This window comes from Melopsittacus undulatus, chromosome 3 (assembly GCF_012275295.1).
Source record: "Melopsittacus undulatus isolate bMelUnd1 chromosome 3, bMelUnd1.mat.Z, whole genome shotgun sequence".
Taxonomy (NCBI): Eukaryota; Metazoa; Chordata; class Aves; order Psittaciformes; family Psittaculidae; genus Melopsittacus; species Melopsittacus undulatus.
In genome coordinates this window covers 106,762,833-106,834,921 of record NC_047529.1, presented here as the reverse complement: position 1 = coordinate 106,834,921, position 72,089 = coordinate 106,762,833, and the positions used below count along the sequence as shown (strand labels likewise).

Below are 72,089 nucleotides of genomic sequence, written 5' to 3'. Positions count from 1 at the left end.
TCCACCAACAATTGCAGGACTCCAGCTGGGTTTTAAGCAAAACTGTTTTTCTTTCAAATTCCCATATTTTAATAGTTACTCAGGAAAATTTCCTCCAGGAAAATGCTTCACAATAAATAGCAGCCTCTGAAGTTTTCTTTATGAGGTTCCTAGGAGGAAGACTTTCACTCCCATTACTACACAGGCACTAAATATGTAATTAACGTGTATTCATGTAATATTGTCCAAGACAGAAGACAGATTTTTAAAAGAAATTGTAAAAAAAAAAAAAATAAAAAATACTTTATGTAAAATACTTTAAATCTTGGATTACATTAACATCACTTCTTTGAATCTGATAAAACATTCCAATATCCCCAAAGCTACACTGGCAAACAGAATCAGCTGTGCAAAAATTATGCTGTTCCAAATGCCCAGAGAGTCTCTACAAGCTCCTGTGTTCAATTACAAGTCTGTTTAGATTTTGGGTTTGGACCACTCTGAAGACATCCCTAAGAGCTCAGCAACATGACACTTTCAACAGTCACAGAGTTCAGTCCAGAAGCTCAAATGCAGCAGTGCTGGCTTTAATTTATGAGTGCACAACCTAACCCTGACTGCAGGGTTAGCAGCAACTGACAAGAGCTTTTAAAGATCTTATTTTGGGCTGTTGGGCACCCATATTTAGAAAGGATTCAGGAACATACATGCTTTTGTATTTCACTGTAGCTTAAGACAATATATAATTGTAACAATAAACTCTGAGTCAGACTTCTAATATAACTATAGCTAGGAGGATATTAACTACAATTCAAAACATATATTCAAATACTAACACAGTCTAGTTTAAGATCATGTACATTCTCACCTGTTTACTGTTGTCTTTTTCACTGCCATCAGCTGGTTCACACACAACATCCCTGCTTTTTACCATAAGCAGTGCATCTGCCCTATCTGGTTCAAACCGGAGACGAGATACTAATTTTTCTTTCAGCATTTTGTTTCGCTCATCCATCTAGTGTAGGTGTTCTTCATCCTAAGAGTAAGAAAACAACTATTGAATTAAATCTGCAGAGATGATTGGTTCCCCACTATGCCTTCAGAGTGAACTCTGTACTTTAGAACAGCTGCATGCCTTACTAAGAATCAGGTGGTGTTTGGATATTTGCTTCTGCAGTGTTGGAACTTAAAGTTTACATGGTTGACAAATAAAAAACAGTTAACTGCACATTAAGTGGCAAATTAAACTATTTGCTTTTAAAAGGTGATTCTTCCCTTTTGCTTTGCTCTGGTGAGACCCCACCTGCAGCTCTGGAGTGCTCAGTGCAGGAAAGACATGGACCTATTGGAGAGGGTCCAGAGAAAGGTCACAAAAACAATCACAGAGGGGTATAACACCTCTCCTATGAAAAAAGGAAGAGAGCATTGGGGCTGCTCAGCCTGGAGAAGACTGGGAAAACGTTGTTGCAGCCTTTTAGTTCTTAAAAGGGGCCTATAACAAAGATGGGGAGAGACTTTTTAGCAGGGCCTGTTGCAATAGGACAAGGAGTAGTGGTTTTAAACTAAAAGAGGGAAGATTCAGGCTGGATGCGAGGCAGAAAATTTTTACAATGAGGGTGGTTGTCGTGGTTTAAACCAAGTCCCCCAACTCCCGGAGAGTTAGGAAGAAGAATCCAAAGAATGTAGCCCCCACGGATTGAGATAAGAACGGTTTAATAGCTAAGGCATAACACAAAACCCCTACTGCCATTTACTACTACAAATAATAATGATACAGCAAACAGCAAGTGAAAAGAATACAACACCCCACCAGCCACCGACCCATAACTCACTCCACCCTGCCCGGCCGAGCACCATGTGCTCCCTCCTCCATTTTTCTCCACAGCTCCCCCCCTCCAGCTTTCTCCTTCCCAGTATGCCTCCTGGGCATCACGTGCTATGGTATGGAATACCTCATTGACTAGCCTGAGTCAGGTGCCCTGTCTCTCCTTCCTCCCAGACTCCCCTCCTCCACCTGGCTGGAAAAAAAAACCTTGAACAAAAACACCCTCAAAACATGCTCAAACCATGACAGTGGTAAAACACTGGCACAGGTTGCCCAGAGCGGTGGTGGACGCACCATTGATGGAGACACTCAAGGCCAGGCTGGATGTGGTTCTGAGCAACTTAATCTAGTTGAAGATGTCCCTGCTCATTGTAGGGGGGTTGGACCAGATGACCTTTGAAGGCCCCTTCCAACCCAGACTATTCTGTGATTCTATATATATAATAATATATATATATAATATATAATAATAATACATAGGTAAAACATTTTTTGATACAGAAGCAGCTATACTAGCAATAGCCATGCAGAAGTAAATAGTACCTCTAACAGTAAAAGCTCTGGAAGTTAACATAAACTAAGCCACAGCTAAAGAGAACACTTACTTTTCCATTACAGGCAATAGCTTTAATACTTCTCCATTTAGGGACAGATCATGCAATCTTTCTTTTGGCATTAAAAAAACAGTGAGAGCCCCCTGGCTCTGGGGGCTCTGACTTGGCTGTTACCTCCAACTGAGAGCTGGTGGGTGGGACAGGGCAGGGCCCCCGGCTGCGAGCAGTGGCAGTTGGGGGCACTGTTGCAGGGCTCTCCCCAGCCAGGCTGTGTGCTGCCTAGCCTTTGTAGCGCCAGCCTTGGTGCACAATGTATCAACCTCTGAGCCAAGGGCAGTCATCACAGCAGTGAAACCCAGCAACTGAGAGGTGAAGCAAGCTTAATTTTTGGTGAAAGTGGTTCAGTTTTTGGTGAAAACTGCTACTTAGTAATGCTGAGTAAAGCCAAGTGTAACTTCTCTCAACAATTTCTGTACTATGGCTCTGCATCACAGAGAGATACTTCAAGCTGTGGGAATTTCAGAGACATTAATAAAGCAAACAGGTAAAATAATCAGATGTTACTAGCCCTTCAAAGTCATGATGCACTGAAGTGGACTTCTTAAAGACAAAACTACTTAGTACTTCAGTATCTTGAAAATGGTCTGTTTGTAAGTTTTCTTGAGTCCCCAGTGCATACAGTTTATATCCTTCCGCATGTTTCTCATTAATCATAACCTTATTTCATAATTAAAGGAACAAAGTGTACTTTAAGAAATGTATGGATATTTTATCTGAACTGCCTGACTGCCAGAAACCTGAAAAGGAAAACACTGTTCAGGGCTAACTCATCCGTGCTTGATTTGACCATGTGGCTTGCCCTGAAGATGTAAATGGTGACTAATCCTTTTATTTATCTGAAATGCTTATACTTAAAACATGATTTTTTTCAAACACATTAATATGAATAAGTCTGGCTTGGTGAATCAGTAATAAATGTCATACTAAGGAAATTGAATCTCAAGAGATATAATGAATAATTAAGTACTTGCAGGAAACTCATCTGTTTTTCCATTTATGCACAGGAGATTTACGTGCAAAGCTCCTACTGAAGCTACTTGTAAGTTAACATTGCCCAGCTATAAGAATACAGAAAACTAGAGTGCTGAAGAAAGTAGCATTTTCCAGCTGTTAAAATGTATGGCTTCATTTGTATCTGCAGATTTTCCTGTTTATAAATGCTTGGGGTTTATGAAACATTTAGAAAGGATGAGAACTGAGACTTTCAATATGCTCCTATTCATCTAGGACAGGTCCAGCTGAAAACTGTTCCCTTTTAATCCAAGAACAAAAAAATTATTTTTTAAGTTCTATTATGAATCTGGATGCAATTAATTTGAGAAGCAGTTCTGGTTATGTTTGCTGACTTAAATAACTGCATGAACCTGGTCAATACTTGTAATCAGAAATATTCTATGTGGCTGTCAAAGTCCAGTATTTTACTTTTTTTTTGTAACATATGACAGATTTATGTAGGGTCAGGTCTTTGCATGTGAGATAAATAACATTACTGCAAAAGTGATTGAAGGGTAACATGCTCCTAAGCAAATAAAGCAAACAAAATTAAAATGAACACATGCAGAAAAATGTACAACGTGCTAAAGCAAGTGCTGTATCTCATTAGGGGATATGAAGTAAGGTCTCTAAAGTAATTCTGACCCTAAAACATCACAAAACTAATCTAAGGGTATTCAGGAATGGTAGGGGAATCTTAGGAGGAACCACTTTTTTTCCTTATGATTCATAAGTATGAATCATAATGAAATATATTTAAATAAAAATCTTTAAATCTGTAAATAGTGCATTCAGTGTTCATAACCAAAAATAACCAGAACATGCTAAATCAGCGAAGCAGCTAGATCCACCTAAATCCTACAGCTTTTCACCAAATTCTTTATATTGTAGTCACGTGAAGGAATATTTGTAACACATGCTGTGCCAGGAATCCCAAGAATTACACAGATGAATACCAATGGACTCACAAGAAACCTATTTGTAGATATCAGCTAGCTAATACTGCATAATATTTAGGATAAGTTTACTCACTGGTATAATATGAAGAAGCCAGAATCAAATGTATTTCTGCAGCACAACCTGTACTCTCTCCAAAGAAAAGCAGCATCTCACCCTCTGGTAAAGTACCAAGGTACAACCCAAAATAGCAAATGCTATGACCAGCTTCTGAGGCCAAAGAATTCTGACACTCATGCAGGATCCAGTAGAGAAGAAATTTCTTGAAGTCTTCTTGAGTGGCTTTTGCAGAGGTATGGGCAATAAAACATGTACACTGGTGGAAGCCAGTGCTCCCCTGCAGCCTCTGAGGCTCACCTTTGCAAGCCAGCTCAAAAGCCCCTTGGATCTCTCTTTGCTGCAGGACTGCTCCGATTTAGCTTCAAAACATGCTGAATCTTCACATGCAAAACATAGTGCCAGTGGAGTGTCATGTTCTCTGGCTTTCGGTTTTATTTTTCAAGTAGTTCTTTTCCTATCACAGGTGCAGCCTGGTACAGCACATTGAATTGCTTTCACATTAACTACACTGGCACTGATCAGACTCTGTTGACTGCTCTGGATGTGACATAGATTGATCCCCAACAGATTCTGTTACACAGTAAAACCAAGTATTTTCACAGGAAAAAATTAAAGCATATAGGTCATAGTCTGTTTGGATCTGTCAAATTTGCAGGACAAGATACTCTGTAAATGAAACTATTTACAGAGCTCACTCAGAAAGAAAAAAAAACCACAACAAACAAGGGCTCAATCCGCTTTGCATTGGAATTCACTATTTAATTCATGAGCTTTCTACCTCACAAGTTCTCTGATTCAGAACTTGTAACTTGAAACACACACCTTCGAGCAAAACAGTTACCTACTGACAGAGCACTCACCTTTCCTCCTCCATCACAGTGCAGTCATCTCTTGTATCACACTGGGAGGCATGAAAGCCTCAGCAGTACAGCTCCTGTTGGATCCGCTTCCAAAACTTTCTGGACATGTATTTAGGCCTGCTGTTGAGAAAACACATCAGTTTCAAGAGAAGCACAAAGAGGGCAAGGAACAGAATTATATACTTCAACAATACAGTATAAAACAAAACTAACAACCTCTTGTAGAGATACAGAAACTTGCAAACAAACCCCTAAACATACTGCCTCAGAACTGACAAGACAGCAAATCAGATTGTTCCCTGATAAAAAGCCATTGCTGTCCTTACGAAACACTGATGGTACTCTTCTGCACTCTTTTTTTCATATGAACTAAATACTTTTATTATTGCTTTATGAATGTTTTTGCCAAATTTCATGATATCAGTATGAAATTCATGTATGGTTTCTTTCTTAGTTTGCAGGTACCAAAGGCAGAGAAAATGCCCTCAGAATTTGTCTTAATTATCAACTGTACAATCAGCTCAGCTGGCAGACTGTTTCCTGCTGGGAACTGGAAGGAGCCTAAGCATTATGGAGAGGTCAGAAACAAATACCTTTTAATATGGCAACTCTTATTAAAAAAAAAAAAAAAGAAATAAAAGGCATAAGGAAGAAAAATAAAAAAGCAATGAAGCCATGTAGGCTGGACCCCTACGATTTTCAAATAAACATAATTTACTTTTATATATTTAAACTTTCCACTTTATGAGAACTGAGCTGTTCATGACTTTGCCTTTTGCAGGATTGATTTTCACAGAATCACAGAACGGTTTGCGTTTGAAGAGACCTTAAAACTCATCCAGTTCCAAGGGACACCTTCCACTAGACCAGGTTGCTCCAAGCCCTGTCCATCCTGACAGGGATGGGGCAGCCACAGCTTCTCTGGGCAACCTGTATCAGTGCCTCATCAACCTAACAAGGAAGAATTTTGTCCTAATAACCAATCTAATTCTACCACCTTTCAGTCTTGCGAGTTATGAATTTTGTCATCAGTATTTCATTTCAGATGTAACAACAAATGTTCATCTGTGTCAGCTCTGCAGACTTAACAGATGCTGAATTTCCAGCAGGGCTAGTCTAGAACCTAGTAAGGGAAGTCAAAGACGATTGTTCAAACATTAATAAAGAAGAAAGATTAATTTTTATCTTTACAAGCATGGCTTTCACAGTAATGTGCTAGACAAGCTACTGATGGTCTCCACTAAAGTGTTTTATGTTCTAGTCTTCAAGAAAGCCAGAAGGGAGCAGCACATACTGGCAACAAATACTCAGTCAGGAACCTGGTCCAACTCTTGTTATTTATTTGTATTCATTTATTTTAAAAGAAAATTATTGAGTTCCATATAACACTCTGATATTCTTCACAGAAAAGTATTTTGCCAACATGCTAAAAAACTGCTGTTGGCCCACAGTTTACAATGGCTTCCATTATTCCCTATTATTGAAAAATGTTAAAAGCAGGAAATTCAACTAACTAGCCAGACAGTAGACAGCTTTCATGCCATACAATGCCAAGAGGTTCTGAAAGAACAAACCTAGGAAACATATGATTAGAAAAAAAAGTGTAGTAAGTTGTTAACCATGGATTTTATTTTGAGAAGTCAGTATTGCCATTCTCCCACAGACGGTTACGTAGCTATTTGCCTTTATGTCTCAGCAATGGCAGTAAGTCAGTAACTGTCAGGAGATGTCCTTTGCCATCTGTCATTACAGGTTATTCATAAACTTGATGGAATGCTGAGGAAGATTCTGGGCAATCAGATGATTAAATGCTTGGTACCTTATATAGAAATATTAAGGAATAATTAAAACTGTCAGCCATTAGTGCATAAATACAAACATGCACACAAGTTTTTCTCATTTCCATTACAAGATTGCTGGAAAAATATTGAGCTGACAAAGATACATACCCCTGATGGATTATTCATGCCCATCAATGTTTTCATTTCTCTGGGATGGAAGATTCAAGCTGAAACAGTATCATGAATAATTCTTATATTTGTAAACTACATATTTGCAACACAGTAAAACTGCTGCTCGTGTAGGTCATTCATAGACGAAGGGAAAGATCTAAGGGAACATGGAATTGTTTTATATTAATAATGCTAATGCAGGATCATAGTAACTGTAATAACTTGCTTATAGAAAGATCTTTTCTATTGTGCATATAGTAAAAATAAAACTGAAGAAGCTGCACACACAGTTCCAGTAAATTAACTCTTACCAAAAGAAACTTCAGAAACTTCCAGATTTCTCAGGAAATAGCACATTAGTTTCCACAAGCCAGACATCAACATTTGTGAAATGGGGCTCCTCACTGAATTTTCTATGAACCCACTTTGTAAGCATGTTTTTAAAAAAGGAAAGCAAATCCTAAGTACCATCTTGTATTTTCATTAACTGTAATCAATCAGGACATCACCTTATTCAGTCTGCAGAAGACCACCAGATCACATGTTCTTTTGAGTGCAACTGCAACTTTGTCTTGAAGGAAGAAAACAGATATATCGAGCACCAAGGTCTGCATTGCAGCAGCGTAGCCACGACGACTTGCATGTTTTGCCTACCTTTCTGCTGAAGCTGAAGAGCTGCATCCTTTGTGTACTCGAAACTGCATCTGAGCTCATGCTTGATAATGCCAAGTAAGAAACCTCTCTTGACACTACCCACTGTCCATCCTTAGACAGGATCACAACAAACAACAGAATGTTATTCAAATAACAGCTGAACATATATAACAATATTAACAGATAAACAGGATCAAAGATACAGAAAAAGTAACTTTTTTTAAAATATATTTTACAGAAGCCCTGAGATGGTCTAATTACAGCCCAGAAAAAACAAGATTATCTTGCTTTTAGTTATTCACACATTTGCCTCAGCACTGGTCCCTCTCACCCCTATACTCAACTGTATCACACAGACAGGAAAGCTCACCTTAGGGTAATCAGAGCATATCAGAAACTGCTCTTCTCTCTTGCTAGTAGATGATAAACACATACACATTACCCCAGACAGAAATGCTCATTCACACACAGACAGCACCAATGGCCACCTCCTGTTCCCCTCTCCGGCTGATCAGGATGAAAGTCCATTAGTGGAAAATACATACATACATGCACACCATGGCCCCAGCAGCTGGCCCTTAGATCCTCTCTGTTCCAGTTGCTTCATACAGTGACACAGACATGCAAGCTGGTCTTAGTCAGCCCCAGACCCCATGGTCTCACTAGTAACTGACTTGTACCTCCTGGTTCCTCCAGCAGCCACTCTGTGACAAGCGTACTGACCATCCCTGCTTACACATGGCTCTCCCCTTGTCCTTTTGTTTTCTCATACTGCTTCCTCCTCAAATTACCTCAATCTATCCCTTTCCCCATCTTTGGTTTCTCTTCTAAGCATCACACCTTAGATCTTTTACAATCCCTAAGTGTTCTTCCCCAACATCCCATAACATGTCCAACACCCCCAGGCAGTAAACCTCTGAGTTACTGGCATTTCCCCCATGTGCCATGGTGCTTCTATGCTTCTTTGAGCTGTGGAGAGGAGTCTTTAATCACATAACCTAACACAATCTGTTTAAAGTCCCAAAATTTGATTATGATTAACATATTGATCAAATTGTTATTAGATAATGATTTATAGGTGCTTCCTCTAGAAGACTCACTAAGTGTACACAGGGGTCACTGCCTGAGATGCACTTATTTCTCTGTAGAAATCTGACATTTGTTCTCACTAACGACTAATATTTGTTAAAGCAATTCACCATTTGAAATCATATTGAAGACAAGGAAAGGGGGATTTAACAGCAAGAAGTAATCCTTGAATTAGCATGCCAGACCAGTTTTGAATAAAGTCACATCGTGAGAGGGTGATCAGGGACTCACTTTGGTCATCTCACAGGAACACTGAGTGTTTATTTAATTTCTTTTGTTCACAATGCTTCAGTTAAATTATGTCTGGGTCATCTCTTTTCTAGTCTTGATAATTACTATGGACATTTCTGATACAAATTGCATCCTGCACTGATTTCATGCAATTTCAAGTTGCTATTCTAATTAAGGAGTCTCAGACTTACAATACTTTAATGGTGAAGTATCTAGGCAGCACATGTGTGTATGGTGCTCCAAAAAAGGCAGCTAGAATTTTTTACCTTGGTAATTAGTTGTGCTTCTTAGGCAATTCAGAATACTGAATACTAGTGCAAAAGCACCGAAGTCTTTGCTTTCTTGTTAAGTTTGCCCAGACAAAAAAATACATCCAAGTACTTGGGAGCATCATGTTCCCAATAGTCAGCAGGAGGGAAGCTTCATTAGGTGGAATTGCTTTGTTTCTCACCTACTGCCCATCTCCACTGCATGGTTTCTCACACACATGATGTCAAACACAGTGGGAAGTGCCCTTTATCTCTTAATACAGCTTGCTCTGATGTGCTGTAAGTTATTCTCACACTCTGGAAACCAGCCATGATGTACTGTGCTCTGTTTCTCAGGGTGCAGGGAAATTACTGCTGATGTGCAATATACAATTACCTGTTCCTGTGCACTGGTTGTTTGTCTGGAATTGATATGCCAGTGGTCTGGTTCCACACACTTTATTCAGACCCTATACCTGAAGAGTAAAAAGGAAATGCTCTGGTTAGCTTAGAGCTACTACAGGGCTAGCTTCAAGCAAAGTTAGCCCTCATTTTGCCTCACTAGTGAAATTCCTTCCCTTTTGATTTATTAAGAGTATCTGATTGGTGCAACGGCTATAGTTATTTTTCAGCTGTTGCTATCTTGAATTATTAACAACTGACAACTCAGCAGAATAATAACATTCATCTTCCTGCAATCATGTGAATACGTAAATCCTTTGCTCTGCCTACACTATATGTACCCTGCAATAAAAATTTCTCTAGTGGCTGAGGACTATTGCTTCAGTCTCCTGTAACATAAACCAGAAAGAGAAATAATCTACATGAAACACGATGAAGTATAATGCTGAAAAATTCTACTGGGTCTGACAAAAACATGTCTACACTAAGTCAAACAGAAAAGGATGAGTGTCTTACTGGCATTACATATAGAAGAGTAAGTTTTCTAGACTTGATCGGAAGAAACTTTAGTTAAGCCACAGTGTTAATTCAATAAAAATACAGAAGACTCGATCCAGTTGAAAGTGAAGTTAAATAGAGGTATAAGAGAAGTTGTGCCCAATTTTGTCATTTAGTGTTATTATTCACTGAAAGTGATAGGTCTCCCATCCAACTCCTGCCTTTTAAATTCAGTGTTTTAAGAAATATACTTAAATCCCTCTAATTTTCTTCACCTTTTCAAAGGAGCTTTTTGTTCATAGAAAGGACAATATATTACTAGAACTGTGCAACAAATCTTCAAAGAAGGTTAAAGGGGCACAATATCATACTTTTCTTTAAAACCAAATGCAAGATATAAAAAGAATTTGTTTTAGGAAGACTAGGCATGCAAATACCACATTAATTAAAATAATGCAGACTTTTGTACTAACATCTAATAAAATTTGGTTTTAGTCAACTAAAATTGGTACCTCATAAGAGAGCAGTAGCAGATGTGTGCAACGCTCTTCAGAGCCACTGCGTTGTGATGTATCAGTGAACGCTAAGACAAAGGTCATTTTGCTTAAAGAGCCCTCTGTAGTTGAGAACAGAATGTATTGCATAAAATATGCTAGAGCACTGTGAAAGCATTATATTTCTCACAGACCATCATAAATTCCTACCAGCTCTCTTCCTATTAAACTACTTTTGATAGCTAACAACATCAAATGCAGCATAAGGAATTGCAGACCTGGACTCAATACTAGGAAATATTTTTCACAACAGATAACCTATATGTGAAAGTAATTTTCAGTTAGTTCATGTCTCAGAATATATTTTTTCTGGCAAAAAAAGGTGAGTTTTATTAAGTCATACAAACTGAATAAATTGATCTTTTGCAATTTGGTTTAGCAATGAAGACAAAAACAACTAGAAGAAAGAAACAATCCCAAGTTCCTCTAGGGAAAGAAAAGATAACAGGCAAAAGTTATATGAATTCTTTCAAAGCAAAAATGTTGGCTCGACGCTACGACTAAGGACATAGCTTTTTAACAAAAGAGAAATTTGGGATGCTCAGGATTCTACTCAAGAAGCTAAGAAATGGTGGCATCAAATAACCACAGCTGCAGAGAAGCACAATACCCCCACAGAGGTGGTCACTTCCACTGCTCAGGCACTTCAATTCTCTAAGTAAAATGGATGTTAATGGCAAAAAAAGAAGGGGGGGGGGGATGTATAAAAAGCCTGCCCTAAAAAAGCCGTGTGCAGATTAGTGGCAGAGCAGAGCCTCATTCGGTTTTCTAGACTGTTCTTTTGCTCACAGCTTCCACCGAGCAGTGGAAGAACTTGTGAGATGCTTGTGCACGCACATTTTCTGTACAGCCTCTGAGCTGTTAAGGCTGAAATCAGAAATGCAGTCCCCCAAAGGCTGGAAATCCTGCGTGATAATTTTTACACTCCTGCAGGTATTCAAATGGAACAGCAGCTACATCATTACCTCCATAAATAGCTAATCAGATCAGTTATGCTTAGTAAAAACAAGTCAAAGTTTAAGTCACTGTGGAATATTCAGTCCTTTGCTTCAATGCATGAATGAGTTTGTTACCATAAAAATAACACATTTAACTACTAGCTGCTTTTCAGGGAAAAAAGCATGATGGATCAGTTTAGGTTTAGAAGCTTAGATTAAAAGGTGAAAAGAAACCAAATGAAGAACAATCTTTAAGGCCATGTAACATGGAATTTATAAGCAGATTTAATTAAACAACAGATGCAGAATGATCAGATTTCAGTTGTGACAGCACAAGCTCCCACAGTGCTTATAATTCTCACTTAACTCTGTGTCATGAGACAAGTCTGATTAGAAATGGAAATCAGCAAGCTGAAGTTCAGGATTGTACTCACCATGATTACTTCCCTCCTCTGCTCTAATTGTAAGCTTTCCAGTCTCCACTCATTGTTTTCTTGGAATTCAGATGACCAGGAAGAAACATATATAGAAAGACAGAACAAATGTATTCAGCATTTTAAATTCCCCTTCCTTTCCATCTGTTCTCCATTTTCCCACACTCTGTGTGGTTTGTGGGAGAAACCACAGATCCTCCAGAGGCTGTAAAACAAAGCAATTAACTTTACTGCAAACCTCCTTAAAACTGTGCCAGGAGGCACAAAAGTCTTGGCAAGCTCTTGGTCTTATAAATGACTGCAGGTAAAGCAAGAAAAGGAGAAAGAAAGAAGGAAAGAAAACAGAGAAGGCTGGCTGCCCTTTTATAGGGTCAGGTTCTCTTGGAATCCTCCCCTAGGTCAGACTCATTGCCAAGGGAGCCACAGAACTGATTCACGTTGTGTCTGTGCCGCAGTTTTAGGACATTTTGTTGGCCAGGCCAGTTGATCTCCATAGCCTCAAGTGGACAACGCAGGAAAACATCCCCCACCTTTGTGGATCAGGATCCCTTTTCTGCCCCCTGGCATTCACCCAAGGGACAACACGCTGCTCACTACCAACAGGCACTCAGCCTCTCTCAGTTCCTTGTAACTTTTCAGTTGTTTTGAAACACACACAAAGAGGATCTCTAGACCGTCACCATCCTCTGTGGACTTTTGCCTCCATCAATTACTTCAGCCTGATTTAGTCTGCTTCTCATGCCATCTTTATTCTTTCCTCCTGAGTGCAGAGCATTGACTCTGAATTTATACCTTTATCACCAGGTCCTTCTAGTTAGTAAGACAGTATGAAGACCTACCAAATATTTATGAGTTGTGTTCAGATACTGTGGCAATACACAAGTACAGCAGCAGCGTTTGGAACCAGTAACTGCTGACCCTTGCCAGGCAACTCCAAACACCACTTATGCAATTTAACAAGCCAAGAAATAAATCACAGTCTGTTGTACATGTTAGCTTGTGTATGGATTTTGCCAATCACACAAGTGTTCTATCCAGCCCCTTTTCATGCACTCTCTGTATGTATCACATTTACAGAAATTGTACAGTTGCATTTAGACATACAGTTAATAGAGACTATAAAATAAAAACCACAATTCCTATTCCTAATTAAATACAAAACCACCTAAAAACCTCTTTTGTTAAACAAGTTTCCTTTGATTTGACTTAAACTATAATAAAGCTGTCAGTGTTTGTGCAGCACTTAAAAGGTTTCCTGATCCTTCCTCCTCCTGGAAGCCTCGTCACTCAGTCTGGAATATGAAGCAGAGCTTCTGCATTAGTATTCACTGCGTGCATGGCAACGCTGACCTTGTGTCTCAAGTGGTTTTAATATTTTAGAGATATGAGGATTAAGCTCCATGGGAACACAGAATGTAATTGCAGCTGGGCAAGAAATGGTGAAATAAAAAAAGATGGAAAAAAAACACATCCTGTGTGATAGCACGTCTACATTAAAAAATAATTTTACTTTAAATCAAGCAGTTAACTATGCAATAAGTAATTAGGCAGAGTCATTAGTCTTTCAGAGAAGGTTTGCTATCAGTGGATAGCTGATAGTGATAGCAATAGCTTAGGGGATAGATAATGACTACTTAGTTCTCCATTACCTGCTGTGTAATCCACAGATTGTCAAATGCCATCACTTCATGGGATGAATGTCACAGATCACAGGTACCCACAGTCCTTGAGCAGACAGCAAATATCCAATCAATGAGATGGAATTTTTAGTTATAGAGACCTATTTTGAAGTTCAGACTGTTTGACCTTCATGTCTCTGTCTTTCTGCATGTCCAACTGTGAAATGGCGTAAGAGCTGATGTAACATATCTACTGGAGTAAACTACATGGATAGTGATTGCATTTGACTTGAGAATACAGTCACTTGCTTGGCCAGCTCACCCAGTGTGGCAGAGGCCAGCCCTATTCCCGAGTGTCACATCTTTATCATAACACTAATAGAAGTTGAAAGTCCCCTAGATCCTTAGAAGTATTGTATAATTATGAGCAGAATTATTTCATTTTTAGTTTAGCAATTTTGCAATTTTAACATTTTCTGTATTCCAGAGTACCTATTTATTTAAACTTTTTTCTTTTTTTTTTGTGTTTTTTGCCTTTTTCCCCATTTTTAGTGGTTTTAGCAGTAGAGCCTTTTTCCAAGCCACGAAGTACTTAGAAGCAATAGAAACAGCAGACAACAGCAGTCTGTCCCCTGGCTACATCAGCCTAATCATGTACTTACCCATTTCTGAAGATGAACCAGCAGATTTTCCCCAAGATCCTATCAAAGCCACAGAGAAAAGTAGATAAAAAACATTCTCAAGAACAGCATATTTTTAAAATTGATAAACAGAAAGTAACCTTTTTCTTTTCTTATTTCTCACCTCTTGTCTGTAGGAAGTATTTATGAACCTGCCCTCTTCAAATGGCTGGGAGGAATTCAGAAACCAGAAAGCTGAATTAGAGATTACGCAGAACAGTCACGAATTACAGATAACCCAGTGAGGAGTTTGGTCTAATGAAACCAAGACTGTTTTCTGAGAACATTAATATAAAATCAAATTGTTTGATACCTATCACAGCTTGGGCTCAGACAGTAAGTTTAATGTAGAAACTTAACAGAAATTCTACTCTTACTGCGGTGTCAGGGCACATCAAAAGTTGTATTAAAAGTCTAAAGCTGCTGTTTTTAATATGCTTTCTAGCATGAAAATAGGAAGAGACTTGTAATTCCTGTAATAAATGAAATACTTTTACAACAACCAAACCCAAACTAAGCCAACTCTAAAACAAGTATGTTCTTTACCCCAGGATTTTACAGTCCTAGGAATTCTGGGTTTTGCACATCACTGGTCTGAAGGACCTAGCCCTACCCTAGGCACCACAGTTAAGAACCTGGTGAACAGAACTACAACATCTCCTTGTGAACTTGCCAAGATTTCAGCCAAACTTTCTGATAGCATAAGTACCTAGCATGTTATGTTTTTTTGGCTTTTAATTGCCATTTTTTGAGCTGGAAGTGTAATGGAATTGGTATAACACTGTGCAACCCCAACTTGTCTAATAAATTAAATACTGCAATTAAAAATTAAATGCATTTTCATAGAATCATAGAACAGTTAGGGTTGGAAAGGATTTTAAGATCACCTAGTTCCAACCCCCTCCTATGGGCAGGGACACCTCACACTAAACCATGTCACCCAAGGCTTCATCCAACCTGGCCTTGAACACTGCCAGGGATGGAGCATTCACAGCTTCCCTGGGCAACCCATTCCAGTGCCTCACCACCCTTACAGTAAAGAATTTCTTCCTTATATCCAAACTTCCCCTGTGTAAGTTTCAACCCATTACCCCTTGTCCTGTCACTATAGTCCCTAACGAAAAGTCCATCCCAGCATACCTATAGGCCCCCTTCAGACACTGGAAGGCTGCTATGAGGTCTCCACGCAGCCTTCTCTTCTCCAGGCTGAACAGACCCAACTTTCTCAGCCTGTCTTCATACAGGAGGTGCTCCAGTCCCCTGATCATCCTCGTGGCCTCCTCTGGACTTGTTCCAACAGTTCCATGTCCTTTTTATGTTGAGGGCACCAGAACTGCACACAGTACTCCAAGTGAGGTCTCACGAGAGCAGAGCAGAGGGGCAGGATCACCTCCTTCAACCTGCTGGTCACACTCCTCTTGATGCAGCCCAGGATACGGTTGCTTTCTGGGCTGCAAGCACACACTGAAGCTGATTCATGCTCATTTTCTCATCGACCAACACCCCCAAGTCCTTCCCTGCAGGGCTGCTCTGAATCTCTCCTTTGCCCAACCTGCAGCTGTGCCTGGGATTGCTCCGACCCAGGTGTAGAACCTTGCACTTGTCATGGTTAAACTTCATGAGGTTGGCATCAGCCCACCTCATAAGCGTGTCAAGGTCCCTCTGAATGGCATTCCTTCCCTCCAGTGTATCAACTGAACCACACAGCTTGGTGTCGTTGGCAAACCTGCTGAGGGCGCATTCAATCCCATTGTTCATGTCCCTGACAAAGATGTTGAACAAGACCAGACCCAACACCAATCCCTGAGGGACACCACTCATTACTGATCTCCAGCTGGACATTGAGCCATTGATCCATTATTCTGATCCACAAATTGTTTCTATAACTGAGAACTCAACCTGCAAAGATTGTTCTCTGGTAACTGAAATGAGTCATTACTTGCAGGCATCAGCATCAGTTGTGAGTTTTAATTCCCAGATTCTCAAGTGAATTAATTTCACTGACCTGAACCAGATTATAGGAGCACCATTTTACAGACTTCTTTAACCACTGTCTCCTCCTTCTCTTGCTGAATGCAAATAAAACCAGGTAACTTTGATAACTGTCAGTCAACTAGTACATTCGTGAGAGCTATCATGCAGTCAGAGCTGAAAGACTCCTATGCCATGTGTTTCAACCCATGAGTCTATGAATTAATCACAGGGCTAAGAAAACGAATTGTATTTCTTACAAACAGGAGCTGAGCTGAAGAACTTTTTGGGCTATTATGCAAATAAGGACTTACTATTTCTTAAAAACAAAATCATTCAACAACAGCATTTTAAATGCTGATGCTGCCAAGGCAGCTTCCATAGCAGCACATGCAATTTGTTAACCATTCAAAATCCCCTGATTTCAAAGTACACAGTATTTGTGAGCAGTGACAAATAATGTTATTTCCTCTCTGATATTTTCCATCTGAAAATTTCCTTATTCATTACAAAGATGGATATTTCAACATTCACCCAACTTTAGAGAGAGGGGGAACTCAATGTTCTTGAAAATGAAGTGATACCTCATTGATAATAAGTCATTAGGATAATCAGAAATGAACTTAGTCTTGTGTCTGAACCCAGGACAGCTTCCTTGTCAAGCATTTAAATATTAAAATAGGCTGCCTCTCTTCATTAGAAAAGGATTTATTTTGTTAATGAAATGTGTCACACTCAATGTATTCAAATACCTTCACAAGCTATAGGTAAACCTTACAATGCAGTATCTTAATCTCCATTGTAAGGATGAAATAACAGAAGAGTAGAAATGTTAGGCCATTTGACCATGATCACATACTGAACATGTGTCAGAGAAAAATAAATAGTTCAGCTGCTCCTCAACTCTGCAGCAATGACACAGAAAATCTACCTCAAAAACGGCAGATTCTGGTGGGCCTGTTGAGATGACCTCCCACCTATACCACTGATCAGTAAAAAACCCAGATTTCTCAGGTTATAAGAGAATTAGCTATTTGAGAAGAACAGATTTTTTTGCCTTTTTTCCTGAGTTCTCTCTTCTAGTCCTAAAGATATGATCCAAATTTTCTAACTCTCCAAAAAGATTCAGTCCAGATTTCATGAGTAACACAGAGAATACAAAAATGTTTTTCAAATCACTCGATCTTAAAATATATGCAGTTATGGTATCACAAACAGGGAGAAAGGCTGAGATGGGGCATAGAAAAAAAAAGTGCAGAAACACTCAGCGTTGCAGTATTGATCACTAAAAAAAGAAGACAAAGTGGTTCATGATAGAACTTGATAAAGAATATTGTAAGGGTGTAAAGGTGATACATCAAGAACTTGCCTGTCTCATAGTCAAACGGAATAGGGATTTTCAATTAAACTAGGATTATATTCCAAAGCAGTAAAGAATTTTTTTTGCCCCCAAATAACATCTAATAAAATCCTAGAGCCCATGGCAATATAAACCCCAATATTCAATTGGGTTAGTGTTAGTCATAAGTAATGTTTCAGGCACACTCACTACAGGCTTCAGGAGCTTCTACCAATCTCCAGCTATAAAAGGTCAGGATGGGACTTAACATATAGACTGTCTCACATCTATTAATGTTAGATGTTCCTCTGAGATTCTGGCCACTATAGGAAATATGTTACTGAGCTAGACAGCTGGTATGGACAGTCAGGTACGAGCATCCACTGATATGATCATCCCAGGAAATTCACAGGGCTTACATTACCAAAGATCAGCATCTATTACAGGACATGGTCAGTCTACTTAACCTGCAGTGAAGACACAGGACAGCCACCTCATCCACACTTCAGTTTTCTGGAGTTCTGCTGTCTCAGCTATGCATGGACACCTAATGTAAATACACAAATTTCCCATTTTTGTGAAAAGTTGTAGCTCCAGCATCACCTGGCAGAAACTGAGAAGACAGACAATGAAGGAAGCTTTCCAAGTGGGAATAATGAGAGACAGCCAGAAGTTCAGCCACTGAACCATGAGCTGGATCTTCATGTGAAGAGGGGTCACTAGTCAGAATCAAATGAATTACACAAGTCAATACTATGAGATTTTTCAGAACATACAGAGAAACCGCAGACTCAACAGTGAGGCTCAAAAGAGAACACATCACTTGGTGACCTCTGTCACCTACTATTGATGAGGAAGCTTTCCTCATAAATTCACCTCTGCACATACAGCAAGCAGGTTAAATCGTCAGTGACTGAAACTGAAGTTTTCATAGCTGGGTAGAATTGATAAATACCCTGAAAGGATATATAGAGTCTGTACTCTATCAATTGGCAGATGGCCATTAAACAACTTGTATGTTTTTGCTCCACCTGTCCAGCATCACTACCTCACTTCAATTTACTGCTGAACAGAAACACTGGAGAAACAAAGCTAGAACTCACAGAGTAGTCCATCATTTAACATAATAAGAAAGCTGACCTCAGCATGGGCCAGCTAACAGCAGTTCCCAAACACCCATTCCAGCAGTCAGAATTAGCAAAGCAAGGTGGAGCCATACCAAGTGCCTATTGCTCCTGATAATTGGCAAGCAGATGGCAAAGCAGCTCAGCTCCATTTGGGGTTTGCAAGGTGTCAAAAACCTGCTGCAGATCAGTTGCTCTGTCTTTATGAAAGCCCTGAAACAAGGCAGCCATGCAGATATGCCTTAATCCAGGCAAGAAACTATGTGCAGTGACTGCAAAGGTTGTGTTGCGAGTGAACAAATTTCCAGGTCTTCGAGTTCTGCATGCAGTAGTTCAGATTAGCCCTAGCAGGGAGAGGCACAAAACCAAGATGACAAAACAAGAAATGACAAAAGTAATGTTCTTGTTTGAGAGCACACTATTTGTCTCTGATAAAACCTGTACCAAGGTCGGGGAGCAAGGTACCTGCTGGAGATGGAAATGTGTTTCATGAATGTTAAAACATGTTGCAGATTAAGAAAAGAGCCCTGTAACTACATGAAAAAAGCACCACCAAGTTATAATTACTCCCAGTGATCTCACATAGAGATGATCTTTAGATACTGTCAATTGATTGATTACACTTACAACAACATAAACAAAATAATCTTTGAAAGGATCCTTGTAGTCTGGCAGCTTTTATTAGGATTTCTCTGGAAAACATCCTTCTAATGTTTGCTACATAGCTTTTTGTTTACACTAGAAATACAGGGAGAAGACTTTCTAATCCAGTGATGTATCAGTGCTCAGCATTGTGCTGAGTGCTGGTGGAGGAAAAAAGTAGATACAGTCATAACAAATCGTTTCTGAACTTTTGAAGCCTTTAAAACTGCTATTACAATCTGAAGGAAGCTTGACAAGGTTCATCAAAGATTCATCACTTGTTGTTTCAGACTTCAAATGATGAATGAGGGAAGATGCATTAGAATTCTGCTGCTGCCACGACCACTTCAGGAAGCTTCTGGAAGATAAATACTGCTTCTACTTAAAGGCAACAGGTATTGAAAGAATGGTTTGCATTTTTCAAAACAATTTAACTATCTTATTTAATAATTAATTTAAAGGTACATTGCCTACTTGTGTAAGGCAAACAGAAAAATACACCAGATTCTTTCACTCAAAGCCAAAGCACTGGCTGCTGCTGGAAGAATGACAGTGCTCTGGATTACGAGCAGGACTGATCAGCTCTCATTTTTCTCCAGCAGACCTTGCTAACTGCTGTTAAGTTTTCAAGGCCAAAGAATCAAAGAATGAGCAAATTCAGGGCCTGTCTTCAGCACCCCTTGAAAAAAGGCTCTCAAGCAACCTGAGGTGGTGTGGCTCACAATGACAGCACAGCAGCTCTTCTGAACCCACCAGCAGCACTTGTCAGAAGTTAATTTTAAATTAATGTCTTAGAAAAGCCACTGCAGTCCAGAAATACAGCAGCTGCTTCTTGCTCAGTGTAATCCCGTAAGTAACATTACTGATTAGACCTGCTGTAAGTGGTAGATACACAGAGATAATAGAAGAGCACTTCCCTTATTCATTATGTTAACAGCCAAGAATTTATTTAGCTTCTAGATAGCATCAAGGAGCATGAAGTTAAATACCAAAGTATTTAAAGGCTTCTAAATGGACAATTAAAGGGATATAGAAAAACCTTACATTCCTTTATAGTTCATTTTACGTAATCTCTTACAAAAATGCATACATACATATAAAACCCCTAGTCTACTTCAGTGTTGAACTCAAGGATCTAGAACTGAAACATTAAGTGGCCAAAATTAAGGGTGGAACCATGGTGGAAGAAACAACAGAAGTTTGCAGAAGTTTGGCACTGCTTAATATTCTAACTTCCCACATGGTTTTACTTCCCATCCAATAATGAACACTGGTCCTACAGTGGTGTTAACCTGTGAACACTCCTCAGCCACTGCAATGTAAAATCCAGTGCATCAGCTCACAGGCCAGATGCCCACTAGTAGCCTGCATGACTCCACACTGCAGAAGATTAGGGAAGGCTTACACCAGTGCTTGCAAATGCAGGACATTCCTGCCTGTGAACACAGCTCTGCTGTTTTGCAGCTAGGTTATGTCTATAAAAATCTATCAACCTTTGCCAAATGGAGGCAACTTTACCTAACCTGATAACAAATTTGTGCTAATGCAGATTAATATGTTTAAATATCATATTCCTTATACATGTGGCTTGATTCATATTCCAGAATATAAAGGATTTCTACCAAAACAGCTGTTTTTCACTTCTACCTAGCTAAAACCAAAATAGGATAATATTGTTCCCAAATAAATGTCCACAAGCAGACAAATGACGGGGATTAGAACCAGTGGCACTGTTTTACTCAGAGCTTGCACTGGGTTTGCTTCCTATACAATTCTGAATGATGAGTAAAGCAGGACATCATTGTGTGATAAAGGAAAATGATAAAGGGGAGCAAAGAGGAATTAGAAGGGTGCAAAATCACAGAATCATAGAATAGTTAGAGTATACTGAAATGGGGAGCTGTTTGGATTTATTTTCACATTTCAGTACTTTTTGGCAGCATCAAATTACAGCATTACATGCATTCAGAGGCTAAAGGACACTTAGGTTTGTCAGCAGGCCCTAAGGCACAGCAACATATCAGGTCAGGTACCAATATTGGAAACAGTGGAACAAATACATTTTGGCTGATTACACTGAATTCAGTTGCTTGCTCCCATGAGAACAAGTATTAATTATTTATAATACCATCTAGACATGAAATTCCCAATTTCAGCTATGCACTGCCAGGCATTACTTTGAGAAAGAAATGGCTTCATGCATAAGACTTCATAATCTAAAATGACAAGACAAATAAAATGAGGGAGAAAGGAAGCACTATCACCTTAAGTTAGGAGATGGTGACCTGGGAAATAAAGTGTCTGCCCAAAGTGACAAAGGAAGGCTGTGCAACAGCCAACAACTGAACTCTCATTTTCTCAGTTCTGATAACCATGTGAACTTCATTTCTTAAGGAATTATTACCTGGCTTTGCCTTTTTATATCCTTTCTGGTTAGTTGATTAAAGGATGTTCCCTGCAGTTAACAGGACCGAGCAGACCCCACTCAAATAGCATTTTTAAGTGCTGTAAGTATTTAGGAGTTTAAGGGTTCACCTGTAGGGAAAACAAAACTAAAGAGCAACCAAGGCCTGAAGAATACATTGGTTACCCTGCATTAACTTCCTCTGTTGGCACTTCCAGTGCAAACTGCCTGTGAAACTGCAGACTTTGCTTTACAAATGCAAATTCAATGACCTGTTGAAGAATAGCTACCACATGGTAAATTCTTACTGTTTGCTCCTACACACTGAATTTTTGGTATGTGTGGACAAGTGTTTTATCTCACTTCTCAGAGATTCTTAGGATCCTTAGCTCAATTAAGTATATACTCAAATATTTGTGATAATTAGACTTACACTCTGAAGTCATCTAGGAGCTTCTGAATTTTTTATTCTCATTGTAGAGTTCTTAATTTGAAATGCAGTTTCTAATTCAGTAGATGTTCTGGATTTATGGTGATTTGGGAACAGAATCAAGAGTCCTTAAACAAACAAAGCAATGGTCCATCTGGTTTCAGCTGCTATTTCTGATTGCAGCTACCTCTAGACATTTCAGAACAAAGTGGAAAATCATAGAATAGTTTGTGTTGGAAAACGCTTTCTAATAGATAAGCTGATCATAAGGTTAAATCATGGGCTGAACTCAAACCACTGGCAGTTGGATGGCTCCTCAAAGCTGTGAGTTTCTAACTCTTCCATAGTTTCATTCTTTCAAATGTAACTATGGAAATGTTTGTTACCTATGTAAGGGTGCAAGTTCACATGGAACAATACTGAATATTTGGTGTCCTGATACTCGACTCTAGAATGGGGCATATATTTCTTATGTTTCACATCTGTGCCTCTCAATTTTTCTTACAGTGCTCCCATTGTTTTTGTTATAAGAAAGATAAGCTAGATAAGAGCCCTCCTCCACAAGTTACTTTATACAAGTTTATAATTCATTTATATACCTCCTTTATGGCTGGACGCCTACTCGGCACTGAAAGAGCAAGAATGTTGAAAATCAGACCTGAAAAGAAAAACACATTTCAAAGACATAGACTTAGTACACTCTGGTATGTAGAAAAAGGTGGGTGGGTGGGAGGACGGCTTCTAAAACCAACATAGGGATGCTGGTTTTTAGGCATAGGAAACAAATCTTCCTGACAATCAAAAAAACCCCATCCCAGAACAGTAAAAGCTGAAGCTCAACAACAGGCCAGTGAAAACTGCTCTTGCCTGGTGCTATTTTTCAACCCAGAGACCAGTTTGAGCTTGTAAAGGCAAGGTAGGTCAGCACTGCTGGCTGCAAATGCCTAAGAAGGGGTTTGCACTGTGATGTTCTTACCTTCTTAAAGGACAAGTGATTTGAAGTGACAAAGTGGATGTCATCTGCTATGTAGTAAATGTGGCTACATGATGAGACATCCCTGGGCAGCTGGGAAGACATAAGCAAGCTTGTATTTGCTCATATTCTTGCAGAACTATTGCTGTTGGCAGTCCAGAGACCCACAATAAATGACATAAAACCTAGAATTTACCCTTGAAAAACAAGGCACTCTACAAATTTGCTAAAGAATCTGTCATGTTTGCTATATTTCGTATTAGTGTTTCATCAGATGTTTTTTGTTCTTTTGTTGTGGGTTTTTTTTGTGTGTGTGTGTCGTTTCTTTTTTCTATAATACATTTAAACTTACTACATATTCACAGTCAGGTAAGGTCTAAAAATGTGTTAAGTATGTTTAAGAAGAAACATGGATTCTTATTCCAAAAGAAGCAAACGTATGTAATGCTAAAGCTACTAACATCATTACAATTTGCAACTCCAGTTAACTCTGAGCTGTCAGTAACTGTCAGAAGTAATTACTTGAAATGTTTAGGAGTAACTATAGTCAAACTTTGCATTGCTGTTAACTGCCACAGCCTGATTATCTTCTGTCTTGTAATTTATACTGCTTTTTACACCAAGCAAAAATACTGTATTACCAAAAATGCATTGCAGGAAAATCTGCTTTGCTTACACTATATATTACCTGTACTATTATTTGCTTGGCATACTCATTACAACCATGCACAGGTGAGAGCTATTCTGAAAGACTGGGTCACTGTTGTGTTACTCAAGACATCTCCATAAATCTTGGCACTGTTTGTAAGAGCTATACTTTCAGTCAGTGTTTCATGCTACTGATCAGAGGTTGAAACTCTGCTTAACAAGACTGTAACTGTCAGAACAGTGGGACAGTCAGATTTCTTTGCATCTTTTAGGAGACTGGTGATATCAAGGATACTCCACAGAGAAAAAATGATGCAACACCTATTCAAGCTGTGGATGAAAGAAGAGATTTTTGCTTTTTAACTTTTCATTTCCATAATGTATGACCTAAACATGGGGTCTCATTATCAGGAGGAAAAAAAAAATATATTAAAAATTGCTTTGCTAACCTCAGAGCTTTTTTGAAGAGTTTGACTACCCAGACTGTCAACTGGGCCATAGAAGTACACTTTTTTCTTACAGGAGAAGTTGGCCAGCAATTTAAAGGTAAGAAAATAACTACCTTTAATTGTGTAAAGCACTTAAAAATGTTTCTAGAACTGTGGTATATATATTAAACTTCAGTAGAATATTATCTGCAGCAAATAGCTTCATTCTTAGGTTGAGGTGCATCACTGAAATACATCATTAGTATTTTGTTACAGAATGTTCATAGGTTACCTGGGAGAAAAAAAGAAGGGAATATTGTATTTTAGAGCAGAATCTTCCTTCCTTTCCACCTACTACTGCATTACTGTGCGGAACAAAAATAAACCCTAATGTGTTGATGAGCAATGATCAAAAAACTCACCAGAGCAGGAATCTGGACTGAGATCACTGACACAAAGTTCGGTGCTGCATGGATGGCAGTCTAATATTTGTTGCTTCCCAAATATAAAGATCTTCCTTCAGCCTTTTGACTGCCTGTTTATTTGTAGAAACCTAAGCTTTATTTAACATCCAATGACATTTTTGGTTAATTAAACTTACTGGGTTTGGGATTTTTTCCTATTTTTAATTTCCATTGACCTCTTGGTAGAAATGACAATGCTAAGTGGGATCACATGAAATAAGATATAAAATTGCCAGAAATTTCCATGAAGCCAGATTTTTACCAAGTTAGTACAACTTTCTGTGACAGTCTGGCATGAGCATTGAAACGTTACAGTTATCCCTCCGAAATGCATTTTCCTCTTCTATTAACATAATTCAGCTAAATGGATGTGATATCAACATCTAAAGGATGGGATCACTACTGGCAAAACTCTAGGGATTTTCCAGTGTGAACCTATTCCCCATGTAGCTCTAGAGTAACAGACATTAAATGAAGACTATTGTAAACAATAGAAAATCACCAGTAAATTCATGGATTTTGAATCATGCCCTGTAAATAAAACAATAATTTTATGAAAACATCTGTGTGAAGACAGAATGAAGAAAGGAAAAGCCACAGATTGCTAACAGCCATATAAATGTATGAGGAATCATGACCCAAGCAGCAGTGCCAGCTCACAATACCCTCAGTGCAGTTTCTGTAAGGTGTAGGTTGAAGAACCTTTTCTTCCCCCTTCCATGGTTTAGTGCAAAACGAAGATTATGGCCCAAGGAAACAGATGGAAAAACATTTCTGACAGCTTAAGTGCAGCTAATTATTTGTAGGCGAAGCATTCTGCTATCAGCATTGATTTGCTGTATTTGAAACTGAAACAGTCATAGCAGCAACAATTTTATTCAGCATCACTGCATTACCTGACTATAAATAGGATGGGCAGAACCACAGAACAACACCTTGTTAATGGGGCTGCCTTTTCATCCCTTCCAGGAAGGGGCAGCTACAGCCCAGCACACTGTGTAGCTATGCTTTTGATAAGCACCTCAGTCAGGTCTCATTCTCTCACATTTTTTTATGTGTTTTTCTCTCCTACCCTTTTCCTTTAAGCAGATTCAACAGTTATAAAAGTAAATTAACTATATATTATATGTATGAAAAGATTTCACAAGTTAGGTATCAGCATTTCCACTTTACAGATGGTATAAAGGAGGAAAAACACATTTAAGCAAGTGCTCATTGCACACCTTCTTGAAGGAGCAAAGGGAGGTGACGTGTTTTCTTGTGTCTCTGTGGGATTTACTTCTATTATCAGAACATGTAAGAGAAGAAAACTGCTGCTCCTAGTATTGACATTCAGCCTTCCAGGAAAAGGGACAAGCAGAGAGTAGGCTTGGGGAGGAAATCCTCAGCCTCCACCAACTAAAAATGAGGAACTGGAGACAAAGTGATATAATAGATTTTTCTCCCTTAAAAGTGTGACATGAGGAAGAGATTACCTTGTAAACCAAAAATCTCAGCATTTTTAATATTTTTCATCAGCAGCTATGCAGTTCTTTACTTCCCTTGCTCTGGCCAAAGGACGCTTCGCTTCTGTTTAGCCAGACACATGGTCAGGGAATTCTGTATCCCTCATTCTTCCTTCCTCCATTTTTGCTTCTTCTCTTATAATACGGCTGGCATGCCTAACAGAAAATGACAAATCAGGTCTTGAGAACACCCACCACAACCGCTCAGAGAACCACACAGCCACAACACAGAATCCAGGATAAGTTTCTGGACTTCTTACAGCAATCATACACTTCCTGATATGTAACAAGAGAGCTATTTGACTTTAGAAATAAAAAAAATGGGTTGTTTTTTTTTCTTTTGTATCCTTTGACAAATCCAAGGAGACAATTCTGTCACTGTGTGAAAATTACTAATTTCAATGTCAGTATGAAGATGGAATTGAAGTCCACCTACCACTACAGCAGCATCACTGCATAATGGTTTTAACACTGGCCTGCCATGCAGCCAAGTGGCAGTGCTCTCTTGGGAGTAACCCAGCAAGACACTGCAGCCCACCTGGATAACAACACAGAGCAAGGAACGTGCCAAAAGCTGTATCTTACTCCGCTGTCTATGAGGTCCACAGCACTAGCAGCTCCTTGATACTGCCAGATACCTTAGAAGGTCTCATTAACTTGAGTTTTGGGTTGGAGGTACCTGTCGTTTTTACATTAAACTTCCTCCTTGGCCACTTTCTTAAATTAGTTTTTCTCAGGAGAAGCTTCACTAAATTCAATGAAGGAGAAAAGTATCCTCGCATTAAATAGTTTTTCCATTGAGTTTAAATTGAGTTTTTTCTGAAAGAGAAAAAGAAAATGCTATTGGGAACAGCAGGATTATTTTTTTTGAATTAGGATTACTGGCTGAAAGGTAAAACATAATCATACTTTCATCCAGTCAACCTCACAAAAAAAAGTCCAGGTCTCTTGATGAAACTGACCTTAAAATAGATAATCTGGAAATGTGAAACCTGAACTCATTTCTTTCTACCTCCAATACATCAAAAGATCATTCACCTGCTCAGAGCTCAGTGTTCTATGAGGTAACAAGATATCTATAAGTTATTCAGTGTGATTTGTTCTTCTGAATCTAGTTCCTATACTTCTGTAGAATGAGATGCTTTAGTTAGGATGAAAAGAAGGAATTCAGTTACAGTCATCAGCTTTTTACAGGTTGTGCATTCACTACACCATGGCAGCAGAGCTTTATCAGTTAGCTCTGTGATGACCCAGGGAAGTTTCTTAGCTCAAGCACATTCCATGTGAGTATATTTATATTGCTTGTGGGGTCAGTATCATTTCAAGAGCAGTTCAGCCACTTCCTTAGTGTGCAAAGTTTAGCCTAACGAACCATTAGAGCCCAAATTAGCTTCCCAAGCAACCTCATTTGACAGCCTTGTTGTATACTTCTAGAACTAGGAATGTTATGTTGTAAGAAGTTAAACTACACTGAATAAGACCTACTGGCTATGTCTGTACTTGTAAATTAAAGAATGTCAGCACCTGGGACAACCTGCTCATCTAAATATTGTTATAATGCCCCCTGGTATAATTTCTGTGCAGGACAGCTAGCACTCTTCCAAGCAATGCCCAGGCATGGTTTGGGAGTTGACACGTTCCAGGAGCAGTTTGCATGTACCAACTGTGCTTTGCAGGCTAACAGGATTTTATTTTGTTAACAGCCAGATCAAACCAGAAGGATTCCTGGCACTATACACATGCAGCAGCTACAGCTCAGTTTGCACCCTGCCAGACACGAGGTACTCCATCCAGCCATTGCTTCTGCATCATGCTCTGAAACAGGGTATGCCAGCACAGAGGCAGTGCTGACTGTGAGACTGCCATCTCTGTGCTGAAGTCCTGTGCCCAGACTAAAAAGTCCTCAGAGCTTGGTACATGAACAATCTATCGGCTCTCAATAGTCAGATCAAATTTGGCAGGGTCAACAATGTGCTAGTGCTACCAAGACCAGCTGAAACCAAGCTGGGGTACAGATGAGCTTCTCTATACTGTTCTCTACAGCATCTCTGGTAGCAACATACCTTATTAGCTCATTCACAATGCAAGATCCAAGTGGTCTCTGTGCATGCACTGGAGTTAAGTCTTGATCTTACAGGCTTGCCTACTACCAAGAGCACCAGTGGCTGTATTGAAATAAATTAGTGACTCTGAGAGACCCAGCCCTGGTCCATTAGGTTCAGCACTGAAGTATATTTAGCAGGAATTCTGGACACTTGATGCCTTTGACCTGTCAATCAAACAGATTTACCTAAAATATAAATAGGTTTTGAGTATTTCTGTAATGTGTATTTGTATATACATATATATATAAGGATATACTGCTCATATGACAATTACATGATAAAATTTTAAAACATTTAAATTATAAAAACCCTGAACATGTTTCAATATGAACCTCATACAAGACAAACATTTTGTATATTTGTTTCAGCTTAAACTTGACAGCAGAAATAAAGCTGAAAAACAGAATTACAGACCATAAGTAGCTGGTCCACTATTTTGTTATCCAGCATTTTGATGAACATAATACCTATGTTACAATCCTCCTTCATGTAGGCAGCTTTTACCTTTCTCTTGATTTTTTTTTCTCCAGTCAGAGGAACACTATTCTGGGTAGGTGTTTGGCATGATTAGGTGAAACCCAAAATACTTACACATTATCACTATGTTATTAGTGCATCACAAATCAAGTACAGGAACATACCAGATGTTCACCTGCAAGAGCAGAATATCATGAGAAAGCAGAACACTGCAACTGCAAATTCTTTTGTTATTGTTGCTATGGGTGGGAAAAACCCCCAACACTGAAGCTATTCCACATGATCTGACATCCCTGTTTGATTAGTGTCATGTGCACATCCCTGCAGACACAGTCACACATCTTATCTGCACTCAAGTCTGTGCTCATTTTCTCAATGTGCTGTACAGCTGTTCCTTCTGTGAAGGATGATCTTGCCCTCTGCTTCTTCAGTCCACAGCAGTCATTAAGAAAAAAAAAAATCTTTGTTCCCTGGAAGACAGTAGGAGCTATAGTTTATAATGAAGCCACTAAACCAAGCAGCATTATCCCTGGAGAGGTGAATAGCTGTATAACTTAGCCCACCTTGCTGCAGTTTTTGTTTTGCTTGTTTTGCAAGTCATTTACTGCAACACATTGAGAAACAGGAGATAAACACATTTAACTCAGCCATTCTCCCACAGTACTCTGCTTCTTCTTGCTGGGTCTTTCTTTCATATATTCTGTGTACTTCCTGGGTTCAATGTTTTCCTCTCTATGCTTTTTTTTTGTTTGTTTTGAATCATGCATCACTTGGTTCACTCATCCTTGCACCTCCAAGCCTTTGTTGTTCTCAGTCTTTAATGATGATCTTGTAGTTAAGAGCTCACCAAAGTGTAGATCATGCTGAAAATAAAAGAACACCACAATATGAAAGTATCCTTTTGAAGCATACAGAGCACTTTGATTTTTATCACCCTTTACTGTCTGTTTCTCAGGTCTGACTGTAATGGCCTGTGCTTTCCTTTGCATTCTATCTCTCTAAAGCATCTTAATTGTGGTGTATTCAAGACAGGTATCAAAAAGCACTCAAGAAATAACAAATTCATTATCGACATCCTACTGAACTACAAGCTGTGTTTGAGCTTATTAAAATGGAGTCTGATGTCTGAATTTGAACAGTGAAGAAACAAATCCATTTTACTTCACAACATTTGTTCTTTAAAACTTCAACCAGCAACCCTTGGCAGGGAAGGCAAGGTTTCCCACAAAACTGCATTATTTTGTTCCCTTTGGAAAAAACATCCATGCAGTAGAAGAAACATAAAATGCATACCCAGCTGGAGTGAATCCATATATATTAAATGCAACTCTGAAAAGCAAAAACACCACAATACACTGCCATGGCTCCATTTTACCGCAATTCTAATTCTGACAATACCCAGGAAAGCACAGCAAAATTGAATGTAATTAATACTATTTTATTTAGTACCAGGCAGTGGATTTTGGAGCACGGTCACATTTTAGAATTAAAGAAGCAACACTCAGAGGAAGCTGCACAACAGTAGAATCCCAGCAGAAATGCCAAACCACAATGCATAGTTGACTTTGCAGAGTCTTTTAGCCAACACAAAAATGTGGGGTTAAAATGGTTCTCTCTCCAGCCCAGCTGTGCCTTGCCTTCTTGCAAGCACTACCAACAGTTTGCCTAGCATAACTGCCATGCTTTTCACTCTTGGCCCTGTGAAGAGGACTAAGGTAAAGGTGCTCAGCCCAAACCCTCAAAGCTACTGGATGCTAAAGTCCTCCTCAGATTTTCATGCCCTATCCATCTTAATGTGAGTTAGGCACTTACTAGCTTCTGTGAGTCTGGGTCCTTCTGCTTTCTTTCTCTCATATATGCAGACAGGCACTTATACATGCACATGTGGACAGAAAACTTTGTTCTCAATAGTACTTAAAAGTAGTATGGAGAAACAAAAACCTGCAGCAATAACTTCTCAAGATATGGGGAAAACCAGAACAGATACTGGGCCAGTAATCAAAGGAGAAATAACATTTATCTTCTTCTGCTAGTGTACTAACTTGTCTTAGAGAGGGATTGCTGCATGTGAGACTGGCTTGAAGATGCAGTCTGTCCAAATGCATTATGGAAGAAGGAGCAGAACAAAGGCATCATAAAAACAACACCTCCATTTAACATTAACTTTTGTTTCAAATATTTCTATGGTGTAATTAGAGGGGAGGCTAAAAGCACAGGGATTCTGAAAAGGACTTACCTTACATATGAACCTCACATATTCTTGCACTGAGCATTTGTGACTGTGCACTAAGGACATCTGACAGCAGAAAGGGTCAGCGAGACAACACACAACTGGAGTGTGTATCTTCAAGAACGTACTTAGATGAGGGATTTGGACAAGATACACGCTTATCCTGTCATGAAAGGGAGCCTGCAGGAATGACTACAGTTATGGTGCACCCCACTTTCCTATGTATTAACCTATTATATTGGGCATCACTACACCAGCAGACTAGTATTTTTCTTACAATTCTCTTGAATCATAAGAACACTATCATTTTTCTTTGATTTAATGCCATTAACATAACATTTGTCATTTCACTCATCCTAAAAGGTTACACAGAGGAGCAAAAATTTTTCTCTTGGGTTGGCCCTGGGGCCTGGCTCAGCCCTTAGGTAAACACTTAGTATTCTGTACTGAGGTGTCAGCAGATATAAGCACATGTGTAAGTGGGCATGTGTCCCTGAATCCAGATCAGAAGTTTTATGAGACTAAGGAAACAGGCCAATTGGCTCCAGTCATTCCTAAACACAATTTCACATGTCAAATGAAAAGCAGCTACTATTTCCTTAGTGAAATGACCAGACTTACCAGTACAGATAGTAGAAGAAGGAAAGGAGATAGAAAGCTAGCTTACACCAGGCCTCTTTTTGACAGTAACTCAAGGTATCTGCATTCATGACTGCAGGTGGATCATATGCTAGCTCTGAACTATCTGCTGGGCAACGAAAATACCTGAAAGAGTAGAAGACATCTGAAATTACTACAGTATTCTGTATTAAATACGTGCAAATATACACCCTCCTTATCACCCTTCCAGATGACAATCATTTCCATGATACAGGAGGAATTTTCCTCTCTTCTTCAACCCTCTACCTCCAGATGTTGTTAAAATCAGGACATTAGTCTAAGCAGACCATTCTTACAGAACCAATTAATGAATTTGGACTTTCTATATTCTAGTAATTCTTTAGATTGAAACATGCCCCCTTCCTGTACAGTTATTTCTGGCTTACTCACTAATAACTTACATACTGTGAGTGATAATATGTGGCAGCTTGTGATCACAGCATTAAAAGCGGATTACTGGGCTTTAACTGCACCTATACAATTGATTTCAGACATGATGAAAGGTGGCAGCCTCAACCAACTGATAGGTAAACTCCTTCAAGTCTCAAAAAGAAACAAGTCAATATAGAGTAATGCAAGAGCTGGCTGACTAGTGTTTTCCACATGTAGAACTGCTTAAAAATTTATTATCCAAAGAATTTTCATTGGAAAATGTTTTTCTTCATAATAGAAAAGATTTCTAATTATTCTCAGCAATGACTGGATGTTTGAGAAAATCCTCACAGAAGAACATTTTTGGCAAAGGAGCTTTTTTTTCCCACTACTTTGCAGTAAAAAGCAGAAGTGAACCAAAAAAGAAGTCCTCAACAAAGTTAGTTAATTGCTTTAAGATCAGTATAAGTCAGATGTAATAGTTATTGCTACTGCTTTGAAATAGTAAATATTGAAGATTACTGGGTTTGCTTATAGATAAACACAGATAGAAAGATCTAAACCCCCCCCCCAAAAGTGACTAGCATCAAATTTTGAAAGTAAATGTTCTTATAACAACTTTTTCCTCCTCCCAATATTAATCACATCCACTTAAAATCTTTAGTAACATTGCAAATTCTTTTACAGAGACCAACAGTGGAACCTTGCTTTATGATCTTAACTGAGATGAAGATATTACATAGTATCTTCCCATGTGTTTTTTTTTTTCCAGAAGATTACACAATGAACCTAAACCCATCTGTGGTTAAGCCAGCAGAAATTCCAGAATACTTATGTATACAAATTATTATAGCAAAGGATATGGACAATCATGGAATAAAAAAGACAAGCAAAAGTTCCGTCCAAAGGTTGATACAATAGTTAGAATCTGATCATTCTCACCTTGAACGTAAAATACAATTTAATTAGTTTTTAAAAGGTTTCTAAACCAGTATTATTGTCACACTTTAGTTGTTAATCCTTAGTAAAATAGCACCATAAAACATGATTATTTTTATTGCACCTAAGCAATAGAGAGGAAAGTACTCCTCCTAGCTCCACTTAATTCAGCTTTCTGAGAACTGTACTGGCACTTTAACTTCTGAATAATACACTTTTTCATATGGCTTTGTGCTAAGATTTTGCAGAAAATAGTGTAAAAAAGCTACTGCTGTTTAGCTCCTGGTTGGGATAATGGTTTTGCCTTCTTTACAGAACTCTTCAAGCTACTTTGCAACTGGAGAGATATGCTTCAATATGTATCTTCGTAACACAAAGAGGACTTGACAGACAAAAGTAATCAGTGCTTCTACAAACACTGCAGAAATGAAAAACTAGTGAAGTCTCCAAACTGACAACCACAGAAACTGATATCTTTTGGTTATCTTCAGAGGCAACAGAAGGCAGATCCTCCACTAGAATGCAGACAAAGATGCAGCAGCAGCTGGACTGCCTGTCCAGAAAATATTAAAGCTGCTCAATAGCAGGTCTTACGTGATCAACTCTGAAAGCTCTTCAGTGAATACAAACAACATAGCAGAGATCCAGAGTGGAAACACTCCCCACTTTTTCATGTGGGCAGGGTGAAGACAACAGATCTTCAACTACTGCAATCCCTAGTGCAACAGCATGTAAGAGACTTCCCTTACAGAGCAGATACTCTTTACAGAAAGAAACAATTTTATACTGAAAAAAAAACAAAAGAAAGCATAAAGCTGCCAAAGAAGATGAGAAGCAAAATTCTGTCAATCTGCCAGTCTCTATTTCACAACTTCAATTGAAAGATTTCCTTGCTAGAGATGAATGAATAGATCCAAGATTTTTCAGATATGAACTGCCTTCTGTGTTCAGTACTTCAGAAGTAAATACTTCCTATCTGTGAAGCAACTTAGAGCCTCACCAAGTTCCAGTTTTAGATTCCAGCCTATTTAATTTCCAAGTTTCCATTCAGCTGTGGCGAGTGCATTCTGAGAAACTTTGCAATATTTACCTAAGTTAGAAACTAATGCTAAGTTAGAACATTTCAACTGCCCATAGGCAAAACCTTCTAGGTAAAAGATATCCAGCCATACTCCTATCACTGCTCGTCATACTTCATACAACCTGCATGTATGATGAGTTGGCAAATAAGGCTAACAAGAAGTCAGAATATAAAAGATGTGCTTACCTCCAGAAGTGATAAAAGAGCAAAGGAACATTTAACCCCAGTGTGAGCCACTCCTGAGCGCACAAAAACATTATGCAGAAAAGACTATGGATAGAGTACTCCGGCAACACCAGCTAAAAAGAAAGGAACAGAAATAAAAGCTGTTTGTTAGTAAAACACCTCTTTTAATCAATTAAGCAGTTTTCCAGAAAACAAACCGTCTCTGCAAGTCACCTGTCTGTCCCTAGACATGCCTCAATTGACAGACAGCTTTGCTATGAGCAATGAGTACAAGATGCAGTACCAGATTCTAAACATGGCTGTACTCCACAGGCTGCTACCACTTACAGAACCATTTGTGAGAATAAAACAATGTCTGTAAAAGACTTCTTAGAGAACAAAGTTTCATTACTGAAATATTCTGAAAGGAAATAATAAAGTTATTACTGAAGCTTCACTTTTACACTGGAGCAGCATCCTTAGAAAAATGAAAGGCTGTTTCTATCACTTTAATGTGTTATATGCACCCCAAAGAGATAAAATCCATTACCAAGTCAGCACTGCAAGCTATAACCCACTAAGACAGGAATCTCACTTCCTTAGTAAATCCATGGCTCCCCACACTACTTGTTTCAGACCCAGGATGATTCTTCCTATTAAAAGAGAAAGTGAGTAGGCAGTTGGCAGAAGCAAAATTTATGTGCTGTTGATTCAGAGTAGTTATTTCTAAAAGCATTTTGCCTTTTTTTCCCACTGCTTTCCTATTTCTTAGCTGGCTTTCTTCTCTTGTTTTATTCCAATGCCTTTTCTCAAAAACCTCTATTCCTTTTCTTCCAGCAGTACATATTTCTCAAAGCTGGACAATCTCATACACAGTTCATCTGCATCCCTTGCTGCACCTTGGAGCCACATCAACCAAAGTTAAATTACAGAAAGCATCTCAGTGGCTTCTCAGATGTGCATTCATTTTCATCTGGCAAGTAATTAATAGAGCCCTATTTTTTAAAACAATGTAAAACCTACTGTATGGCTACCCCTAATGTCTACCTACTCCCATACAGCTGTGTTGCAATGAGTTCCATCTTCTTGGTACTATGAGTCTTTCCACCTCACATGGAATGTATTTTTTCACTTTCATTTAACTTTACTACTCGAAGTATTTAACATATTTGGGTATCTCTATGTCTACACCTTCAACTTCTACATTCTCAAAAGCTTATCTTATGTGGATGACAAATCGTAATACAATTACGTAGTTCAGATTCCAGATGGTAGCTATTTATCACTGCTGGATTTTATTTCTTCTTTCATTTTTAGAATGTGATTTACAAGATTACTATAACCTTTCCCCAAAGAATGATTCATCTTCATCACAAATTGCAGACAAGAAAGATCTTCACAATGTACATCTACCCATTAAGCATCACAACACTTAAAAGCATGTTACATTAATTATCACATATTTGATTTCTGATTCCAACACAATCCACAAAGTTAGCAGGAACACAAGCCTGGTGCCTGGTCAGTGGGCTGGCTGGTAATAACAGGGAAGGAAACCCATGGTGAAAATTTATGCAGAGATTAAAAACCAAACCAAAAGATCTGCTGTGAAGCCAGAAAGGAAACAAAGAACAAAGGAAGCCATGGACTCTCAGAAACAGACTCACTTCCAAGTCACTTCCTGGTATAAATTAAGTCTCCATATGCTTTGACAGAACAATAAATGAGTCACTTATGTCTCTTCATCCTTTTCTTTGAGGGATATTTTCCTGTGGACATAAATTGCTGATCACAGTTTCTGAAGAGAATTTGTGCAAAGTTGCAAAGGAAGCCCAGCCTTCGAAGCCAATTACTGTTTATACTCAGGTGACTTACCTAAGAGACCAAACCTAAAAGAAGGATAGAGAATTTAAAATATGAAGTGTAGAACAGCACTAACAGCAAGGATTGTGAAGAAAATTAGACTGAGTAACTAAATAACTGAAAAATAATGCTGCCTCTGTTCTTGGCTGTAAGATTCATCTTGCAGTTTGACACAATGTACTTCCAACAATGGAAACTCTTGATCAACTTTAACACACAAAGGATTTGGCTCCTGGAGAGAAGGAAGCTGGCTCAGAAACAAGCAACAGTCAATCCTTGCTGTTCCCACTGAGGTAGTCAACAGCAACGCTGATTTCTGAGATACAGATAGCTCTGCAGTAGGAATTCAGCTGAAGTCTTCAGCGTGACCAGCAGGTTGAAGGATGTGATCCTGCCCCTTTACTCTGCTCTTGTGAGACCTCACTTGGAGTATTGTGTGCAGTTCTGGTGCCCTCAACATAAAAAGAATATGGAACTGCTGGAACAAGTCCAGAGGAGGCCACGAGGATGATCAGGGGACTGGAGCACCTCCTGTATGAAGACAGGCTGAGAAAGTTGGGGCTGTTCAGCCTGGAGAAGAGAAGGCTGCATGGAGACCTCATAGCAGCCTTCCAGTATCTGAAGGGGGCCTACAGGGATGCTGGTGAGGGACTGTTCATTAGGGACTGTAGTGATAGGACAAGGGTAATGGGTTGAAACTTAAACAGCAGAGGTTTAGATTGGACCTAAGGAAGAAATTCTTTACTGTGAGGGTGGTGAGGTACTGGAATGGGTTGCCCAGGGAGGTTGTGAATGTTCCATCCCTGGCAGTGTTCAAGGCCAGGTTGGATGAAGCCTTGGGTGATATGGTTTAGTGTGAGGTGTCCCTGCCCATGGCAGGGGGGTTGGAACTAGATGATCTTAAGGTCCTTTCCAACCCTAACTATTCTATGATTCTATGATTCATTCCTCAAAGAGCATACAAAGATGTCAGATGGTAAACACGTTGAGCTGTAACCAGTACACTTCTATTTTGAACCAGGAACACTCCGATTCAGATAACGATCTCTGCTTTCTGACACAGCTCAAGATGAAATCTTGAGATGGTTAGAAAACATGGCACTGGAGGAAAAACTGGCAAAGCAGCACAGTTCTTAAGGGCTGCAACTTGGTCATTTTGAGTCCCAATCTAAGGAGTGGCATTACAAGTTTATCACCAGAAACTCTGCTGGCTGACATTTACCTGTGGAAAAAATACAGGAAAGCCTGAAAAGGAAGTCAGCTTCTAGACCAAAAGGCTGCTAATCAGAAACACCTTTTGCTATAAGCAAGGGAAAGAAACTACCATACATTTCTAAGTTTTGCTTTGATATGTACAGTTAAATAAATAGCTGTATCAGTAAATATTCAAAATCCTTATTCAAAATCCATCAACAGCATTTAAAATGTAAAATCTTAGGTAGATAACATACTCATATCATTGCCATCTCCCTTTAAATGCTCAATACGTCCTCATACAAAGCAGTACACACACACATGCCTGTGTAGACAGATTCTTCCTCCCTAATTCCAAAGAAAATAAGTAGGCTTTGCTGTGCATAGACTTCAAGGTTCAGCTGAAGCATGGAAAAAGAAGCACTGAAGCTAAGCACCTGTCAGCAGCTTCTTTACATTTATAGGAATACAAAGACCTCTGTAGATTGCAACTGCAGGAGGCCATCTCTTGGGAAGCTCAGTCCTAAATCATTTTATTCAGCTTCCTATTTCCTATATATATTCTGTTGGTCTTACACAAAAGATAAATCAATCTTTTTATGACAGTACTTTTCCTCCTTATTCTGTTTATTGCAGATGGATACATCCTCAAATCTGATTTTGCTTTCACAGAACATATGTATCATTTTTACACGGAGTGACTCTTACTCTTTGGCCAATGAAAAGGGCATATAACATAACTCACAGAAACTAAAACTGGGAAGATATCATAGCAGGAATAGTAACCTCCCTTCACCAGTGCTATTAAATTTTCATGCTTAGAAAAATCAATCTGCAATTGAATCAAATGATTTTCACAGTCACTGTTAAGCCACTGCAATGTCAAGATCTCTAGCAATTTGCTTAGTGTGCTACTCGAGTGCAACACAGTAATTCTTGCAGAATTGTTGGTTTTCCCCCAAAAGACTGAGTCCATATCATTCTCTATCTCTGCATGTCAGCCTCCATACCGTAATCACAGATTCAGCACCATACCCAGAAATTGCTAGCCATGAGACACTCTACCCTTGCCAGGGTTTCAGAGTTCTCATTACACTGTTAGGGGCAGAGACATGGGGATAAATATATTCAGACTCTATAGATTCCACTGGAGCTAGTTTATGACTAGGGTATTTTAAGCTTTGTCATAGGACAAGCAGTAACTTTAACAAGAGTCAGAGGAAGATAAGGTCTTTATGGGACACTCATCAAGAGTATCTAGAAATATTTCTGTACTGCAGAGCCTATTGGAAGTCATAAGGGCCAACAGGTAAAGAGGTTATGAAACTTAAAAAAGGCTTTTCCCCTATAAGACCTGCAGGGCACCAGCACAATTCGGAAGGTGCCCTGTCCTTGGAAGGCACATCATTAAGGCAGATGTGCTCTGATCTTATAAGCATTTCTCCTCTGTGAACTGTTCTTTTCCACTCACTAGGGACCAGGAGACAGCTTCACAACCTTTCTTTTTTTTAATGTTAATTCAGAATCAGTAACAGAAGCTGGGTTAGCAACCCCAGAGTGAGAACTTCTCTAATTTTCACAACACTGACGGGAAACAGGGTAACAGATGCTTTCTTATCCTACCCCAACTAGTGTGTTTCAAACACAACCAGCCAGGATGCCCCGCAGCTGGGTTATTCCAAGAACTCATGCCATCTTTGTCTACTCATCCAAAACTGGTGAGAATGACAATTAGCACCACAGCAGTTCATTAGGATCTAGGAATCCAGCCCCTCATTTCACAGGCAGGTCTACGATGCAGAAATCTCAGGTATCATAAAAAGAAGTTCAGCCATCTGCACATCACAGGAAGGGCCCACAGGCCTTCTCCTGGGGGTCTGCCTAAGATTGACAGTTTCATAAATGCTGAAAACTAAGTGTTCACTGAAGTGCTGTTTCCATATCTGGCACGTAAAGACTGTTAGTCTGAGGAAGCAGATTTGATATAGTGCAGGCATGGTAAAGACAATACCTGCCCTGCTATTCTAACGGCTTTTTTGAAAACATCAGCATCTAAATGCAAGGTAGGACCTTTAACTCCCAGCAGAAACATTTAATAGGTATGATGCTAAATCATTGTACTTTATTTTTAGGTATTATATGACTTTTTGTAATTGCATAGTGGTTTTATAGGGTTTGCTCCTGACTTAAATCCACAATGAACATTCTGCCAAACACAACACTGACATTTGATTTAACCCCTATTTCTTCAGTTTTATTAAAATGTAAATATTTACTTTATTGCATACCAAATTAGAACAAATATAGTGCATTAGCAAGTCAAATTTTGCCAATATCTTCAACACAGCTCTGAGGAACAGATGCATAAATTACATTACCCAAAGCAGCTGAGAAGTACACTGCTCTCAGAAGTACATTCCAGGCAACAGTTACTCATGTACATTTTTGCTGCATTTTTAGCCTTATTCTGCTGTTACTTGTGATATTCTGATACTGGAAGGACATATGTTTACGTATCCTCCAGAAGAGTACTGGAAGAAGCTGAATTGTAAAGCAAGAGGTCATTTATGACAGGGTGATACTCTGTTTGCCACTTTTAACTACTGAATAAACATTTAAGAGATGAGATTAACAGCAAAATACAGTTGGTTAACCTGAAATAGTTTTATACATAAATATTTTCATGAGTAATAGTATTATGAATAACCATATGTATCTCCATTCAAAGGATATTTCAATTGCCACCAGACAGTGCACTGGCAAATATTACTTCCTCCCTGCAGTAAGGACCAAACTATGACTGAGTCTTAAGTGTGAACTCCTCACTCTTGCAATAGCTTTGTGTTTTTCCCCTTATGAGCTACCCCTGCTTTAAACACTTGTGCAGGCACAGCAGGATATGACTTTTCATTCTCCTTAGGTAAGCACACAGACATTCTCAGGTAATGACTGCTAAAAATACCAGTTGTTATGTTCTAACTTTTGAAAAGTGCTGAATTTGGGAACTTGTAAATTTGACTAAAATTAGTGCTGGCACAATGCACATCATAAAAGGAATGTCAGTAGTGAACGGATTGCCTGCCAGAAATATTCTACTTCCTTTAAACTCTAAAGTCCTATCTTGAGTACTTTCTTTCCAGATATGATACTCTGTACAAGGACAAAAGGGATTTTGTTAGTTATTTTTATTGCAATAGTAGTACTTTTCTAGTAAATATGAACTCAATATATTCACAGTAAAATAAGAAGTGTGAAGAAGAGATGTTGCTTCACTGGAGGTAGTACATTTATGGGATTAATTGTGCAGAAACTGTAAATACTGCTGGCTCTTTGGTCCCAGTTACACCGTCAGTTCTGCAAAACAGCTACTGTGCCAAGTTCTACTCTTTGTCATGAAATTAAAACTATGTGGGTACCCAAGAGACTAATTGAATAGGGCACACCCCCATTTTATCCCATTTGGCACTTCATAGATAATAAATGCAACAAAAGAGTAGGCAGAAAAGACAGGAAAGAGAAGCTTTTAGACACTCTGTACAGAGTTTCCTATCAGAGTGCAAAAAAAAGGAAAACGCAGCCTGGCAACAACAGCATGGAAGGCCTATGTTTTGTCCGTACTGCAAATTAATTGCAAGATTATGGGAAAATTATGATGTCCCTCATGTGTCCAGATGCAAACAAAACCTCTACATAGTACGATTCACTATTAGTTTAACTCCATCCTCTTTCAAGCAGAAACCAATTAAATCAACACAAAGCTACTAAAAATATATTATATTTCAGTTAAAAATACTTGTTTTTCTTGCATCCTCACTTCCCCATCAAGCTACATTCTTCTTTCACTTGTGCAGCATATAGACAGCCCTGCTGTTTACATGAACAGCGTATTTACTGTTCTCATATCTCATGCCTCTTTGACTAACAAGAGATGCTGTACCAAAATTGGCTAAAAACCCCTCATTCATAAGTCAGGATTTCTATAAACTAAAATTATGTATTAATACATTTTAGCTAACTTCAAATTTTATCCTGGGAGTGTAAAGTTCTCTTTTCTAATATAAAAATACCTTTGTGTCAGAGCCACTGTGAAGGGCAGAAAAAAAGTTGGCTTTGTCATCTAATAGCTTTTTAGCAATTTTCAAGTAAGTACTGAAGTACACGTCTACCAATTTTATGTTTCTCACACACGCACTCAGAGTCTAAGGTACTTTTAAAAGGCCTAATAACTTCAAGCAAAGGAGAACTTCAAACAAAAGAGAACTTAAAAGGATTTAGTTTTCTGAGAGATACTGTAATTACAGCCCAAGAACAGTTCAAGTCCTGACAGAATGCATGCAAACTTACATTCTATAAAATATGCAATCCTGCAGAATGCTTTAGAAGCACCAATATCCTTTATTCCAATGCCTGCATGCAAACTCTAGACTTTCTTCTGAGCCAGCTTAGGAGCTAATTATGTGTACATATGTATATCAGGGGGGTATAGCTCATACTCATTATAATGTTGACAAAGGTCTATTTCATCTTATTGTCTGTGGTTATTAGGATTTCTGTAGAGCAAGTATCACAAGACTCTAAGCATACCACACAAGATAATTTTACTCCCAACAGTCATCAATTGGACTATAGTAGTTTAAGTCTCTCTCCAGACTGCGCTGGATTTGAACAGCTGCTGTATAGATTAAAGACTACATGCAAGTATTAACTCAATGAACCATCAGAGCCCTCAAAAAACCAGAAAACACATTTTTGGCTTCAATTAAAAAGAAAAAAATCAAACTATACTTGCTAACAAGAAAGTTAACAACATAGCTAAGAAGAAAGCTCTCTGGAAACAAGATTCCTATCATCAGATCAGCTGTACAACTTTTCCTTTCTGGCCACATACATGAGCATATACAAATACTCTTCGTATTATTACCATGTGGGCTTTGTAGCACCTGGCACAATAAGGCTTTATCCTTTATCTGAGTCTGGAAGCACTGCTTAAAACAAACACTAATGAAAACATAACAGAAAAGGAGAGCCAAATCTTGCTGAAAGGAATCTCTGGCTAAAGCACAACAGAGCCTTTAAAAGATCAAAGTATCCATCTAAGGAAATAAAGAATGCAATTAAAAGAGGGGTAAAACACAAGATAGAAGAATATCCACCTAAAGACAACAAAAGCAGATTTGCTTCTGTATTGTACTCTTATTCCAGAAAGAAAACTAACAGAACAGCCTGAAACCACCTTTTTGAATTTACTGCAAAGTCTTACATGATCATGTTAATTTTGAGTATCTGTGGTCCAAATAACAGATTGTATGTTTAAAAGTGTACAAAAAGGATTTCTGAACAACTGTCTCATATTCATATTACCAGGCCAATTAATAGAAAGTTCAGATCTTAATAAAACTATCAATGTGATCAGATCAAAATGTACCCCAGCTTCATGAAAGGACATACAAGTCACCTTCCTTTATGACACAGTCCTCAGGCAGTAATGGCTAAAAACAAAGGGAAGAAAATTATTTTCCAGGACTAAAGCATTACTAGAGCAAGTGAAGTGCTATGAAGGCATGTGCCGAATCGTCTAATCGACAAATTCTGAGTTTCACTGGAAATTTCTACACAAATTCAGTCATATTTGGTCCTAACCACCACAATGCACTACACAGTTTTTATTTAAATGATAACAAATTCAAACTCATATCTAAGTCCAGGCCTATTCCACATGGGTTTATGCTAGAATATCAATACGTTTCTCATCTGAGAGCAATAAGCAGAGATTGTTCCAACCTGTCAATGTCAAAGAGAGACTGAGCATGCCCACAGAGGGCTATCAAAGTCACTTTTGTTGTTACTTGATCTTAGAGATGAATGATAAGCATGAATACCAAACTTGAAGTCAAACCCTTCCTAAATCAGGGCATGTTCAGAAAGCTTTTCGATATAAACCAACTCTATTGCACTGAGTCTCAGGGAGATACTGAATAACTACCTGGGTACCTGCCATATGTTTTCTACACACAGTTCTATACTCATTCTTCAGTGGTTATCCACAGTGTCTCTTCATTAGGTTTTATGCCCCCAGTCACTCAGTAGGAAGGGTCTCCTGACAGTTTCCCTGCTGCCCAGATGTGATTAGTCAAAACTCAGCAGTTTTATCGTATTGAAGAGGTATGAAAAGAGAGACCATTAGATACATCAAGAAATACAATGTGTACTGAGAAACCAGTAACAATGATAAACTCTTTGGTCTCTAATGCGAGTGGACAAAGTTCATGGGCTCTATCACTGTAACTGTTAATGGGAAAAACATCACACAGTGCTATTTTTCATCCCATTTGTGATCTTTGTTACAGCAGCAGTTTATCAGTACTCTGGAAGCATCAGCTTCTTTGTCCTGCAAAGCAGAATACCATGGCTATATTCCCACAGTCAAAAAATACCTTATGGCTAGACTAAAAATTCTGGTTTCTTCTCAGATGACACAAGATGCACACCACTTCAAAAATTCATTGTGATTATACATCACATTTGCTAAATTTGCTTATATAACCCTACATTAAGTGTTTTAATGAACCATGCTATAAGATTACAGGAGTACTCTGCTAAAGACTATCAGCCTGTAGACTGGCTAAAAGAATGTCACACGTCTATAAATCCCTAAATCCATGCTGTAGCAACCAACTGACATATCCAGAAACACATACTTAAAATCCATCACATTCTCAAGCTTCCCAGTGACTGTGAGGCAGAACAATGGAAGGCACAATCATTGTAATAACCAGCAAATTTATCAAGAAGAATAGAATATGATGAGTCAACTGAGATCATCTAGACACCTGACACTTTGCAGAGGGGTATGTTCACTGTACCTGCTGCATGTAGAGAATGGCAGGAGGTACTAGTAAGTGAAGGTCTGGAAACTAACAAGGTCCAAGTACAAAAATTATTTCATATAACAATTGTCATAGTGCACACTGCTTAATCTCTTCCATCCTAAATCTGCTGCGAAAAAGAAACCGCAAAAACATATCAGCTGAATAAGCATAAATAAGGACAGACAGGGCTACTTTTTTAAAGTGCTGATTTCCCATTATATGTATCTACATACGAAGAACCACCACACTCAGAAAATACTGTTTTCATCCACTGTTAAGGAAAAGCTCAAAAGCTAACTTATTCCCTGTTGGCTGATCCAATGAGCTTAACTGAACATATCACAGGTATTTTTCAAGCTCTGGGTATGTGCATTTGACGCTGACAAATAAGCATGACAGACACAGGATCAAGCCTTACCTTCTCCCTTGGAATGCTCCATCTACAGTTGAACCTGTGGTGTTAATCCACAACCCTTTAAGCTTCTGATTACTCATGCCTCTGAATTACTTTCATACATGTAAGCACTTTTGAGGTTTTCTACAGAACATTTAAATATGGAAACACACCAAAACAAAACTGTATGCAAACACTCTGGTGTCTGGAATTATGTATTATGCTCGCTAGGGTTTTACATTTTATTGATACAGGATATCAGTTTAAATGAAATGCCTTTTATAACTGCACTCTTTTTGGTTACTTACCAAAACCTACAAAGAGAGTAAACCACAACTGTGGTGTGTATTAGGGTATACATGATGGAACAGACATTTTAAAAAACAGATTTCATTTTTGCAGAGTAGCAAAACCCACAGTAGAATCTGGTAAACCCCAGAACTATCAAATATAGAATAATTTTTCACCACTACTACCAGAGATCCAGCTCCACTGGAAGCACAATGACAGAAGTACCAAAACAGAACAAGTACTGACAACCCTCAACCTCCTACCTAAAACATTACCACTTGCTTCAAAAAATATTAGGTGAGGAGGTTTTGTTGTGTGTTAAACACCCTAGCACCATCTACTATTGCTGTTGCTACTGCTAGTATTGGAGTACTGAAGTGGCTATGTTTGGTTGTTCACGAGTGATCCCTGAAGGGTTCTTTGTCTATGTGTTTGTATTTCTCAAGACAGTTCAAGTTCATCTGAAGCAACTTTGCTATTAATGTCACCTTGCCTGTGACTAGATTTCTTGCTGCATTTGCTCTCTTCCAATCATCCCTTCAGGACTTGCAAAAAAAAACCCTCTAAAACCCCCCAAATAAAATAAAGATAAAAGGATTGAGCTCTGGCACAATATTTTCTTACACTTGCAGTTTTACAAACTTTATGCTTATCTTAACTAAAAGGCTCAATTATAGTAGAAAACCAAGCAGAAGCCTGTCTTACCTACTTAATTCACTCACAGGTAACTTCCAGTTCTGCATTTCACAAATCACTCCTACTTCAGTTTTACGGGGTTAAAAAACAAGTATTTGCTGATAATTTGAGAAAGGTCACATATTGTTCAGCAGTGTTTGGCAGGAGCACATTGAAGTTTGAAATATGTTCACTGAGCAAGAAGCAAGCTCAATCAACTCTCCTCCTTAGTAAGCATTTATCAAAGTAATTACAAAAATGACAATGCACAACATAAACACGACTTAATTTAAATTTCCTCAAATGTAAAGTAATAATATTACAGTGGCTGATTAATGAAATAGATGGTGTTTTAACCTAGGACATTCCTAACTGTCTTTAGTGCTAAAGTAATTATATCTAAAAGGAATCAGTCAGGTAGTATATGTCTTGAAAGACAACTGCAATTCTGTAATATTGCTGTCATCATTAACTGTATTTATTTTAATAATTGCATCAAATATAAGATCATAAAAATCACAGCAGATCTGTATGGCACACCTCACCTACTCCACTCCTCAGCAGGGCTAATCAGTCCTAGAAGCCCGCACTGCTGTATAGTGTACTGCTTCCAGTAGCTCAAGACAGCTCATTCACACATAGTTTGTGTACCTCTGCAGAGCATTGTAGTGTCACATAATCATATCCTGAGAAATAATGACAATTTAGCAAAAAAAGATAGCATAGACACAGACTCTACAGCATTTACCCATATCAGTGTATGTCCTACTTGAATCATGTAACACTTCCATGACACGCCATTGTCCACACAATGGAATATTCAACAGTTTACAGCACACACACAAACATAAATCTATACTATAAATCCCCCAAACACACCACAGAATGAGATACCTACATCCTTAGAGAACCTCACTTTGTACTGGCTTCAGAAAAGAAGTCCTTCCTCTCAGTTACTTCAAGGATAGAAGAGATTTCACCATGGCTATGCAAAGTTCATAGCTTCTTTATATATAATCCATCATTCCCCAGTAACCAGAAAGTTTAGGCTTTCTCCAATAACCAGGAAGTTTAGACTAACTCTAATTCAGCAGAACCATAAAAACATGGACCCATATGTACATACATGTACACATGCCAGCACCACATATATGTGCTTCACACGATTCCTACTTTTTTTAATGATATAGAAACATTTGCCCCACACCAAGCGTCAGAATATGCCTGACTACAGAACAAGTACATCCTCTCTTTTATTTTTGGAAATGTAAATAAGTTATATAAGATCTGGTGACATATCACACACCTGGTCACAATTTGTTATTATGATTCTATGATTAATCTTCTCCAAGTATTTTGGAGATAAAACCAAAAATCCATCCTTAAGAAACACTCTGCCCACTGGCAAAGATTTCTGTGACATAGGAATGTCAGATTTCTATGACAGATTGTATGCCCATTTAATAATTTCCAAGAACTCCTTCTAAAACCAGCATATAATGAAACTAAGCATATTGTTCTAGCCCACCTGTAACTTCCTTAAAAAGCAGATTCACAGCAGAACTTCAGCATTAAGTTCCAATGTCATAAATAGCAAGATACCACTGTTTCCAAAGCCTTTTAAAGGAATTTTGTCTCCAAGACACAGGAAAACAGATATGTTCCTGTTTCATAGAAACAGACCTAAAGCCACACAATGTTATAATGAGGGATATATTTAGTGCTTGCTGAAAGCATCATAGCTGCTATTTTCTTGTATAGCTGGCACTCAGTTCTCTACTGTTTTTCCCAGAGTTTTCCCCCTCAGCAAATCCTTTATACTACATAAACTAGAGCTATCTTTAGTGATTGTCAGATTGAAAGACTACAAATCTCTGTAATTATTGCACCTTCCTCTTCTTGCATATAATCTCTCAAAACAAATGTGTCCCAGAAAAAAAAACTTTGAAGAGGCTGAATCAACAAACTGCTTAAGTGAACGAGAAGCAAACCAATCCCTTACGAATAGAGCCTATAATTAGCCAAAATGCTGTCCACAGTGAAGCTGAGGCTCAATAAAAATTAAGCACTGATGCAGGCAAGGCATTCCCATGGGGCTCACGTTTATTAATACATTACCACTCACCAGTTGCTTTATGTCAAGGTAACTGGGACACTGCTTGAAGTTGGCTGGCTGACTATTTGATAAAACAGAAAGCTATTGGCAATAGTTTCTCTTATTTTCATATCCCCATTGTCATGAACAGGCCTCTTAACAGTCACATGCTCACAATGGGGCCAAACAGGAATGACTCCAGTTCTGACTGATCAAAGAAAGATACTTCCTAGATTCTGCATGCAGACACAGTTATGCCTTTGAAATCATCCCAAACCAATGCAACCTAGCACCTGCTTTCCCAAAGCCTCTAAGAATGAGGCAGGCCATCAGTTTCCTAAAACCACATCTGAATTTAGTTCTTAGCTTGATTAGGATGCAGTCAGCAGTCCACACTTCAGCGATGACCTTTTTAAGCAAAAATGCAAAATAATTTAGGTGGCTTCATTACTGCACTGCAGAAGGCAACTTATGGAAACATGAATATAGAGAATAAAATACTTTGGAACTATGATTATATCACCTTCAACAGGAGAGAGCCAGAACAATTAATGTTTATGGAAACCCTCTTTCAAGCTACTTATGAGTAACACATGAATGTATCAATCCTACAATTTATAAGCTCCTTCAAATCCCACAGAAACTGAGGCACTCCTGTGTCAAGTTAAAATAAATAGCATACCAACTTTTCTAGTAAGCTAATTAAAACCCTTAAACATTAAATATGTAGCTAATAAAATGCTTAGGTTATAAATAGTAATCCATTGTTAAAAAAATGGGGGGGTATTTCTGAAACTTGTACTAAAACAATATCAATTGGTAAGGCTATAGTATATATAGAAGTGTATATATATATATGTATATATAAATATATACTGTATATATACACCTCAAGCTGCAACTGCAAAATGATTCACTGCCTTCAAAAAGCATGTTCCAAAATGAATGGGATGATGTCCTGAAGTTTCAGTGCTGATCCAGAAATCCTCTATTATGTTAACCTTTTGTAATTTGTCTTACTCTGTTCTTACAAGGTCACCTTGATTTCCACTTCTGCAGCAGAATCCAGCTTTTTGTCCATGGAGCGCGAGGATCATTCAAAGAGAAAATGAATACATGTTGCTACTGGATGGCTTTAATTCTCATAAACTTCACAAATCCTAGGCCAGTTTATACTCACCTTTCTCAGGAGGAAGCAAATACGCTCAATATTTCGCAGCCGTTCTCTCTGTCAAAAAAAATGCAAGAAAAGGAGGAGATTCTCTTATGCTCTCAGTTACAGTGGGTCAAGATCATAATCAATGGCTGCAGGGAAGCAATTACTCTGAAACTCAAGCATTTGCTTCTCACCTACTGCTTCCAAGCCAAATGATTCTCCATTTCAAAGTCATTTTTAGATTTGTTACTGGGTGTAACAATATAAACAGGGAATTCAAGTCCATGTTAGCCTTGAGCCAGAGGCTGTAAGTTCTTTTTAAGTGAATATTTTTTGGCTCTATCCAGTAGTGCCAATCTATACCAGAGACTTGCTCTTGTATTTTTATGTACCCAGCCTCTGGTTTCAAGATAATTCTGAATGGGAAGAACAAGTACCAAGGTAGCATGGAAGTCCTTCTTCTATCACTAAGGGGTTGTCTGAATTTAACCCATTAGTGAAGAACACCTGAAATGTCCTAGAAGTACCACTTTAAACAACAGATGCATTCATAAAACTTGTAATTCACTGCAATAGAGCACTATGATTCAAAATGCTCTAAGCTTCATTCACAGAAAGAAGTCAAAGGCAGGTTTGTTTTAAATAGCTCAAAATGAAGAATTCACTAGTAAAATCAGATTTCATTCTGCATAACCCATCATTGGAGTTACTGTGAAAAATTCTACTGTTAGTTTTCTGAGGACAAAAAACCCATTCTGCCTTCTGCAGTGTAACCATCTGGTAGTATTTTCATTAAGACATGGAAAAAGATATTCTGCATGATGACCTTTTGAACCAGGTAATGTAAAATACCAATGTGAGAAAGACAAGTCTCCCTAAGCTTTTTGCTTTACAAATGTTTTAAATTTGCTCTAAGTTGGAGTTTCATTTCTATTTTCCAAAGAAATGTCTCTTTTCCTTTCCTATCCCCAAATTTAAGCCATTACAAAAATAAAACCATTGTAATTTTGAAAAGACAATGAGACAGTGGCAGCTTGACAGGCACCAGACAAATATTGTGCCTCTCTCTGATATCTGTGATCTAAGAGACTGAGAAATTTTAGATTTATTGCTACAAACATGTGAACAGACTTGTGTGGATGTGCCTGTGAAGCTGCAGAAAAATTCTTGTGTTTAGTAGGAGGTAAGTGGAGAAGGAAAGATAATTCTCTCACTTCCCTTTAGAAGGTAAGATGCTAACTGCAGCTGGCCTTGGAGAAGTTGGAAGTCTATCTTTGAACTGTAGGTAAGAGAGTGTGAATTAGGAAATCTGAATTAAATTCTCAATACTGCCATTGTTTTTGGCTCTAATTTCTTCATAATTGAGTCTTCTCTTGTCTAAAAGACTCTGTCACGAAAATATTGTGGAAGACAGATGAGTAAACAGCAGACATACTTAGAGTGCACTGAAGAAAAACTACCCCACCAAATAAATGCAATATGGACATGAGCAACTATGCACAGGGAAAACAGAAAATACATCTTCAATCAAGTGTAAGGAACACCTGCTAAAAGTATTCCTTTCATGTCAATATAAAAGTTATTAATGTGTATACTGTACAGAAGAAAGCACTCTGAGATTATTGTTTCACAGCAAGCTTCATAGAAGGGAATCAAATATCTCAACTGATCAATGAACATTTTCCTGTGTTTACTGGAATCTCTACGATAAACTTTTGATCACATCACTAATATGACTGAAACAGATTTATTCTTTTTTATCCTGGAGACCCACTCTATTAATATTTTAAAATAAGAGAAAATTATCTCCAGGAAACATCTTAGAAATTTTAGGAAGAGAACAAATTACTGAAGTTTAGTACATATAAATACCTTTTTCTTGTGTGCAGTTCTCAAGATGGGAAAATAAAAAACAGATAAAGTGAATTCAAAACCAGATTACTTCCAATTAAGTCCTGTATAAAATTTCTTCATATAATTTCTTTCTTCTGCTCTCAATCTTTGCTTGTTAGTGAACTGTAGGCAAGTCTTTTAAATTTGTAAATATCATGGTTAAAATCACCAGCTGTCTAAGGAATACCACAAATCCTCTGCTGAGTTACAAAATAAGGTTAAATGGCAAAGTAGTAGCTACTGAATTTGGCTATCATTTGCAGTAAATTAAATAACTTGGTGCTCAGTAGAGATCAAATTCAGCACCTGTCGTAATCACTGTAATTCCCACTGAGATGACAGAGAGCCAAGTTCTGCTCTCAGTGCTGGCAGTACAGATTTTATGCACGTTTAACTGTAGTCAGCTAAAATCACTCTAGATTACAGCTTTAATTAACAGAGAAATTTTCATATGCTTAAATCTGGGTTGCATTTTGGTTCATTAGGTAAAACTGAGTTTATAGTCCCAGGGTGGTATTTAACCTTTTCCATAGCAGATGCAGCAGAAAGTTCCTCTTAAAGCAGTGAATTTAGAATCTGCTACGGGACAGATAGGTCTAGGAATGTGCTTCTTATCAAATTCCTTTAAGCTTTTGACTCATTGATACAGACAGTATGGGAAAAGGTGGTCATCCCATGCTTGAACAGCGAAGCAAATGATTTCAAAAAGAAAAAGTTGTATCACAGAATGAAAAGATAAAAAGAAGGCATTAGCATCACATATATCCTTTAAATTTGAACTTCCAAATTATTTTCCTGCCTCTTTCAGCAAAAAGGAAAGCTATCAGCATAGAGAGTTGCCATCTGGCTTTCTAAGAGTGGCCTGATCAATTTTCCAAACTACATTTGAATTCACAACAAACTATGTGCATTTTCACTCATACTTTCACTGACAGCTCAGTGCATCTCTCTTTCTTTAAACAATAGCCACTGGTTGTACTCACCGCATGGACTGGGTTGCACTGGTCTATTGGGTTTTTGAAGTCTGTCCGGAGCTCATCAAAGGCGATTATCTGAAAAACAATTTTTCGAGTATTATAATGAATGCTCATTTGAACACTTCTTTTTCCTTTAGGGACTAGTTAGACACATTGTATCCCTTCCTCTCTTTCCAGAAAACATACTGGAAACTAGCTTCCCCAACAAGCTCCTTTCAGAACTAACTAGTTGAAACAAAACACAGGATACTCCTACATATGCCACATAGAAGCCAAGAAACACATGGTTACTATCACTGTAAAATCATATCTGCAGCCTTTCCAGCATCGTTGCTTTCCAGATTTCTTCCCTCTTATCAATTAGAATTCTTCTCTCAAACTTTCAAATAAACCATTCTACAAATTAATACATCTCCAGACTTGATGGAAAACATCATTAGCTGTCTAAAACACAGAGATGGATCAGATGTGTTATTCCAGGTTTAATACATAAACAACAACCCCTTTTCATTACTTGTTAAATGGACTTCAGACAGTAAATCTGAATTAGTATCAATTTAATTATTATTAAACTGCTATTTGTTAACAAGCAATCTCCTAAAAAGTTAAACCACTCCACAGGAAAATGTCCTTCCTAAATCCTGCAGGTTATAGAATCTTACTTCAGACCTCATTGATACAGAGAAGTCCTTTGATCATGTCCTTTAGTTTTCTCCACTGACGGATGGACTGAGACACACTGGTAATTACTGTCTGCTTTTAAAGTACGGCAGATAAAAGTGCCCATAAAAGTAATAATATTTGATAATGTTTTCCTGGAAGAAAACAGCTGTAATAAACCTCAGCATATTTCATGCAGAGATCTCAAAGCACAATCTTAATGTTATGTTTGTATTCTAGTAATACCTTTTCTTCTGCTTGCTCTGCCCACAGAATGAAAGCTCACTATGACAGGCACCACATCAAGAGATGTTAGAAAAGTGATTCCTTTTTAGACAATTCACAACCCAGTAAAGTACTTGCTCTCAATAAAAAAAAAATACAAGGTAGCAGTGGTGTAATTAACATATAAGCATAACTGCTCTATGACATGTTAAAGCATTCCTGTTGCCTAGCTGCCCGAAAAATACCCAACCAGCTATCATCACAGCCCTGCTGCATAAAGCACGTTCATTTTACAGATATGGAATGCAGGAGCAGAAAGCCTATCCATGATTCATATAATAATCTGGTGAGAGGCTTGAGAATAAAACCTGGAGCTATAATCCACAACTCTAAGCACCGATCCACACCCCACTTGAATGCTGCATTCATCACACTGGAGAATATTTAAAAGCAAAAGCATGGCATTTTACAAAAGCACTCTGCTGAATTGAATTTATGCAACTATGGCAAGTCAAAGTGCCAGAATAAACCACAAAGGGAACTATAAAATGTGATTATAAGTGAAGCACTTCTCCCTACATATGCACTATCTCTACAAGTTAGGAATTAGATCTGCAACAGATGTTTAGACTAAGATAAAACAGCAAATAACAGAAACTTTGAGGGGGTTAGAGTACAATTGTGAAGAGTGAGGCTCATGACACCTCTATTTAATACCTTTTAAATAGGCTTTCATGTTCTCAAACTGGGCCAACTGTTGAAGGTAACATCCTTTTGAGTCAGATGCACACACTTTTGTTTATAGTTGGGCATCAAGATCAGCACTGATAGCAAGGGAAAAGGATAGCCCTGTGACAGGTAAGAGAGCTGCCTCTGTTCCTAGCTCTGCCACTGATTTACTTAGGGATCCTGTGCACCTCTCCCTTGAATTCTCTTCGCTTCACTGCACTGGTACCTACACACATAGCTTTAAGACAGAAAACTGTTACGAGCTTTGAGAGATGACTATTTGTAATAATATACAGTGGTAACAGCTTTTCCTTCTGTTGTAAATGTAGAGATGAGCTGAAACATGCTGTGCTCTTTTTTTTTGGTAGTCAGGAACAGAAACTTGGAGTTTGAGATAATAATGAAATGAGAGCCAATACAATATCCAGCTAGTGAGGGAAGATTTATCTGAGCCAACAAAATGGGGAACCCAAATGTTGAAACTCAAAGATGGATCCCCTTCAACAAGTCCAGGAAAGCCCCTGAAGATTCAGTGAATGCTGACAGGATGATAACCCTGAAGTGTGTTTAGATGAAGAGCTAGGTTGCTCTGAAAGACGGAGTCATTAAGGCAGGGCCCTGTTGAGATAGCCTGAACTATTGCAGCTAAGTCTCGAAGAAATCCTAAATGGCAGCTTTGGAAACAGATTAGACCCAAGCTACATATTTACATTTCCCAATTTTTTTGCTTTCTCTTTTTTCATGAGCATTCCCAACTTAGTAGTCAAAACCCTACTCTAAATTTGCTGTCATGCAAGTTATTTTATGCTATACTTGCATTATATCTAAGCACACTGAAATAAATCTGACAGTATAAAGCATATTATTTTTATGTAAATGTAAATACTATACCAGTAAGTGTAAATACTATAGTCTCACAGACAAACCTCTGGGGATGCCTGCAAATTATGACAATGCTAAGAGACATTCCCACTACACCTTCAAGAAACAGACTGATGTGTGTATCAAGCACACAGGACTGGAGGAAAATTTCTTGATTAGAAATTACAGTGCTTCTCTGGAAGGAGTCTGACAGAAACAAATCCTCCTCAATTTTAACACATTATTTCATAAAAGTTCTGTAATAGTTTGTATTTTGTTAAATCTGCAGGAATCCAGTGATGACATAGAGGTATTTATTTTCACCTATGAAAAAGTGCATTCCTATTTCTCAGTCACAATAAAAACTTTACAGGGTAACGTTAGGCAGGCTCACAATTAAAAGGAATGTAAAGAAACACACAAAGTTGAGGGGGCATGTTTCATTGTGGGTTTTTTTTGCATTTTGTTTTGTTTTTTATTTTTTTAATCTCACAGTGTTGAGTGTCCTAATTTTAAAGCTGAAATTGAGAAAGATGTAGCTTCTTAAGACTGGCAGTTGCTGACAATACAATACATAACTGTGCAACAAATTATACTGTATTACTGAAAATCAGGCTGGGTTGTGCTGCAGTGTGGTGTACATCATTAATTAGGGAGCATCTTCCACTTTCAATTACAATCAGCTTTCTGCAGCAGTTAATGGCCTAGGGTTGGCCAGAGTTGTCATTTTCTCCACAAAAACCAAAAAACTACTTGCCTCCATTGAGTATTTCACAGTGCTTTCATAGGAGGTGCAGTGTTCTGGCTATATTCTGGAGAAACAACCTTCTGCCTGTTTCCATTTCAGTTGGATGCATTATAGCTACTTGTTTCCCATACATCAGCTGCTCAGAGTTGCTGAATGCCCTGGGATACCATTCAGGTATGCTCAAGGTCTGTTTCACCTCTGAAAGTGCCATACTTGTCAGCATCTTGACAGAGCAGTTCATTTCAACACAAGCAATATAATAGATCCCAGTCAAAGCACTTCACCATACAAATTATTTATCCATCTAATAAAACTAAAGGTTTATAAAAACACTGCTTGCATTCCCTGGTGATTCATCTTCATACTTGAACATATTTTATAAATCATTTGATATATTTTAGCTACCTAATTTGATCTAGGATGGCAATTAAGACTACAAAACATACATAGGCATGGACATCAGCAACCTCATCTCTCCAAAGGCCACACATTAAAGAAACTGTTCCAAAGAAAAATGACTAGCCTCTACTCACAAAGCTAAACAGACAGCATTTGGAAACATGTGCCAGGGACCAATCTTAAACAGAGGAGAAACTTATCTCTATTAGTACATATTAACATTGTACACAGATTCATTGAAAGAGAGTAAGAATCATTTGCTATTTAGAATCAAAGAACCATAGAATAGTTAGGGTTAGAAAGGACCTTAAGATCACCTAGTTCCAACCCCCCTGCCATGGGCAAGGACACCTCACACTAAACCATATCACCTAAGGCTTCATCCAACCTGGTCTTGAACACTGCCAGGGATGGAGCATTCCCTACCTCCCTGGGCAACCCATTCCAGTACCTCGCCACCCTCACAGTAAAGAATTTCTTCCTTAGATCCAATCTAAACCTCTGCTGTTTAAGTTTCAACCCGTTACCCCTTGTCCTATCACTACAGTCCCTAATGAAGAGTCCCTCACCAGCATCCCTATAGGCCCCCTTCAGATACTGGAAGGCTGCTATGAGGTCTCCACACAGCCTTCTCTTCTCCAGGCTGAACAGCTCCAACTTTCTCAGCCTGTCTTCGTATGGGAGGTGCTCCAGCCCCCTGATCATCTTCGTGGCCCTCCTCTGGAATTGTTCCAACAGTTCCATGTCCTTTTTATATTGAGGACACCAGAACTGCACACAATACTCCAAGTGAGGTCTGACGAGAACAGAGTAGAGGGACAGGATTACCTCATTTGACCTGCTGGTCATGCTCCTTTTGATGCAGCCCAGGATACAGTTAGCTTTCTGGGCTGCAAGAGCATTTACCTAGGAACTTCAAGAACTAAAACCACCAAGTTCTCTATTTGCAAAGCTATATCAGAAGAAAAAAGCATCAGGTTGAACAGTACTTATGATTACAGCAGAACGTGCCCAAGGATTGACAAGGCCATGGATGTTGAACTACCTTCTGACTTACGGAGCTTTCCCTATGATTCTACATTGCAAAACACTGCAGGAAGTTTGTTCTGCCACTGTGCTAGCCATACTTTTGTCTGTTTACAGAAGTGCACTTGTGGGTGTCATCCACCTAATAAAACTAAAGGTTTATAAAAACACTGTTTGCATTCCCTGATGATTCACACCATCTGCAAATCTCAAAATTCCAAGTGTAAGTCAGCTAGGAGCTTGCCCCAGTTTCAGCACATACCAAACAGATGAGATTGTGATAACAATGAATGTTTCAGTACAGCTATAATTGCAATTATATTTATAAAATTCATTTTTATTTTCTGCACTCTCTGTGCTCATCTTTCCAGACAATAACAGCTTTGAATAACAAAGTGTTCACAAGATTGAACCTGAATTTTGTTTTTTTTTTGCCTATGTGTATGCATCCATCAAACTGAAAATTTCACCTCTTAATGGTGGATATGAATGATTGTCTCTCATTTTTAAGGGAGATGCGTTATGTTTTTGAAACCATTGAGCTCTCACAGAAATATATTTTAATTAACAATATGATGTTTTAGGGTGGTAGTGGAGTGGGTGTGAATTCAGTGACAGCAAAGAAGTTGGATATCTCTGCTTATTGGCATCTCAGAAAAGACAAGATAAAACAGAACTTGTTGACAACCACACAAACCACATTATAGAACAGTAACACTTAACATATGTTTCCTTGCTACCACACTGTCAATGCACCACAATCCCATCTTGAACAAACTGTCTTTAATGGTTCATTTAAAGAATTTCCCTACGCCTCTATACTCGTAGGCAACTTTCACAGCACCCATACCAGCAGTTCATACACTGTCTGCAAGTCAGCATGTGGACAGAAGCTGGACAAGGTTAGGAACATTCCGTGCTTCTAAATTTCATGCCTGTCCATCAACAGCTACATATAGACATATTGATTATGTTTGGGGAAGTGCTGAACATATATGATGGTTGAATCACGTTGATGCAAGGTGGGCAAATATTAAAGTTTGTTGAGAGAAACAGCAACTAATACAATGTGAGAGAGAGGGTCAGTCAGGTAAGAACGAAAAAGAATCTGAAATGGAAGATAAATCACTGCCTTGACACAATGGAGTAAAGGAAGCCCACAGGAAGATGCAGAGAACAGTGACATTGACAAAGTGACAGACTGAGAACAATTTTTGCTAGCCAGTTCTTATCTTGATGTGATATGTGTGTGCAGAAGAAATTTAGCTATGTGGTTGGTGAACATTTGTTCAAGATGGTGGTTCCTCTTCCATCTTATTCTTCTGGTTGAACTGATGTGGTTCATGGTACCAAGCATGAAAGATTATTTTAAATTGCATGGATAGATAGGCAACCTACACCTCAGAAGCCAAAAAATTTTATCCCTTTTGTCATATTTTATACCTCATTTATATCCTTTTGTTAAACATCTCCTATTTTAAAAGGTAAAAAGGCTTAAAACTTGGTTTTCATCATACCTGCCACGTAATTCAATAGTTTCCCAGGCCCACATGTCTGAAATGCTGGTTTTGATGAGAACTTTAACACTACAGCCAAATAAAGTGCAGACAGGAAAGTGACATGAAAGGTATTCCTTTCTTCCCTATCTCTTCCCAGTGTATTGACTTTTCTGACTCTTACACTTATTAATTCTCCACAAAACAATAACAACAAACAATGCCCTGCAGTTATAAATCTCCCTTCAAGGGAATGAAGGTCTTAACAAATGCAAGGAAAAGATAACTTTCACGTCTTCTATAAGGGGAAAAATTAAGCTCAGAGAAATTAAATTATTTACAGAATTGATGGCAAAAGAACCAAAGCTTCCAGATTGCTGCTAGGGGATACTGGGGGATAGCTGCTGATTGATACTAGGGGAAACAAAAGGATACTGTCAATAGAATTATAACATATGAGAAGTGAAACTATGCATTTCTGTCTGATTATTGTACTGTTTGTTGTTCATCTCCAGAGCAGAGCATTGCTTTCAGCAGTGCCTTTTTGGATTAAGACTGCAAATGTTTTTAAATCATTCAAGGGTAGAAAATTCTTCTGTTTGTCCAATTTCACACTAATTGTATGCCATTTCCCCGCTCTACTTCACTGGAATTCCATATGATACCACCATTGAACAACTCTCCACACAAAAATGCAAACACATTGCTAAAGGAAACAAAGCTCTTATGGCTCCATCCAAGGTGGCACAAACATATACCTAAGCACCTATTTTTCATCTTTTTATTAAAGTTCATTTGTCTGTAAGAGGATATTACATCTAGGCCAACATGATTTAAACTTTTTAGGCTCTAACTGGAAGCTTAGGCTAACTTAACAGCCATGAAAACCTTACTGTGATGTTCAAGGCCAGGTTGGATTGGACTTGGAGCAAGCTGGGCTAGTGGAAGGTGTCCCTGCCCATGGCAGGGTGTTGGAACTGGATGAGCTTTAAGGTCCCTTCCAACCCAAACCATTCTATGATTCTAGGAAGTATTTAAGTCAGATCCTAAGTCTTTTCCAACAGAAACTCCAATATTCAAAACTAAAACCACATAATCTCTATTCTGCAAACAAGATTCAAAAAGCTTTCCTATCTGCCTATGGAAATGTAGGGATATACCACTGTAAGTGGTATCAAATCTGAGCCTTTAGGAAAGCTCTCTTGCTTAGAGTGCACACACACAAACATACACAATGCATTGGTATAGTTACACCACTATATTCTCCTGCATAAATAAAAAATACACAAAAAAGGAAAAAGAAAATGAAACAAAACAAACACCACCTACACAGATGGACAAAAGCAGCATTATTCTTTCAGCTATGCCAAATTAGATGTCCAAACCTGAAGAGAGGTGCAGGAGAAACCACTAAGAATTACTTGGTAGTCACTTGGAACAGTCCACCTATAAGAACTAAAAACTCCATCCACATTGTAAAGCAGACAAATTTACCTTCAGGAATACAACCATATTTTAGTGAGCTTTGAGTGCTTTGAATTGAAAGTTATACCTCTGAGTTACTGGTTATTATTGCAACCTTACTGACAATAATTTGGAAAAGCAACCTGGTTTCTGAATAGTAAAGAATTCGTTTACTAGTTTTGACAAACCCACTAAGAAAAGCTTAGCAACTGCAAAATTCTATTGTGAACACAGTGTTCCCAGGAGGATGATTTGACAAGCATCTATTGACAGATTTCTACAACTGCTATGAAATCATTTCATCCAACTGCAAGGACAAACAATTTTACCATCTAACAATAGGACTCTGGACACATATTTCACTTGCTCACCACAGTCACTGAACTGTGTTCCCATTATCCTGAAATTGAGAGACATCAACCCACTCCTTCAGAAGAGAGACAAATATCCCACCTCTTTCCCCAAGTACAGAGTTCAGAGATTACGTGTGCTTGTATCACAACTTTATACCCACTCACTGCCTTCCAGTCTAGACCAGCTGAAATCCAGCCAGGCAAAAACCAGCTGCACGCATATAAACTGCGGTTTATTCAGAGAAGGAAGACAAGCAAGCAAGCTGTGCAGGAGGGATGATGCTAATATAGCTGTACAGAGCCTGTTTCTAAATAGGCTAATAGTTTTGCTCCCTGCAGATAGAACACATTTCAAAACAGACCTCAAGCGTAGGAGGAATTTTTAGGGTAAGTCCAGACTGCCATGCTTCCCTCCCACCCCACAGGATCTCATCATTTTGTTGTCACAATTCTTTTTCCTTTTTTAAACCTTACATTACTGCATTCAGTACAGGGGAACTGTTGAGAAAGAAGCAGTATTGTATGAATCAAACATACCCCTCAACTGGTGTTTAAGTGATACAAACTGTTACTGATACTAAGAAAAAGAACATATTTTCAATTACCAAAGAACTGGTGAGTATTCCATTGTTCTGAACAGAAAAAAGCATGCATGTACATGGAGATGCATTATTTAAGTTTAATTACATTCAGCGTGATAGAAATAATTCTTCTGCCTCGGTTACTTAAAAAATCATGCCTTCTGTCTCTCACAAGAGAATCTGAACCATCAGAATACTAATATCAACACATCAAAACACTTAATTCTTTTGAAACATGGATAACAGCATCAGTTCCACTGCTGGTATCATGCCACTGTGCATAAATACACATTTCACTGAAGGAATTACAGAGGTAATAGGCCAACTCTTATTTTTCTAAGAATTTTATTCAAGGTGAGAGCGCTCCATTGAGCACGATGCCTGTGTCTGGAGACAATATGGGTCAGTAGTGAAGCTATGTCAGGGTCTAAATCAGAGGCAGCAGATATAAAATTGGCACTCCCAAGTGGTTTTATGAGTGCTCTTCTTCTATCATAAAATCTTACAAGGATTTGACAATGTTTTCCACTAGCCCAAAAGCCACAAAATCTATGCACCTTTGTCTGCTATGAGAAATACAGGTTGAATCTCTGCAGCAACAGGGAACTGTGTATAAATCTCCCACACTCCTTGTATTTTTGACATGAGCATTCCGCCAGTATTCTGCCCTACATATGGTCTCCTCCTCCTACATGCAGTGGAGTGTTTAAGATGGATTCTTTCTAAAACAAAGCAGGTTTCTCCATTTAGATAACAAGAACAAAAACTCTTAGACGTTTCAGTACCTAACTACTTCCAATTTCTTCAGTTCAACACCAAAACCGCAAGATCACAGAGCACCAGTGACAACAAATTGACATGTCCTATCATGAATGCTGGAACCTGTTAGTTAGGTACTAACTGATCTGACTGTCTGCTTTTCAAGATACTCATGACTATTACAGCATGGATTCCCAGTCACAGCCACACATTCAGCAAGCTAAGAACAGACATCCTACAGAGATCTTCTCTCCTGGAAAGCATAAAAAAATCGTATCTGCAGGTAAACTGAACAAGCAGATGTATAAAGTTAAATCAAAATCTTGCATGTGCTAGTCTTGACCTCTGATTCAGCCAGCAGCTAATGCAGATGAACTGGTTTGCAGACCTATTCAAGCAACCAGGGTAAGAAGAAAACAGCATTAGTCTCTATCCATGCCCAGGAGAGGCTGGAGAAATCTGCTTTCAGCCCAAGGCACAGCACTGCTTTGCCCTTGCTTCTCTTTATACTAAACTCTGTATCAACTGAGAAAACACAACCAAAAGAGAAACAACTCAGATGTATTTCTCACTACCTCTGTATCACAGATTCATTGCTAAGATTTGTACACCTTTTACTTGTACAGGCCAAGTTCTTCATTACACAGCTTTTTTCACACCAAACTGGGGACAGGCTAGAACTGAGCTGGTGGAAGACCTAATTCAAAATGCTGGCCAGAAGAAGGCAGGAGAAAGGGTGGTAGTTGGTCACATTCACAGAATGACAGAAACCCAAGGGTTGGAAGGGACCTCAAAGATCATCTAGTCCAACCCCCCTGCAAGAGCAGGGTAACCTAGAGTACATCACACAGGAACTTGTCCAGGCAGGCCTTGAATATCTCCAACGTAGGAGACTCCACAACCCCCCTGGGCAACCTGTTCCAGTGCTCTGTCACTCTTACAGTAAAGAAGGTCTTCCTGATGTTAACGTGGAACCTCCTATGCTCCAGTTTACACCCATTGCCCCTTGTCCTATCACTGGATATCACTGAAAAAAACCTAGCTCCATCATCCTGACACCCACCCTTTACATATTTGTAAACACTGATGAGGTCACCCCTCAGTCTCCTCCAAAAACATTGGACTAATAACACATTAATTCTGGCTGGAGACAGTATTACTGGCTACCTATAGATGTGAGAGGGAGTACCCTTGTGTCCTTGTTTTTCCTCAAAATTACAAATAATTTCTCTTTTATCCCACTTTGCATGCAATGCACTCCCATGCGACATTTCTACTTGTCTTGTTCTTCTCATCAAACCTACAGTATGGGGCATATGCAAAGAGAAAGGCACAGGCACATTAAAACTGCAAAGCTTCCTCTTCATAAATAATTCTCAAAATGAACTGAAGCACTTTTTCTATTAGTTACCAGCATAAAGATGATAATCCCAAAGCTATGAATAAACAGGATATTTCTGCAGAATAAATTCAGAAAAAGGGTAGTAAATAGATAGGAAAATGTACCAGGATAGATACAACCAAAAAATATTCACTCCAAAGAAGGAGATAAGAGAACAAGATTTTATTTTCAGTATCAGTAAGACAAAAATTCATGGACGAGAGACTAACCAGTTGGCTAGTGCTGTCTCCAAGCAACTTTCCATCCCTCTCACCACACCACAATTTATCCTATTGCTCAGCTTTCGAAGATTCCTACAAGTTGTCACAAGTTATTGTTTTGACATTTTCCATTTCTGTTACACTGATACATGCTTGGGAGAAGTATTACCTTCCATTCCCTCTCATGCTCATTACACAGGGTTCTCTTCCATTTCCCCACCTTGTTGCAGCTACTTCTTTTCCCCTCTCTAGCATTCTTCATTCCTATCAGCAGTGATTGATGCATATTTACCAGAATCCCAGGAAACAGATAAGGGTATCTGGGTTCTGTTGCTAAAAAAGACTCTGTTCAAGCATGTCACATATTACACCATACCCACACAGAGGACTCATTACACAGGCTGTCCAAAAATGTCTGCCACCTGAATTCAACCAGACCTTCTGGATTCAGGAGCGGTCTCTTTTCAAACTGTCTCCCAAACAAGAACTCTGTGTTCACAGTATTCCCTCTTGTTAGCGACTTGCTCACAAGTGCATTGTCTTCCTCTCATTTGCTCTTTCCTTCACATCTTCCTTCCTGAACCCCTGCCTCCCACAGTCCCATTTCCCCCCTTCTCACAGCATTTTATTTCTCATTACCCACTCAACAGTGGGCTCCTACCAATGCCATCTACAAAAAGGAGCCCGCTATGGGGATGGAGGCAGGAATGCTGCCAGGTTTGTGCTTCCTGCCTCCCAGGGGCACAGCAGGAGCCCAGCTGGACCAGCAAGAGACAGGAGAAGGGAGTAGGGGCTCTTCTAATGCAGGTAGCATTAGGCAAGTATGCCTAGACTCAAGACCTTCCCAAGTTTTCTTTCTTTCCACAAAAGAGGCCAGACAGAACTTGGAGGAAATAACTCCAAGGCCAAGCCTCACACACACATACACAAAATGACCATCAGCTACAGAGCTGTGTTTGCAGAGATAAGGCAAGGTAAAGCAATAGAGCAGCCATGCAGCTGTGGTTGCAGGAATAGGGAGATACAACAGCCAGTATAAATGGTCAAATGTTAAAAGTAAAATATCAACAACCAAAAAAGCATACTCAACTGTTCACTATGTTCTTATGAAACTCCTTAGTTTAATTACAGGAGTGTGATCAAGGTCAAGGATACATTTCAGCTCCAAACAGCCCTGCCACTTAAATGATCAGCAAGTCAATTTTCTAAAGGATCGGCTAATAGCAGCGACATAATACTGAGGGAAGAACAACTTTGAGGCAGATAAAATCAAACTGATCTCAGTGGAGCCTTCATTATGTTTGCTTGTAAATGCTCATTCTGTGAACCTACAAGGTAGTTTATACTTAGGTAAGGGTGGCGAGGCACTGGCACAGGTTGCCCAGAGAAGCTGTGGCTGCCCCATCCCTGACAATGTTCAAGGCCAGGTTGGATGGGGCTTGGAGCAACCTGGTCTGGTGGAAAGCATTCCTGCCCATGGCAGGGGGGTGGAACTAGATGAGCTTTAAGGTCCCTTCTAACTCAAACCATTCTATTACACTACAATGATACACTTTAGCCAGAACTCAGAATGCAATAAAATAATAATGCTGCAGAAGATTGACTAAATGATCAAACACTTGAAGCAGTGACTCACAGCATGAAGATGTCTGGCATTTAAATGCATTCAAAAATCAAATGACATTCTATTAAAAAAGTGGTGCTTGTATCAACAATGACTGGCACTTGCCTCATATCTCAGAGAATTGCAAAGATGAGGACTTACTAATTTTCACTATTTTACTGTAAATCTCCTTCATTTTTTAAACTTCAGTTCCAGTGATGTGCTTGGCTTAGGCTTCCATCTGTATTTAAAAACCAACCAAAATCTATCTCTGACAGCTAAGTTATTGCATGACCCACAGAAGCATAAAAATACAAAAGGACCCAAAACCAACCCAAAGGCTTTTCATGACCTACTGCATGGGTAAGGAGCTGCAAGTAGTGCACTATCAGATGACTCTGTAATGGCACTATTTCTTCATCTCCCTTATGTTCTACTTCATGAGCTCACATTATCAAAACTGGAGCTGCAAGTTCAGCACTCCTGCAGCATCTTGCTGAGAAAACCTACTTCTATTGTAACTGTTTCGTGATTTTTTCCATTGCCTTCTAATGTAACTTTTCACAATGACATTCCTAAAATAAATCCTTGCTTTTTATAGTAATACTTCTTCAGTGGGAAGTGAAGAAAAATATAAAGACTCTTGTCCTGCCCCACAAAATGTTCCTCTGAATTTTCCTAGGCTCCTAATAAAACACTAAAGCAAGCGTATACTCAGAGTGGTCTGCATGATCTTGCCCTCAGTTTTCTGGGGTGGGTTAGACAGATGTCAGCACAAAGCATTTCTCAGGGGCATGCACCAAAGAAGGCAAGATACAAAAGTCAGAAGTTGCATCCACAGAAAATTCCAGCTGTGTGTAAGAACACAATGCTCACAGTGAGAGGAGTAAAGTACTGGAACAGGTTATCAGAGAGGCTGTGAACTCTCCATTCATAGAAAGTTCATAAGCCCTGAGCAGCCTGGCCTCATTTTGAAATTAGGGCTGCCCTGAAGAAGAGACCTGACTTAATCATGTCTTAGGTCCCTTCTAATTGATTTTTTTCTGTGAACCTTTTATCCTTTCAGAGGAAACAGTTATTTCTTAAGTTGTAACTATATCAAGGAACACAGTAACCCTTCTGTCAATGTAACTGTATCTGCTCTGCACAGCATCAGAAACATTTTTTTTTAATGGAAATTTCCTGTGAAACCTAGCAAATCAAGTACTCTTCAACATTCTTCTGCCTGTATCTTACAAACTGACTCTGCCCTGTGGCTTTAAGTGACTATCTCTTTGGAAGATGGAAATAATAATTCTTGCCTATTTCATATGGAAGAGATTTTCTATACAAATTGGAAGTGTTTTCTAAACCACCAACCTCCAGAAAAGGAAATCTCTCAGTATCTGCAGCTTCTGAGTCAAGTAAGACCTAGTTTCATTCCCTGATAGAGTCACCTTCAGCTGCCAGGCACAACACTGGTTATAAATGAACTGCATGTCAGAGGCACTAAGGAAAGGAATAGGTCACAGAGAGGTCTAATATCTATAAGCAGATTCTTATTCTCTGCTGAGTTCCTTCTTCTTTCCAAAACATTATTTTGATAAAAGGACACATGTTGGGGTGAGGGGAATCGACTAAGCCGGAAGTCTGAGGGTTCAATTCAGTATTTTAGGTGTGACTTAATGTAGTATTTGGTGGCTGAATAAACAAGCGCATGTAATATGCTACAACCTCATGCCTCAGACTCAATCTAAGATTTGTACTCACAATCTAATAAAATATGACAGATATTGTCTTGTTATTCACAAGCACAGCAGCTTTAAAAAAAAAAGAAAAAAGACTTTTAAAAGCACTAGAAATATTTTACTAATTTGGATATGAAATCCCTCTAGTAAGTAGATTTTCCAACTAATCTTAAGACCAAACAAATCTTACATATGTGACAAGCAAATAAGGTTTAAATAGTTCTGTGCACATTTCTGTGAGAAGCATGAGACTCCACAGCTAATTTATTTTACACAGATAATGGAGTCACTATGACTTGTGAAGCATCTGGAATTATAGCCAGTGGCAACCACTCACAATTTAAAACCATTCTGGAAATAAATCTCATCATGACAGTTCAAGCATACACAGAGATCCAATTTAGTCTTTCCACAGTATTTAAGTCTGTGCTACAGTCTAAAGCCTTCTGTGATTTTTTAATTATTATTTAAGCATGACAACGTAACTGAACTGAAATATACTTATTTTCCAATATATAAAATATAGTTGGCTCCACAGCCAGTGCTGCCTGGCCTAATATCTGTCTGTCAGCATTAATGTGACAAACTTCTGAAAGAAAAGTTGTAAGGGAACTGTCAAGCTGTATTATAGCCAGCCCAATCTGGTTGTGCTCTGTCTTTAAAAAGAGTGAAAATATCAGACTCATTCCTCAAACTGTCATGACTATGAAACCCTCAGGGACAAAGTGCTTAGCTGCTTAGAGAAGAAAAAATGCCTTTAAGAAATATGTCTAACATAGAGCAACTGCATTTGTGTTCCCATTCATCAAACCTTAATCTGATGTTATTTTTAATCACATAATTATCCAATATTCTTAGAGAACTGAATTAAGGACAGCACTCAACTTCAGTATCCGAAAGAAAATTCAACCTTGACCACAAGTCTGTAAGGAAAAGACTTTCTTTTCAAGACAAGCTCTAAAACAGTTGAATTGTGATGCCTGGCAGCCTTTACTGAAGAGAAGCACAGGTTCAAGTGAGCTCATGGATTTTTTTATTGGTTTCAGATGAGACAGGTAGCTATCCTCCAAACCAGAGTTACAGAAATAGTATGACACTGATACACAGAGAAGATTCATAGACTAGCACCTAGTCTGTCCCTAAAGTGCTTTGCTCAACTGAATTTCCTATCAAACCAAGCTTCAAATGATTCTCCTGTATACTTTTTATGTACCTTTAACATTAAGGTTGTGCAATCTATCAAAAATTAGGCTAGGAATTTTATGACAAGGCCTAAGTGAGTCAGACACTGAATATTCACTAAATTCCACATATATATCTATTGAAGAGTTTTTGATTTTTTTTTACCTAAGCTACTGCAATTCGAGTAGAAATAAAAGAGTCCACAGTACAGTGACAAGCATGAGAAGTGGCAACATCTTATACATACATAGCATCTTCTGTCAGAAAGCAAAAGCATTTTAGGGATAGATGGTAAATAAAATGACATGTAGTATATGAAATTTAGTTCTATCACCCATGCTTAGCAAATGAGAAAACAAGGCACAGATAATTCAAACTGTGTGCTAAACGTAACACACTAAGCCAACAGCAGAAGCAGCACTGAATGAAGATTCCAAGCGCTTCTTTCCCTGGTGATTGACTTTTAATTTTAAATTAAAACATCATTTTTTTTTTTTACAATCTTAGCCTGTATTACTCTGTTCAGTCACTGCCTCCCACTGTTCTTAAATATACCTGTGAACTTGTAACTGTTAAGTCAAGCCAGAATCATATTAAGGCAGTTTATCAGAATTAATACTATCCCCACACTTCAAAAGGAAAATAAGGGAAAAGGAAAGTATAAAACAAGAAAATAAAAAAATGTTGTGCTCCTTTATTCTTCTTATGTTTGGTTCAAGTAACTGTCACCAATTTCAGTGCACACAACTCTAGAAATGAATGTGGTTATGCCAAATCTTGATGTGAGTTCAAACAGACTTGACATAACCCAGTTAAATTTTAACAGGAAGGTAAGTTTTAGTTCAAGATAGTTTAGGAACAGAGTAAAACTCAAGAGTAAAAAGCTTGTTCTTTTCTATAAGAGCTGAAGACAGCAAAACAAAGTCTCCTTTGTCAAAGTCAAAGTCTCCATGATCGTTAGTAAGACCATATACTTTGCCATTGAGTTTACAACATATATTCATAGAATCATCTAGCCCATAGAACAGCTTTAAAATCATCAGGTTCAACCATTACCCCAGCACTGCCAAGGACACCACTAAACCATGTCACTGAGAGCCTTGTCTACATGGTGTTTGAAGGCTTCAAGGGACAGTGACTCCACCACCGCCCTGAGCAGCCTGTTCCAATGCCTGACCACCCTTTGGGGAAGAAAGTATTTCTAATCTTCAGACTAAACCTCCCTGGCACAGCTTGAGGCCGTTTCCTCTTGTCCTATCACTTCAGAGAAGAGATCAACCCCACCTCACTACAACCTCCTTTCAGGTAGTTGTAGAGAGCCATTAAGGTCCCCCCTAAGCCTTCTCCAGACTAAATTCCCAGGCCCTTCAACTTTTCTTCATTGCACTTGTCCTCCAGGCCCTTCACCAGCTCTGTTGCTGAACTTTGGCCATGCTCCAGCATCTCACATCTTGTGTATAGCTTAAACAAGTGTTTCTAATAGTATCCAGTTTCGGTTTGGCTTGTTTTTGGTTTTTGTTTGTTTTTTTTTTATCATGACAAACACCACTGACAACCTGTATAAGATCACACAGAGATAGCAAAAAAAAAAAAAAATCATTGCATGTTCCAAATGCCTGAAGGAGTTCCTGGACTTCAGTTACAATTCCTGTAAAGTGTTCTGACCAGCTTCATTCTGTCCACCCCTAAAGAGCACAGCACTGTACAAAGAGCCTTTAATTTCTCAGAGGAAAGGCATCAGAAAAAGCAGTTTTCAACAATAAAAATCTTCATTTTAACTTCTTCTGTTTCAGTTTCAGTTTTTACTGATCCTATTACATCATTATTAATGAAAATTATAATTCATCCGACTTCCCAGCAGGAAGAAAATGAGATTTTTATTTGATCCACTGGCCAAATAGCTGCCCAAACCTCAGCCGGCTTCAGATCATAACAATATAAAGTCCAAACGCTACAGTTTTTTCTTGTCTTTTAAAATAAGTTATAAAATTCAGTCTTAGAACATCACAAATATTTCAAGGTTATTGGACACTCTGCTGGATCAACAAATCAGTGTAGAAATGTGCTGTGCTTCTTTTTTTAATAATACTTTAAATGCATTTTAACAGGTAAATATAATTATCAAAATCCTCCACTGCCTTTATAAGAACCTATTTAAAATATATTTACTATCCCTCAAGTATATTACAATGAAAAAAAAAATCAGTGAAGGAGTAGGAATTTTGTCTCTTGCGAAGATTTTCACAATGAGATGCTTAAGGTAAAAGAAACTCCTATGACTCAACACATAAGCTACATGTTAGACTGCATTTTAGAAGAAAAAAAGAACCAGATGATAACAGCTCTTCTAGAAAAATCTTTATGTTTTGTGTATGTGAGTAACTGTAAGCTTAAAAGTTTATTCTGGCAGGATAGCAAATCTGTTATTCCATGACTTTCACAAACCATGTATTTAATAGAATGATCTATTTATAAGAAAAGACACTAAAAGATATCAAAAAGTACCAATTCTTGCTCTAGTACAATAGAACAGCATTTGTAGCCATTTTCAACCTCAATCCCTCAACAGTTTTTCAACAGATGTAACAAACACGCACCATAAACATCAGCCTCTTGACAAAAGGTTTCCCTTCCTCGTTGCTTCCTATGGAGCTCTACAACTAATGGATCACTCTCCATGAGTGTACAGACTCAAAGCTGGAAATGTTTCACTGAAAGTAAATTTGCAGTAACTAAACTGATTTACACAAGAATAATTTGCCAGATTTGCTACAAGTACTGTATGTCTGCAGACAACAACTTCAGTGTGGGAAAAAGACAGCATGACAACAGACTTCAAATACATTAAAAAATAAAAAACAAAACACCTTAAAACTGTGTTACTAATGAAGAAAATAAGCAATCTGGTCTAGTGGAAGGTGTCTCTGCCCATGGCAGAGGGGTTGGAACCAGATGACTTTTAAGGTCCCTTCCAACCCAAAGCGTTTGAGGATTCTATGATTACTTTTTAGCAAGAGATTCAGGGTAGAACCCTTTAAAGAAGCTGTAGATCTCTTGCTTTTGAGCACCTAAAGGTTTGGGGAGGAAGCAATAAGAAAACATGAGTAACTATTTAGCTTTAGCTACTCTTTTTCAGAGAACAGAAGTGCGGTAGGTGACTGCTAAGAGACCTTACAGTACTTGAGATCCCAACAGCACTTGGCATTACCATCACACTTTTGCAGTTTCATTCATAAGAAAAAACTTGTGACTGCACTATTAAGAGTTCAAAATAATTTGACTTCAAAGAATTCTCACAACAGAGTGATACATTTCACACTTAAGATGCTTAAACATAAACAAGCTAGCAGCTTTACTTTGGTTTCAATAAACTCTGCATCTCCCTTGCTTGTTAGACAAAGGAAGGGCTTTTTAATCTTACTCTGTCAGGTATCTGTAGAGACATTCCTGAGACTTGCCCTATTTTTAACTTATCCTGTTCCATCCTGAATGTTTTTGGCATTATTCGTGTAGCACACGCATAGTGTAAATACGTAGCCACTTAAAAGAATTTTAAGTCAAGCATAAGAATAATCTCACTTCTGTGGAAATAAATACTTTGCAAGTTCCATGCTTATGCCTACCACGGCCACCGAGCGTACAACAAGAACTAAGCACCACCACTTCCAAGTGAAGTCAATGAAGGTGGGCTCCAATACCAATTTATGCATTAGAAGAAAGAGTAAGTTTCACATTCAAATCCTACTTTTAAAAGAACTTATTAACGCAGTAATTACCGCAGGAAAAAACCACCTCACCGCTTCATCAGCCGCGGGGCGGCTTCTGCCTCACCACGCTCGACTCTCGGGCAAGAAAGCAGCTGTTCTTACCTGGAGCATCTCCCAGTTTAGCCCCACCAGAGCCCCGAGCACCTCTCACAACCGCAGGGCGCTCCCCTCACGGCTCAGGCAGCACTCGGGCTGCAAGCGCTTCCACCAGCGGGGCCGGCTGGGCTCGCACAAGCGATCACCACCGGTGTTCAAGGTGGTCGATTTGTAACAGATAAGGCCCCGCACGCCGGGGATTCACGGAGCACTCAGTCTGTGCTGGTACCGGGTGAAGGCAGGGAAGTGCCCGCTCCCGCCGCGGGACGCCGGCCGCACACACCGGCCCTGGGGGCTTCACCTCAGCAACACAGGAGCAGGGCTGCCCGCCCCAGCCCCTCTCCCTCACGGCACGACACCCTCCCACCGGCATGCAGCCTGTTTTAATGGTCTCCGCGCTCGGCGGAGGGGCTGGGGGGCACAAAGAGTGCTGAGGTACTCACATGCCAGATGGCGAAGAAGATGAGTGCTGCGCAGAGGACCAGCGACAACATGTAGCAGAAAGCGGCGAAGGTGAAAGCCATGGCGAGGAGACCCCTCCGCGTCCCCCGCCTCCCGGGGAGTCCCGGCGGGCGACCGGGAGAACAGTGACCCCCGAAATCCCGACGGAGAGAGCGGCGAAGCGAGCGGGCGCCCTCGCAGAGGAGGGGCCGCCTCACACCCTCGGACCCGGCGGGGAACGCCGCTCCCCCCACAGCCGCTCCCCTCACCACAACCTGGCCCCACAGCACCGACAGCTCCTGTGGTGCCCAGCCCCGCCTCCCGGCTCTCCCCGCTGAGGCGCGGCGGTGGGCGGACCCCGCCGCCAGGGAGACCCCGAAGGGCGGGCCCACTCAGCGGGGCGGGGGGGATTCGGGCTG

The 72,089-nt window shown here is 38.9% G+C and overlaps 1 protein-coding gene across 2 annotated transcripts; it reads right to left on the bottom strand.

The window, feature by feature from the left end:
• Positions 1–29,858: 29,858 nt before the first annotated feature.
• Positions 29,859–71,753, bottom strand: CNIH3 (cornichon family AMPA receptor auxiliary protein 3). 2 transcript variants are annotated; one of them, XM_005151866.3, is made up of 6 exons: positions 71,673–71,753; positions 51,958–52,026; positions 49,106–49,153; positions 34,566–34,678; positions 31,949–32,092; positions 29,859–29,960 (listed from the first exon to the last, which is right to left on the bottom strand). In XM_005151866.3, exons 1-6 carry the CDS (start codon positions 71,751–71,753, stop codon positions 29,933–29,935), a joined length of 483 nt encoding a protein of 160 aa, XP_005151923.1. In that variant the 3' UTR covers positions 29,859–29,932. The 2 variants fall into 2 exon arrangements, with proteins under 2 accessions (XP_005151923.1, XP_030907488.1); XM_031051628.2 differs by lacking the exon at positions 49,106–49,153.
• Between the last annotated feature and the right edge of the window lie 336 nt (positions 71,754–72,089).

What these genes read in the sequence shown, in the direction of transcription:
- CNIH3 (XM_005151866.3), bottom strand. Translation starts at nt 71,753, where the DNA reads ATGGCTTTCACCTTCGCCGCTTTCTGCTACATGTTGTCGCTGGTCCTC. An exon ending in TTTGCTTCCTCCTGAGAAAG is followed by an intron (nt 34,679 to 49,105) that starts GTGAGTATAAAC and finishes CTTTCTTTTTAG; the next exon opens with CTGGTGTTGCCGGAGTACTC. An exon ending in CTCTTTTATCACTTCTGGAG is followed by an intron (nt 32,093 to 34,565) that starts GTAAGCACATCT and finishes CTACTCTTTCAG; the next exon opens with GTATTTTCGTTGCCCAGCAG.